Here is a 51,405-nt window from a genome sequence, read left to right on the forward strand (position 1 = left end):
TACAGCACAGTAGTTACATGGGCTCTGGAGTTAATAAACCCAAGTTCAAATCCTGGCTCCAGAGCTCCTAGCTATGTGACCCTGGATAAGTTACTTAGCTTTCTGATTCCATTTCCTCTTCTGTAAAATGAGGATAATAAGTCTCACAAGGGTATGGTGAAGAGTAAAATAAGATAATTTCTGAGACTGGGCGCAGTGGCTCATGCCTGTAATCCCAGCACTTTGGGAGGCCGAGGCGGGCGGATCACCTGAGGTCGGGAGTTAGAGACCAGCCTGATTAACATGGAGAAACCCCGTCTCTACTAAAAATACAAAATTAGCCAGGTATGGTGGCACATGCCTGTAATCCCAGCTACTTGGGAGGCGGAGGCAGGAGAATCGCTTGAACCCGTAAGGCAGAGGTTGTGGTGAGCCGAGATCGCGCCATTGCACTCCAGCCTGGGCAACAAGAGCGAAACTCCGTCCCAAAAAAAAAAAAAAAAAAAAAGATAATTTCTGAAAAGCTGCTTAGTAGCACAGTGTCTAGAACATACTAAGATTAGATCAATGTTGGAGACGACATGATGAATATTAAGAATGCTAAACTCGGCCAGGCGCAGTGGCACACGCTGGTAATCTCAGCACTTTGGGAGGCTGAGGCAGGTGGATCATAAGGTCAGGAGTTCAAGACCAGCCTGGCCAACATGGTGAAATCCCTGTCTCTACTAAAGATACAAAAAAATTAGCATGGTGTCACGCGCCTGTAATCCCAGCTACTCAGGAGGCTGAGGCAGGAGAATCACTTGAACCCGGGAGGCAGAGGTTGCAGTGAGCTGAGAATTGCACTCCAACCTGGGCAACAGGGCAAGACTCTGTCTCAAAAAAAAAAAAAAAAAAAAAAAGAATGCTAAAAGAACGCTAAACTTGCTGGGCATGCACCTGTAGTCCCAGCTACTGCTGAGGCGGGAGGATTGCTTGAGCCCAGGAGTTCTGTATTACAATGCACTATGCCTATGGGGTGTCTGCACTAAGTGTGGCATCAATGTGGTGACCTCCCAGGAGTGGGGGCCACCAGGTTGACTAAGGAGGGGTGATACAGCCTAGGTTGGAAGCAGAGTATATCAAAAACCCCATGCTGGCTGGGCACAGTAGCTCACGAGACCAGCCTGACCAACATGGCGAAACCCCGTCTCTACTAAAAATACAAAAAATTAGCCTCCATCGGGAGGCTGAGGCAGGAGAACCGCTTGAACCTGGGAGGCGGAGGTTGCAGTGAGCTGAGATTGCGACACTGCACTCCAGCCTGGCCGACACAGTGAGACTCTGTCTCAAAACAAACAAAAACCGTATGCTGATCAGTAGCACAATTGTGCCTGTGGATAGCCACTGCACTCCAGCCTGGGCAACATAGTAAGACCCTGTCTCTAAAATAAATAAAGAAATAAAAGAATGCTAGACTCCCTTCTCTCCCTTCTCGGATAACACATCTATCTCCATGGCTGTGTGATAAGGACTACACATTACATCACGGTTACAGTTTAATCAGTTACTCTGGAGAGAGAAGTGTTTCTCCTCAAAACCAACTGTTCTGCTGTGACTTCTGATTAAAAGCAAATATCATTGCTGAGTGCTGTAAAAACACAAACTCAGCTGACAAGCCCACACACCTTTATTTCTGCAGGGGTATCATGACTTCCCTGAAGTCATCCTTACTCTATCTAGGTACAGAGTGTCAGCCTGGTGATAAGTGTGTACAGCAGGAATTCAAGACAGTTCAGAAAGTTATCTTGTTTTCAACAGTCTAGTTGAACAAAAGGTCACAGAAAGGTGGCCCCAGCCCTCAAATAGTTTACAGTAGACTCAGGGAGACAAAATGAACACATATAAGTCACACACCACAGAAGATAGTTTAGAATTACGGGGGCTGGGTGGGGGCTAAATATCAAAGTAGGGAACAGACTCTAGGAATTCAGAAGTGTGGAGAAGGGAAGAGGCCAAGACTGTCAGGAGGGTTTAGGAGCAAGCCCTAGGACTTGAGTCGGCCATGGATGTCACTACAAATCCATCTACCTACCCCACAAGACTGCGAGCTTTGGGGGCAGAAGTGGTGTTCTAATCATCTTTGTTTTTCCAGGCCCTAGCCTCCATGGCAGGGAAAAAGGGAGGGAGGAAAGCTGGGAAGGAAGTCAACAAAGGAACATGTTGGAAAAGGAAGAAAATGAAGATGTGCTCCCGACCCCACCTCTAACTTCACCCTTCAACAGTGCAGATGACTCGCAGACCTTGATGCATCTTTGTGTTTTATACTTTTGTTCTAGCTCTGCCCTCTGTTTAAATTAAAGCAAGACTTTTTTTTTTTTTTTTGAGATGAAGTCTTGCTCTGTCGCCCTGGCTGGACTACAGTGGTGCGATCTCAGGTCACTGTGCTGCAACCTCTGCCTTTCAGGTTCAGGCGATTCTCCTGCCTCAGCCTCCCTAGTAGCTGGGACTATGAGTGCGCACCACCACGCCTGGCTAATTTTTGTATTTTTAGTAGAGACAGGGTTTTACCATGTTGGCCAGGCTGGTCTTGAACTCCTGACCTCAAGTGATCCGCCCGACTTGGCTTCCCAAAGTGTTGGGATTATGGGCATGAGCCACCTAGCTGGGCCTAAAGCAGGACATTTTGATGCCCACATCAAAATACAAAAGCATCATGTGCACAATAAGCATTTCTGAGCCTTGCATCGGTTTCTAATCTTGTTAGGGATGGGGTGAGGGTGCCTACTGAATATCTTTTAAAAAACGAAAATCTAGGCCGGGCACGGTGGCTCACGCCTGTAATCCCAGCACTTTTGGAGGCCAAGGCGGGCGGATCACGAGGTCAGGAGATCGAGACCATCCTGGCTAACACGGTGAAACCCCGTCTCTACTAAAACACAAAAAATTAGCCGGGCGTAGTGGCGGGTGCCTGTAGTCCCAGCTACTCGAGAGGCTGAGGCAGGAGAATGGCGTGAACCCGGGAGGTGGAGCTTGCAGTGAGCCGAGATCGCGCCACTGCACTCCAGCCTGGGTGACAGAGCAAGACTCTGTCTCAAAAAAAAAAAAGAAAAGAAAATTTAGGCTGGGCGCGGTGGCTCATGCCAGCACTTTGGGAGGCCGAGGTGGGCGGATCACGAAGTCAGGAGTTCAAGACCAGCCTGGCCAACATGGTGAAACCCTGTCTCTACTAAAAAAAAAAAAATACAAAAATTAGCTGGGCATGATGGCAGGCGTCTGTAATCCCAGCTACTCGGGAGGCTGAGAAAGGAGAATCACTTGAACCCGGGAGACGGAGGTTGCAGTGAGCCAAGATCACGCCATTGCACTCCAGCCTGGGCAACAGAGCGATACTCCATCTCAAAAAAAATAAATAAAAGAAAGAAAGAAAATCTAAAATGTGATTGTGTTTGTTCTCTTGTCAAAATAGCCAACACTCCCACCAAAATATCATGTAGTTACCTGGAATACCAGTTGCCTTCTTTCTTTTCTCCCTAACTTGTATTCGTTATAAAACCATCTTTGAAATTACCATTTTAATGGCTTTCTTTTCACCTGTTAATATTTCTTTTTTTTTCTACAGACAGGGTCTCACTATGTTGCCCAGGCTGGTCTCAAACTCCTGTCTTCAAGTGATCCTCCCACCTTGACCTCCCAAAGTGTTAGGATTACAGGCATGAGCCACCACATCCAGCCACCTGTTAATATTTAGTGCTCTTCTTTTTTTATTGTTTAATTACACAAGTAATACAGAAAGATATTTTCATTATTAAAAAAACTCAAGTAATATGAATAAAAATTTACCCTTGTCTACATTCTTCTTTTTTTTTTTTTTTTTTTTTTTTTTTTGAGACGGAGCCTTGCTCTGTCGTCCAGGCTGGAGTGCAGTGGCACGATCTGGGCTCACTACAACCTCCGCCTCCCAGGTTAAGGGATTCTCATGCCTCAGCCTCCCCAAGTAGCTGGGATTACAGGTGCCCGCCACCACGCCCGGCTAATTTTTGTATTTTTAGTAGAGACAGAGTTTCACCATATTGGCCAGACTGGTCTCGAACTCTTGATTTTGTGATCCGCCTGCCTTGGCCTCCCAAAGTGCTGGGATTACAGGTTTGAGCCACCGCGCCCGGCTTTACCCTTGTCTACATTCTGGTCCCTCTAAGAAACCATTATTTTCAGTTTTATATGTGTCCTTCCAGATCTTTTTCTATATAATATTTTAATTCGACAAATATTTATTGAGTGTCTACTATGTGCCACACACTGTTCTAGGCCTGGGAATATAGGTATGAACAAATAAAGTCCTTCTTTTTCAGCATTTCACTATAATGGTAGCACACACATGCACAGAGAAATACATAATTTTGTCTGGGTATGGTGGCTCATGCCTGTAATCCCAGCACTTTGGGAGACTGAGGCGGACAGATCACCTGAGGTCAGGAGTTTGAGACCAGCCTGACCAACATGGCGAAACCCTGTCTCTACTAAAAATACAAAAATTAACCAGGCGTGGTGGCACATATCTGTAATCCCACCTACTTGGGAAGCTAAGGCAGGGAGAATCGCTTGAACCCAGGAGGCAGAGGTTGCAGTGAGCCAAGATCACGCCATTTCACTCCAGCCTGGGCAACAGAGTGACACTCCATCTCAAAAAAAAAAAAAAAGACATACATAACTTTGTTTTAATTTTTAAATAAAGAGTGATATACTGTACTGTCCTTAGACATGTATTATGGAGATCTTTCCACATCTATGTGCATAGTTCTGCCATTACTTTTTTGAACCGCTGCATGGTATTCCACACTGTAGATGTTTCTGCATTTATTTAAACCATCCCCTCTAATTGAACTTTTATGTATATGTCAGGCAGAGTTGCAAGCACTGAAAATGGACTTACCTAACAGAAACAGAAACTGGATTTGTTGGAAGGAAACTAGACTGAAGAACTGCCTGGAAGAAAAGGGGTTAGAGAGCAGGAAACCCAGCTGAGGTCACGCCATCCAGACCTGTCCACTGCAGCAGGCTCCCCTCCACCGAGTGCCCATTTATCCTTGTGGGCTTGTCACTCCCTGGAAAGACAGAGTCTTGAGTGAGAATGTCTGGCAGGCCAAGCCTAGGTCTCATGCCTCCACTGTCTGCTGGGAGAAGAGCCTTGCCTCCCACTAGAATTCTCCCTGTGGAGAAAACTCCCAAAGGGGGGAATAATTAAGGGACACACATTTCCTACAAATCATTCTCAATTTTTTGCCTCCCACGTCTCTTTGTGTACACAACCACATGTTTATTCAGGGCTGGGGCAAAACTTAATGCCACACGGGTGGATCACCTGAGGTCAGGAGTTCGAGACCAGCCTGGCAAACATGGTGAAACACCATCTCTACTAAAAATACAAAAATTTAGCCGGAAGTGGTGGCGGATGCCTGTAATCCCAGCTACTTTGGAGGCTGAGGCAGGAGAATCATTTGAACCCAGGAGGCAGAGGTTGCAGTGAGTCGAGTCGAGATTGCACCACTGCACTCCAGCCTGGGCAACAAGAGCAAAACTCTACCTCAAAAAAAAAAACAAAAACAAAAACAAAAAACTTAATGCCTCAGTCTTCTTCGGACACACCAAAGACTCTAGCATCTACATCATTCCATATGCAGAAAAAAAGAAAACCGTCTTCAGCTTTGCTGTGGAATGCTCTTCAAGACTGACCACGGGACCAGAGAGTGGGAAAGGGGACTCAGTGAGGTGAGGGAAGAAGAACCAACTCTGTGCTGCTAAAAACATTCAGTGCTGGAACTCCAGGATAAAAACTCTGGAGGTCACTTTCCCCAGCCAGGAGAACTACAAGCTGGGAAAGGTCACTGGTAGGAAGCTAGCAGAGAGGGCTGAAAGCACAAGCAGTCACAGAGCATTGTGATGGGGACTCGGCCACCTCAGGCACTGAGCTCAGTGTTGGGGCTATGGAGAAGGAGTCGTGGATCCTACGCTCAGGAGGCTTGCAGACTGGGGCCCGAGGGCAAGGGTGCTATGCCATCTGGGCCACAACAGAGCAAAGGACTGAACTTTCCAAAAGCAAGAAGATACTCCCAGAAGACAGGCCTGGCATGGGGACCAGGTCTGAGGGCCTGGGTGACGTGGGTGGCATGGGTGACCCTGAGCCTGACAGGGTGAGCGCGAAAGCCTGCAAACACACCAAACATTTGAAATCTCTCTGGCTGCTGTGGTTTGAATGTCCAATTTAAAACTCATGTTGGCCAGGTGCAGTGGCTCACTCCTGTAATCCTTGCCCTCTGGGAAGCCGAAAGGGCGGATCACCTGAGGTCAGGAGTTCTAGAACAGCCTGGCCAACAGAGTGAAACCCCGCCTCTACTAAAAATACAAAAAAAAGGAAAAAGATTAGTTGGGCATGGTGGTGCGTGCCTGTAGTCCCAACTACCTGGGAGTCTGAGGCAGGAGAATTGCTTCAACCCGGGAGGTGAAGGTTGCACTGAGCCAAGATCACTCCACTGTACTCCAGCCTGGGTGACAGAGTGAGTCTCCACCTCAAAAGAAAAAAAACTAATGTTGAAACTTAATCCTCAATGTGGCAATATGGAGAGGTGGGTCCTTCATGAATGTATTAATCCATTCACAGATTAATGAATGAATGGGTTAATAGATTAGTGGGTTGTCACGGGAGGAGAACTGGTGACTTTATTTATTTATTTTTATTTAGTTATTTATTTATTTTGAGATGGGGTCCCATTCTGTCACCCAGGCTGGAGTGCAATGGTGCAATTATGGCTCACTACACTCTCAACCTGGGCTCAAGCAACTCTCCCACTTCAGCCTCCCAAGTAGCTGGGACTACAGGCACGCACCACCATGCCCAGCTAATTTTTTCTTTTTTTTTTTTTGGTAGAGACACATCTTGCTTTCTTGCCCAGGCTGGTCTTGAACTCATGTCCTCAAATGATCCTCCCACCTTGGCCTCCCAAAGTGCTGGGATTACAGGCATGAAGCCACCGCACCAGGCCAAGCTGGTGGCTTTACAAGAAGAGGAAGAGAGGCCGGGCATAGTGGTTCACGCCTGTAATCCCAGCACTTTGGGAGGTGGAGGCGGGTTGATTACCTGAGGTCAGGAGTTTGAGACCAGCCTGGCCAATATGGTGAAACCCTGTCTCTGCTAAAAATACAAAAATTAGCCAGGTGTACTGGTGGGTGCCTGTAATCCCAGCTACCCGGGAGGCTGAGGCAGGAGAATCGCTTGAACCTGGGAGGCAGAGGTTGCAGTGAGCTGAGATCATGCCATTCCACTCTAGCCTGGGCAACAAGAGCAAAACTCTGTCTAAAAAAAAAAAAGGCCGGGTGTGGTGGCTCACGCCTGTAATCCCAGCACTTTGGGAGGCCGAGGCGGGCAGATCACGAGGTCAGGAGATCGAGACCATCCTGGCTAAGAGGTGAAACCCCATCTCTACTAAAAATACAAAAAATTAGCCGGGCGTGGTGGCAGGCACCTGTGGTCCCAGCCACTCGGGAGGCTGAGGCAGGAGAATGGTGTGAACCCGGGAGGCGGAGTTTGCAGTGAGCCGAGATCGCGTCACTACACTCCAGCCTGGATGACAGAGCGAGACTCCGTCTCAAAAAAAAGAAAGAGGAGGAAGAGAGACCTGAGCTAGCACACTCAGCCTCCTTGCCATGTAATGCCCTGTACCATCTTGGGACTCTTCACAGAGTCTCCATCAGCAAGAAGGCTCCCACCAGATGCAGCCCCTTGACCTTGAACTTCTCAGCCTCCATAATTGTAAGAAATAAATTTATTTTCTTTATAAATTACCCGGTTTCAGGAACTCTGCTATAAGCAACAGAGAACAAACTAAGACCCTAACCCAGGCCTCAGGTCAGAAGGCCACAGGGGCTGGTGGGAAGTTTCAAAGCAGTAACACATTTGTGATAGTCAAGAGCAAGCCAGTACATTGTGAGCCCACTACGTTGGATGTTGCCTCCATGGTCTTGTGAACTGATGCACAGATCCCTTTTTCCTACCACTGTAACCCATTTTCATGGAGTTTGTTTTGGTATGAAGAGAAATTTTGCACATAAAGTCTCTATAGTGATTAGGAAGTAGGATGAAGGTCAGGAAAGGCACTAATATTTCCCCACCTCTCTGTCCTCTAGATATGGAGGCTTCAGAGTCAGCTTCAAAGATTCCCCCATTCAAAATCAGAAAGTAAGGCCAGGCATGGTGGTTCACACCTGTAATCCCAGCACTTTGGGAGGCCGAGGCAGGTGGATCACTTGAGCTCAGGAGTTCAAGACCAGCCTGGGCAACATGGCAAACCCTGTCTCTACAAAAAACAGAATTTTTATTTATTTATTTCATTTTTCTTTTTTCTTTTTTGAGACAGAGTCTTGCTCTGTCACTCAGGCTGGAGTGCAGTGGCACGATCTCAGTTCACTGCAACTTCCACCTCCTGGGTTCAAGCAATTCTCATGCCTCAGTCTCCTGAGTAGCTGAGATTACAGGAGTGCACCACCACACCCAGCTAATTTTTTGTATTTTTAGTAGAGATGGGGCTTCACCGGCCTGGCGTGGTGGCTCACACCTGTAATCCCAGTGAGTCGGGCAGATCACAAGGTCAGGAGATCGAGACCATCCTGGCTAACACAGTGAAACCCCATCTCTACTAAAAAATACAAAAAATTAGCTGGGCATGGTGGCGGGCACCTGTAGTCCCAGCTACTCGGGAGGCTGAGGCAGGAGAATGGCATGAACCCGGGAGGTGGAGCTTGCAGTGAGCTGAGATGGCGCCACTGCATTCCAGCCTGGGCAACAGAACAAGACTTTGTCTCAAAAAAAAAAAAAAAGAGATGGGGTTTCACCATGTGGCCCAGGCTGGTTTTGAACTCCTGACCTCAGGCAATCTGCCCGCCTCAGGCAATCAGTCATGAGCCATTGCGCTGGGCCTAATTTATGTGGGTGTTTTTTTTTTTGAGATGGAGTCTCGCTCTGTTGCCCAGGCTGGAGTGCAGTGGCGAGATCTCAGCTCACTGCAACCTCCGCCTCCCAAGTTCAAAGCGATTCTCCTGCCTCAGCCTCCCAAGTAGCTGGGACTACAGGCGCCCACCACCACACCGGCTAATTTTTTGTATTTTTAGTAGAGACGGAGTTTCACCATGTTAGCCAGGATGGTCTCGATCTCCTGACCTCGTGATCTGCCAGCCTCGGCCTCCCAAAGTGTTGGGATTACAGGCATGAGCCAACACCCCTGGCCTAATTTTTGTATTTTTAATGGAGACGGGGTTTCACCATGTTGGCCAGGCTGGTTTCGAACTCTTGAGCTCAGGTGATCTGCCCACCTCGGCCTCCCAAAGTGCTGGGATTACAGGCGGGAGCCGCTACGTCCAGCCAAAAAAAGTGCAAAACCTAGCTGGGTGCTATGGCTTGCACCTGCAGTACCAGCTACTCTCAAGGCTGAGGCAGGAGAATTGCTTGAGCCGTGGAGGTGGAGGTTTTAGTGAGCTGAGATCACACCATTGCACTCCAGCCTGGGTGACAGGAGTGAAACCCTGTCTAAAAAAAAAAAAAAAAAAAAAAAATCAGAAATAAAGGAAATTGTCCTTCAGCTCCTTAGGCTTACACATCCCCATCCAGGGATCTAGTCATTCCCATCCATAGGACTTACCTTCTTTCAGAGTTATCAAAAGAGCTGCTTTTGTTCATTCACTTACACTTTAATGTGAATTAAATACAAAACTACCTCTTCTGAAATATGTGAATTTATTTGTTTATTTATTTATTTATTTTGAGATGGAGTCTCACTCTGTCCCCAAGGCTGGAGTGCAGTAGCACAATCTTGGCTCACTGCAACCTCCACCTCCTGGGCTCAAGGGATCCTCCTGCCTCAGCCTCCCAAGTAGCTGAGATTACAGGCACTTGCCACCATGCCTGGCTAATTTTTATATTTTTAGTAGAGATGGAGTTTCACCATGTTGGTCAGGCTGGTCTCAAACTCCTGACCTCGGGTGATCCACCAGCCTCAGCCTCCCAAAGTGTTGGGATTACAGGCGTGAGCCACCACCCCCGGCCTGGAATAAGGACCGCTTCCAATTGTGAAAGAAAATGCTTGTTGCCCAGTTAACATAATTCCACATAATCATTTTGATTAGGAAACCTAAACAACTTCTGGAGAACTCAAGAACTCTGTCCCAGGCTGCCATTTCACATTTGCTGCATTTCTAGATGTGTTTATATGATTGCTTGAGTGGTGTTGTCTTCTACTGGAGTGTAGCTTCATGACTTAAGAATCTTTCGGCCAGGCACAGTGGCTCCCGCCTGTAATCCCAGGACTTTGGGGGGCCAAGGTGGGCAGATCACCTGAGGTCAGGAGTTAGAAACCAGCCTGACCAATGTGCCATCTCTACTAAATATACAAAAATTAGCCGGGCGTGGTGGCATGAGCCTGGAATCCCAGCTACCTGAGAAGCTGAGACAGGAGAATTGCTTGAACCCGGGAGGCAGAGGTGGTGGTGAGCTGAGATCGCGCCATTGTACTCCAGCCTGGGCAACAAGAGCGAAACTTCATCTCAAAAAAAAAAAAAGGATCTTTTTTATTTTAAGGCTGGTCAAGTGACACATTTGGCTTTACTTAGCCAACTATTTGTTGAATGAATAAAGGAACAAATGAATCAAACCAAAGATTCCTGGCCGGGCGCGGTGGTTCATGCCTGTAATCCCAGCACTTTGGGAGGCTGATGCGGGCAGATCACAAGGTCAGGAGTTCAAGACCAGCCTGGCCAATATGGTGAAACCCCATATCTACTAAAAATACAATTTGCCAGGCGTAGTGGCAGGTGCCTGTAGTTCCAGCTACTTGGGAGGGTGAGGCAGGAGAATTGCATGAACCCGGGAGGCAGAGGTTGCAGTGAGCCGAGATCACACCACTGCACTCCAGCCTGGGCTACAGAACCAGATTCTGTCTCAAAAAAAAAAAAAAAATGCATAGAAACAATGAGATTATTTAGATCTTATGGAAAAAACACATCCTGCCTATATTGGACATAGGATTTTGTTCTGATGCATGCAGCATCTCTGTAGAGGTTCTCTGCTCCTTTATGCTCCTTTATCCTCAGTCCATGTGTTTTAAGTGGCATTGATCCCATTTCTGGCTACAGGAGTGGGCAAGCGACACAGGCCTGGCAAATCAGAGGAACCTAACCTCTAGATTCATGGATCTGACAGTCTAGACCAGCCCAACTCACTATAGAAAGGAGGTATGTGGTAAGGGCTCACTTGGAGGAACCAAAGAGAGTGGGAAGAAGGAGAGTGGGAGGAACCACTGACTCTTGGTGAGAGCAGAGATAGCTGCATGAGGAGGTTTGTAGCTGGACTAAGATTTAGATGGGTGGAATTCAGGGAGTGCATTCTCTACACAAAGAGCAGGAACAAACATGGGGTGATAGGAACATGTAAGATGTTTTTGAAAGCTGGCAAGGGCCCAGTTGACACGAACAAAAGGTTTATGTGGAGGTGGAGGACAAGATAAAGTTGGAGGAGTGGACCAGGGCAAGCCCCCCTGAGAGTTCTGGACACTGTGTTAAGGAGTGGAAGAGTTTACTCCAGAGGCCATGTGGACCTGTTCAGAGGGGAGGCCGTGGGTAACCTGAGCAGGGTTGGGCATTAGGAAGTTGATCTGTCAGAAGAGTGGATTAAAGGGAAAGAGGCCGGGGTTCTGACCCAAGATGCATGAACCTGGCCAAAAAAACATTAAGGGCATCGGGCAGTAGGACCGAAATAGAACCACCAGCTGAGGCACTGAAGAAAGAATCAGTGTGCCTTGAGGAACATAATAAGGCAGAGCTAAAAGACCAGACTCCAGAGGCTGGGTTATGGCATCTGGGTAGTGGTTTGAGAAGGGCAGGCTTTGGCATCTATCAAAACTGAGTTTGAATCCTGGGCCTGGCACTAGAAATATGTGTAATTCTGGGCAAGTTTACTTATTTCTGGGCCTTGGTTTTCTTATCCATGAAAAGGAATAATAATACCAAATTCAGAGGTTTTTGGAAGACTAACTGAAATAATATCCTTAAAGCAATTTTCAGGGTACCAGGAATAAAATAAATATCCAATGTAGCTAGTGGGTACAAAGTTTCTTCTAGGAGTGATGCAAATGTTCTAAAATTAGATTATGGTTACACAACTCTGTAAATATCTAAAAACCATTCAGTTGTATACTTTTTTCTGTGTGTGAGATGGTGTCTCGCTCTGTTGCCCATGATGGAGTGCAGTGGCGCAATCTCAGCTCACTGCAACCTCCGCCTCCCGGGTTCAAGTGATTCTCCTGTCTCACCCTCCCGAGTAGCTGGGACTACAGGCATGCACCACCATGCCCGGCTAATTTTTGTATTTTTAGAAATGTTTGTTTTTTGTGTTTTTTGTGTTTTTTTGAGAGAGTCTCGCTCTGTCGCCCAAACTGGAGTGCAGTGGTACGATCTCAGCTCACTACAACCTCTGCCTCCCGGGTTCAAGCAATTCTCCTGCCTCAGCCTACTGAGTAGCTGGGATTACAGGTGCACACCACCACGCCTGGCTAATTTTTGCATTTTTAGTACAGATGGGGTTTCACCATGTGGGTCAGGCTGGTCTCGAACTCCTGACCTCGTGATCCACCTGCCTCGGCCTCCCAAAGTGCTGGGATTACAGGCGTGAGTCACCACGCCCAGCCAAAAAAAGTTTGTTTTTTTTTTTGTTCAAATGATCCTTTATTGAAATATTTTGTTTTGTGCTTCTTCACTAGCTGGGCATATTCCACAACACCACTGTTGATGTCATCTGTGATGTCATGAGGGTGGCGACCATCAACATTATGGCCCACAGATTAGGGAGTCCCCAGGATTTTTTTTTTTTTTTTTTTTTTTTGAGACGGAGTCTTGCTCTGTCACCCAGGCTGGAGTGCAGTGGTGCGATCTGGGCTCACTGCAAGCTCCGCCTCCCCAGGTTCATGCCATTCTCCTGCCTCAGCCTCCCTTCAGCCTCCCCAGCAGCTGGGACTACAGGTGCAAGCCGCTACACCCGGCTAATTTTTTTGTATTTTTAGTAGAGATGGGGTTTCACCATGTTAGCCAGGATGGTCTCAATCTCCTGACCTCGTGATCCGCCCGCCTCGGCCTCCCAAAGTGCTGGGATTACAGGCGTGAGTCACCGTGCCCGTCCCCCAGGATTTCTTCAATGGTTCCAGAGAGTTCTCTGGCTAAAGATTGGTGACGCCTCTGTCAAACAATGTTGATGATCTCATCAAAAGTGATATTCCCACTGTGTTTAATGTGTTTCTGTTTCTTCTGTCTCTTGGTGGTTCCTTGAGAACTTTGATGATCAGGGCAGAGGCAGAAGGCACCACCTCAATCTGGGCCCGTCTGTTCTGAATGTTCAGTTTCACTGTAATCCCCAGGCCTTTCCAGTCACCTGTTGCCTTGGCAATGGCATCACCAACCTTTTTTAGAGACAGAACCAGGGGGCTGATCTTGGGGGCCAGTGAAGAAGTGGCACCAACTTCATCCCCGGTGCACCTCAGGTATACGACTTTAATCTTGTTGGGGTCGAACTTCGGCGGCATGGTGGAGGCGGCTGGTATTGGATGAACCTGGATTCAGGACGACCAAAGAAAGTTGCACCTTGGCCTCTTCTGAGCCAAAAGCTGAAAGCAAAAAATGTGTTTTTAAAAACAAACAAACAGGGCCAGGCACGGTGGCTCACGCCTGTAATCCCAGCACTTTGGGAGGCCAAGGCAGGCAGATCACCTGAGGTCAAGTGTTGAAGACCAGCCTGGCCAATATGATGAAACCTCATCTCTACTAAAAATACAAAAAGTTAGCTGGGTGTGGTGGTGCACCTGTGGGAGAATGGCTGGAACCTGGGAGGCGGAGGTTGCAGTGAGCCGAGATCGGGCCACTGAACTCCAGCCTGGGCAATGAGAGCAAAAACTCCATCTCAAAAAAAAAAGATCCAGAGGTAGGCAGTCCAGGACCATGTCTGGGGCCTTCAAAAGATCCAGGCAACAAAATAAAAGAAAAAGAGACAGGCTTGCCCCCTTCCTCACAGGGTTACTTTCCAAAGGTATCACATAATATGGCCCATTTGGCCAGGCGCGGTGGCTCACGCTTGTAATCCCAGCACTTTGGGAGGCCGAGGCAGGCAGATAATCTGAAGTCAGGAGTTAGAGACCAGCCTGACCAATATGGAGAAACCCCGTCTCTATTAAAAATACAAAATTAGCCGGTCATGGTGGCAGCATGCCTGTAATCCTAGCTACTTGGGAGGCTGAGGCAGGAGAATCGCTTGAACCCGGGAGGCAGAGGTTGTGGAGAGCCGAGATTGAGCCATTGCACTCCAGCCTGGGCAACAAGAGCGAAACTCTGTCTCAAAAAATATATATATATATTTATATACATACATAGCCCACTTATATTTCATTGACCAGAACTTAATCACATGGCCCCATTTGGCTGCAAGAGAAGATGACAAATGACCCCTTGTCTTCCCATCTCTTTGTTCTTTTGCAGGGGATAGAGATGGGTTCTTATGGTTCTGGTACAGCTACAATTTGGGGTTTATTAAAGAGGAGAGTGGTTATTGGGAGGCAAACAGCAGCCTCTGCTATAGCTACTACTTGTGTAAAATGGAGGCAGACTATAAATAAATAAACTATCTTTGAAAAGACACACAACACATGTAGTATAGTTTGCCTTTTGACTTTTGAACTATGTGGCTGTAGTGTCTACTCAAATAAGTAAAACTAGAATTAAAAAAAAATACTGCAGGCTAGCAACATGGTGAGACTTTGTCTCTACAAAAAATACAAAAATTATCCAGGCATGGTGGTGAGTGCCTATAGTCCCAGCTACTGGTGGGAGGATCACTGGAGCCTGGGAGGTTGAGGCTGCAGTGAGCCATGACTTAGCCACTGCATTCCAGCCTGGGTGACAGAGTGAGACTGGTCTTAAAAAAAAAATACTGAATGATGATACCCAACCATGTGTCTCCTGACTTACAGCTCTGTCGATACCACAGCTGTCCCAGGCATCCATATGGACACCATGCTTCTGCGGATCTAAGACTGCCTCCTCTGCAGTGAGCCAAGATGGCGCCACTGCACTCTAGCCTGGGTGACAGAGCAAGACTCTGCCTCAAAAAAAAAGGAAGAAAAAAAGACTGCCTCCTCCAGACACCTACAAGCAATCATGCGGCAAGTTTGAGCATCTACTTTTCCATTCCCATTGTCACCCAGGTAGCAAGGATGGCACAGTCCCAGAAATGGGAGAACTTACTGCTTCAGCCTACATGGAGTCATCATCATGGTCCCTGAGACTTGGTCCTAACATGGCCGTCTTTTACCTATGATCAACATACCATGAGGGGGCCGGGCACGGTGGTTCATACCTATTATCCCAGCACTGTGGGAGGATGGGCTGAGCAGAACACTTGAGCCCAGGACTTCAAGACCAGACCGGACAACATGACGAAACCCTGTCTCTACAAAAAAAATCACAAAAATTAGCCAGGTGTGGTGGTGCACACCTGTGGTTACAGCTACTTGGGAGGCTAAGGTGGGAGGATTGTTTGAGCACAGGTGGTGGAGGCTACAGTGAGCCATGATTGTGCCATTGCACACCAGCCTAAGCAACAGAGTGAGACCCTGTCTCAAAAAAATGTATATATATATATATATATGCATACACACACACACACACACACACACACACACACACACACACACCCCATGAGAGATTTATTGACCCCTTGTCTTCCCATCTCCTCGTTCTTTTGCAGGGGATAGAGATGGGGTCTTGCTGTGTTGGCTGGTCTCCAACTCTTGGGCTCAAGTGATACCCCGGCCTCAGCCTCCCAAAGTGTTGGGATTACAGGCATGAGCCCCGTGCTTGGCCTATTCACACTTGATTCCTGTTGTAATGGTAGATCTTGCTGGGTCTGTCATGACCCAACATCCATCACAGAGGTTCTCAATCACTGAGCTGCCAGCCTGAGCTGTAACCATAAAAAAATAATCTCATGCTTCTCTGTCCTTGGTGTTTCTTGGTTTGTGGCAACATGCTTGACATGGTGTTCTCCTCATGTGTCTGTGTCCAAATTTCCTTCTTTTTGTAAGGATACCAGTCCCCTCATTAGGTCCCACCCTAATCCAGTATGTCCTCATTTTAGTTTGATTACATCTGCACAGACGCTATTTCCAAATAAGGTTATACTCACAGGTTCTGGGTAGATAGAAATTTAGGGGAAGCTACTCAACCCGGTACACTATTCCAGCCTCCAACCTGAGGGGTGCATCCCTCTGAACTATCTCCCTAACCTAGAGACCTTTCTCCTTTTATAAATGACAAAATATCCTCAGGCAATGCTGTGTTAAAAATACTTTAAAAAGGCCGGGTGCAGTGGCTCACGCCTATAATTCCTGCACTTTGAGAGGCCAAGGCGGGCGGGTCACTTGAGGTTAAGAGTTCGAGAACAGCCTGGCCAACATGGTGAAACCCCGTCTCTACTAAAAATACAAAAATGAGCCAGGCATGGTGGCGGGTGCCTGTAATCCCAGCTACTCAGGAGGCTGAGGCAGGAGAATCGCTTGGAGTCCGGAGGCGGAGGCTGCAGTGAGCCGAGATTGCACCAGATAGCAAAACATTCTACACTGCTCCATCAGTGTTAGCTCTGAAGCCATCTAGTCATTTTAACTACTGGCTTCCAGACCCAACTGTTCTAACTCCCACCCCCACTCCCCACTGTCTAACCAGTGGTTTATCTTTCCTGCCCAGTCAGCAGCTTCAGGACATTTTTAACTTTTGCCTTCCATGGCTTCCTCAGCTGCTAATCTACTGAGATACGTTTATTTTATTTTATTTTTTGAGGTGGAGTGTCACTCTGTCACCCAGGCTAGAGTGCTGTGGCACAGTCTCGGCTCACTGCAACCTCTACCTCCTGGTTTCAAGTGATTCTCCTGCCTCAGCCTCCCAAGTAGCTGGGAATACAGTGGCCTGCCACCACACCCAGCTAATGTTTTTTTCTTTTTTTTTTTTTTTAGTAGAGATGGGATTTCACCATGTTGGCCAGGCTGGTCTCGAACTCCTGACCTCAGGTGATCCGCCCCCCTCAGCCTCCCAAACTGCTGTGATTACAGATGTAAGCCACTGCACCTGGCCTACTGAGAGGTGTTTAATATCTCATCCTCATCTCTTAGCATCTCAGTTTGAGTCCCGTAACCTCTCTCTCTTTTTTTTTGAGATGGAGTTTCACTCTTGTTGCCCAGGCTGGCGCCCAAGGGCATGATCTCGGCTCACTGCAACCTCCACCTCCCAGGTTCAAGCGATTCTCCTGCCTCAGCCTCCCAAGTAGCTGGGATTGCAGGTGCCCACCACCATGCCCAGCTAATTTTGTGTGTGTGTGTGTGTGTGTGTGTGTGTGTGTTGTTGTTTTTTTTTTTTAAATTTGAGACAGAGTCTCACTCTGTCACCAGGCTGGAGTGCAGTGGCACGATCTCAGCTCACTGCAACCTCTGCCTCCCAGGTTCAAGCCATTCTCCTGCCTCAGCCTCCCAAGTACTTGGTACTACAGGAGCATGTCACCACACCCGGCTATTTTTTTTTTTTTTGTACTTTTAGTAGAGATGGGGTTTCACTGTGTCAGCCAGGATGGTGTCAATCTCCTGACTTCGTGATCCGCCTGCCTCGGCCTCCCAAAGTGCTGGGATTACAGGCGTGAACCACCACGCCCAGACCCCCTTTTCTTTTTTTAGACAGTCTCACTCTGTCGCCAGGCTGGAGTGCAGTGGCGTGATCTCAGCTCACTGCAACCTCCGCCTTCCTCCCAGGTTCAAGCGATTCTCCTGCCTCAGCCTCCAGAGTAGCTAGGACTACAGGTGTGCGCCACCACACCCAGTTAATTTTTGTATTTTTAGTAGAGATGGGATTTCACCATGTTAGCCAGGATGGTCTCGATCTCTTGACCTCATGATCCACCCACCTCGGCCTACCAAAGTGCTGGGATTACAGGCCTGAGCCACTGCACCCAGCCAATTTCCCCTTTTCTATGGCTTATTGTTTCTAACACTTTATTGTAAAATTTTTCAAACAGCCAACAAAATTGAAAGAATACCCTGTTACCCAACACCTAGATCCTAGTATTTTAAAAATTGAGATATATTTCACATAACATAAAATTCAACATTTTAAAGTGTACACTTCAATAGTTTTTAGTACTGTATATTCATTATGTTGTACAAACATCACCACTAATTTCAAAACATTTTTATAACCCCAAAAAGAAAACTCTTACCCATTAGCTGTTAGTCCTAATTCCCCCCTTCTCCCATCCCCTGGCAACCACTAATCTACCTTCTGTTTCTATGGATTTGTCTATTCTGGACGTTTCATATAAATAGAATTACACAATATGTTGCCTTTCCTGTCTGATTTGTTCACTCAGCATAATGTTTTCAACATTCATTCCTTTTGTAGCATGTATCAGTACTTCATTCCTTTTTATGGTGAATAATACTCCATCGTATGAGTATACGACATTTGATTCATCCATTTATCAGCTGATGAACATCTGAGTTGTTTGCACTTTTTGACTATCATGAATAATGCTGCTATCAACATTTGTGTACACGTTTTTATGTGAACATATGTTTTCAATTTTCTCTGGTATATAGCTAAAAGTAGAATGGATGGGTCATATGGTAACATTAACATATTACTATACATGTTTTATCACATATCTACCTGTCTAACTATCCTTCTAATCCATCTATATTAATCCTTCTCACATTTTACTGTACTTTGGAATAAATTGCAAACATCAGTACACCTCACTCCAAACTCATCAGCATGTCTATTACTATAATTCAAGCTTTCTTTACAATTTATTCTCTTCATGTAAAATCTACAATTTTTTTCTCTTTGTTTTTTTGTTTTGTTTTGTTTTGTTTTTGTTTTTTGTTTTTTTGAGACAGGGTCTCACTCTACTGCCCAGGCTGGAGTGCAGTGGCACAATCTTGGCTTACTGCAACCTCTGCCTCTCGGGCTCAAGCAATTCTCCTGCCTCAATCTCCTGAGTAGCTGGGACTACAGGCATGAGCCACCATGCCCTGCTACTTGTTGTATTTTTAGTAGAGACGGGGTTTCACCATGTTGACCAGACTGGTCTCAAACTCCTGACCTCAGCTGATCTGCCCACCTCAGCCTCTCAAAGCGTTGGGATTACAGGCGTGAGCCACCGCGCCCAGCCCACTCAATGAGTTTTAACACATGCCTAAACCTATGAAACCCAAATCAAGATATCAAGATTTAGAACATGTCCACCCTCCTGCAAGTTCCCTCTGTCTGTTCAGTGTCACAGTGTCAGTCCTGCCCCTGCTCTACCTTTTCCAAAGGCAACCAGTCTTCTGATGTTTTCCCCACCGTAAGTTACTTTCCCTGTTCTAGAACTTCATATAAACAGAAACATATGACATATATCCGTTTTTATCTGGCTTCTTTCACTTAGCATACTGTTTTTAAGCTTCATTCATGTTACTGCATGCAGCAATATTCAGTCCTTTCTGTTGCTGAACTGTTTTCTGTCATCATCCTGTGTGAATGTACAATAGGTTGTTTGTCCATTCACCTGTTGATGAACACTTGGGCCATTTCACTTTTGGCTTTTATGAATAAAACTCCTTTGATGTGAGCCAACATCGTGCCACTGCACTCCAGCCTGGGCAAAAGAGGGAGACCCTGTCTCAATTAAAAAGAAAAAAAAATATGCTATGATCACCTCCCTGTAGGCCTTGATGTGGGCCCATGTGTTTATTTCTCTTAGCTAAGTATCCAGGATTGAAACTGTGTTCCAGGACAGGTGTATGTTTCATTTTATAAGAAACTGTCAGGCCTTTTTCCAAGGTGGTTGTACCATTTTTCATGCCCACAACAATATATGAGGCTTATAAGTTGTGAGCCAAAGATAAAAATGCACAAATTGTAAACTGCTACTAATTATTTTCATTTGAAAATTTTAAGTAGGCCGGGTCTGGTGGCTCATGCCTGTAAATCCCAGCACTTTGGGAGGTCGAGGCAGGCGGATCACCTGAAGTCAGGAGTTCAAGACCAGCCTGGCCAACATGGTGAAACCCCATCTCTACTAAAAATACAAAAATTAGCCAGGCATGGTGGTGCACGCCTGCAGTGTCAGCTACTTAGCAGGCTGAGGCAGGAGAACTGCTTGAACCCGGGAGGCAGAGGTTGCAGTGAGCGAAGATTGTGCCACTGCACTCCAGCCTGGACAACAGAGCAAGACTCCATCACAACAACAATAACAACAACAACAACAACAACAACAAATGCCCAACAAACCAGGAATAGAAGGGAACATTCTTAACCTGATAAATACTATCTATGAAAAATCCACAGCTAACATCCTACCTAATGTTGTGAAAGACTGAATGTTTTCATCTAAGATCAGGAATAAGACAGGGCCAGGTGCTGTGGCTCATGCCTGTAATCTTAGCACTTTAGGAAGCTGGGGTGGGCGGATCGTTTGAGCTCAGGAGTTCAAGACCTGCCCGAGCAACATGGTGAGACCCCCTGGGTCTACAAAAAATACAAAAATTAGCCAGGCATGGTGGCTTGCACCTGTAGTCCCAGCTACTCAGGAGGCTGAGATAGGAGGATCAACTGAGCCTGGGGAAGTCAAGGCTGCAGTGAGCAGAGATCATGCCACTGCACTCCAGCCTGGGCCACAGAATGAGACCCTGTCTCAAAAAAAAAAAAAAAGAAAAAAAGAAAAGAAAAAAGAAAAAGAAGAGAAGCAAAACTATCTCTATTTGTAGATGACACGATCTTCTATATAGAAAATCCTAAGGAATCCACAAAAACAAGGTGATGAACCTTATGACACCCTGTAGAAATCCAGATTTCGTAGATTAGAAATCCAATGGCTTTGTTTAAACTGTCTCTTCCTCTGTTTTTACATTTTTTCCTCCACACTTGACAAAAACAAACCCAACTCTTTTTAAACCAACTTCCCTACCTCTTTCCTGCACTCATCCCTTCCTAAAGGTTTGCTCCTATAATTATTATCGTTGGAACTGCCCAACAAGACCCTCGTTTTCTATTTATCTGGATCTCCAGGCTCATTTCTTTCTTTGTATCCTATTTTCTATATCATGCTCAGAATTTTAAAGTTGCTTCCAGGCTGGGCGCGGTGGCTCATGTCTGTAACGCCAGCATTTCGGGAGGAGGGATTGCTTGAGTCCAGGAGTTTGAGACCGGACGGGCCAACATGGCGAAACCCTGTATCCACTAAAAATACAAAAATTAGCCAGGTGTAGTGGCGCGTGCCTATTGTCCCAGCTACTCGGGAGGCTGAGGTGGGAGGATCACCTGATCCTGGGAAGTCAAGGCTGCAATCAGCCAGATCACACCACTGCACTCCAGCCTGGGTGACAGAGTGAAATTCTGTCAAAGAAAGAAAAGAAAGAGAAAGAAAAGGAAGAAAGGAAGGAAGGAAGCGTATCTCCATTTTCATCCAAACAGGTATTTTTCTCTGCTACTACGTACCTCCTCAGAGCCCATCCCCCCTACTGGTCTGAGGCTTTTTTTTAAACAACTTTCTGGACATAGCCCCTCTTAAGACTAACAACCTATAGCCAGGCGTGGTGGCTCACGCTTGTAATCCCAGGATTTTGGGAGGCCGAGGCAGGTGGATCACCTGAGGTCGGGAGTACCAGACCAGCCTGACCAATATGGAGAAACCCCATCTCTGCTAAAAACACAAAATTAGGCTGGGCATGGCGGCGCATGCCTGTAATCCCAGCAACTCGGGAGGCTGAGGCAGGAGAACTGCTTGAACCCAGGAGGCGGAAGTTGTGGTGAGCGGAGATTGCGCCATTGTACTCCAGCCTGGGCAACAAGAGCGAAACTCTGTCTCAAAAAAACAAAACAAAACAAAAAGAGTAGCAACCTAGGCCGGGCGCAGTGGCTCACGCCTGTAATCCCAGCACTTTGGGAGGCTGAGGCGGGTGGATCACCTGAGGTCAGGAGTTCGAGACCAGCCTGGCCAACATGGTGAAACCCCGTCTCTACTAAAAATACAAAAATTAGCCGGGCGTGGTGGTGGGCGCCTGTAATCCCAGCTACTCGGAAGGCTGAGGCAGGAGAATTGCTTAAACGCAGGAGGCGGAGGTTGTAGTGAGTGGAGATCGAGCCACTGCACTCCAGCCTGGGCGATAGAGCGAGACTCCGTCTCAAAAAAACAAACAAACAAATAAACAAAAAGACTAGCAACCTCCTCTCCAGCAATGCCAACCCCAGTCCAGGCCCCCATCCGCCCAGGATCTCGATCAAAAAACATTAATCTGTGGCCTTTCTTTGCCATTTCCAACTCTGCCACCTCCATCGAACGACAAGGTCCCCTTCTTCCTTTCCATTCCCGTCAGCTTCATTTCCCTAATCTCCGTACAAATCCCTAGCCTGACTCCCTTTCCTTTCCATCCTCACCAGACGCCCGCATGCCGGACCTCAAAAGCGCAAACGCTAAAAACCGGTTGAGTTGACGCACGGAGAGAAGGGGTGTGTGGGTGGGTGGGTGTGTGTTAGTGTGCGTGCTTGCTTGTGTGTGGAAGAAACCAACAGGGTTCACGCTGGTGCCCATTTCTGGAAATGCCAATCGCGCCCGACTGCGGGAGCCAGGATCAGGTCCCCAGGGCGCCCTTGCAGACAGCACCCTGAGCGAAGGAGCTCAGAAGGCAGTCCGGCTTCACCCAGACCCCCAATCCCACAGAAGCGCCGTCCCCCAGCGGCACAGCACCCCCTCCCCGGCGCGGTGGTAGGGCCCGACGTGACGTCACCCATTGTTTACAAATCAACCCGAGCCGGCAGGATTCCGGCTCCCGCGGCTGCAGGCGCGCGGCTAGAGTGCCTGGCGGGCTCCGGCTTCCGCGTCCGCCCCGGCCCCGGTCCAGACTTAGTCTTCAGCTCCGCGCCCGCTCCGCCGCGGCCCACCGCGCCCGCCGGCAGCCGAGCCCCCAGCGACGCCCGCACAGCTCCGGGTGCCCAGACAGGGGGCCATGCCGTGCCGGAGGGAGGAGGAAGAGGAAGCCGGCGAGGAGGCGGAGGGGGAGGAAGAGGAGGAGGACAGCTTCCTCCTACTGCAGCAGTCAGTGGCGCTGGGCAGCTCGGGCGAGGTGGACCGGCTGGTGGCCCAGATCGGCGAGACGCTGCAGCTGGACGCGGCGCAGCACAGCCCGGCCTCGCCGTGCGGGCCCCCGGGGGCGCCGCTGCGGGCCCCGGGGCCCCTGGCTGCGGCGGTGCCGGCGGACAAGGCCAGGTCCCCGGCGGTGCCGCTGCTGCTGCCGCCCGCGTTGGCGGAGACTGTGGGCCCGGCGCCCCCTGGGGTCCTGCGCTGCGCCCTGGGGGACCGCGGCCGCGTGCGGGGCCGCGCTGCGCCCTACTGCGTGGCCGAGCTCGCCACAGGCCCCAGCGCGCTGTCCCCACTGCCCCCTCAGGCCGACCTTGATGGGCCTCCGGGAGCTGGCAAGCAGGGCATCCCGCAGCCGCTGTCGGGTCCGTGCCGGCGAGGATGGCTCCGGGGCGCCGCCGCCTCCCGCCGCCTGCAGCAGCGACGCGGGTCCCAACCAGAAACCCGCACAGGCGACGACGACCCGCACCGGCTTCTGCAGCAGCTAGTGCTCTCTGGAAACCTCATCAAGGAGGCCGTGCGAAGGCTTCATTCGCGACGGCTGCAGTTACGTGCAAAGCTTCCCCAACGCCCGCTCCTGGGACCTCTGTCGGCCCCGGTGCATGAACCCCCTTCGCCTCGCAGCCCTCGCGCGGCCTGCAGTGACCCTGGCGCCTCCGGGAGGGCGCAGCTCAGAACTGGCGACGGCGTTCTTGTGCCTGGCAGCTAACACGCCCGGGGTGGCCACAGCGCCAGCCTCAGACTGGAGGGCAAGGGGTTCCCTTGAGGGCTGCAGTTCTACTCAGGCTGGTGGAGAACTCTGGCTTTTGGAAGCGAGAGTAAAAAGCTAATGACGAGGAACCGAAAAATCGCGAGTGTTTCGCGGGTAACTGGGGTTGAGGGCCAAAATATTTGGAATGAAGGACTTTGGCCCTATTTAAGGCAGATTTTACAGAGCGCACCTCAAACGTACAAGTCAGTAGGACTCCTTATTTGGCGTGACCCGACCTGGCCGCGGAGCCTGCATTTCCTCGCAGCCTCTCAGTGCCCTCCAGCCCCGCGACCATGTGGCCACAATCCACGCTTCTCCGGATCGCGGTGCGCCGGAACCACGGAGGATGATGCCAGTTACTTGCTTTACCTTTTCAGGGCTGGCTCCTGATCCACTTTGGGGGAGGAGAACATGAGTAGATAATTTCAGGGTGCAGCCCAATCTGCCAGACTTAAAAAAACCATCTTGTGTCTTTGGAGGTGCTGCTTAATACCAAACATGCGGTGCCATGAAGGGACCCTTTGGGGGTTGAATAGGAGTTAACCCCTGCGCTCTCTTTGCAACTGTCTCTCTTCTCAGAGTGGTGGGGGAAGGCTGTACGACACGGGTGGGGAAAGGAGGTGGGGGCGGGGAGTATTGAATGGTGGTGGAAGGGTAGAGAGGCGCGGAGTGAACCCCACGCCCTGTCTAAAGTGTATTTTCAGAGCCGGCCCGCCTCTCCTCGGTTCAAGGTCACTGTTTCCTGGGCACGCACTGGGTTGCGGGACAGAGTAGCCAGGTTCTGCCGGTGCTCGGAGAAGAGCGCAGTGTTTTGCAAGTGCTGGAGTCTCCTGAGGACACGCGCGTCGCCGCCACCGCGGGTGTGGGAAAGCGCGGACGTGCTGGGCGGCTGTGCTTCGGTAGGCGACCACCGCCCCTGGCCGCGCTCCGGGCTTTCACGGAAACTCCCGAGACCGGGCCCTGGGTTCCTCCTCTCCTACTCGGCTCTGCAGTCCTACTCAAGCGGGTGGCTCTGGGATCCTGGGGGCCTGGGTTGGGGGCTAGGGAGACGCCATGTGATGGACACTCCAGGGACACACAGCCTAGCACAGCAGCTTATAATGGGCTCTCCGGGGCCATTTGCAATAACAGCTGCAATTCCCTGGATAGACGAGTTGATTTCCTCCCTCTGCCCCTCCCCCAGCCATGCCAGCTGGCCTTTGTAAGTGCAGGAAACCGAGTAGAAAATGTGACCCTCCAAATGGAGAAGCTGCAGGCTTTGCCATTGTGAACCATGGTGAAGTGCTTGGAACATACTGTTCACTCACTCTAAAGGCGCTGAGACTGTGCTGTTGTTCTCGTTTTTATAGTCAATGGCTTGTTCATCATCCAGATGTGGCTACTGACATATCTACACTTCGCACCGGAGTGTCTGGAATTGTGGCTATCCTGATTATAGGATTTTAACTTAACTGAAATGCCTGCTTTGAATAAATGTGTTGGGTTTTTTGTTTGGTTTTATTTTATACTTGCCATCAGTGAAAAAGATGTACAGAACACATTTCTCTGATCTCCATAAACATGAAAACACTTGAAATCTCTGTCAGCCTGGCTTGTGGATGGTAATTAGAGCGCCTTTGTGTCTGAGCAGCTCACTAGCTAGACAAGGTCTCCGCAGCTGGGTGTGTATTGGAGCTGGCATGAAATTAAATGAAAGTGAGGTCAGGTTTTGGACCAATCCCATTCGTTAAAACCTCAGAGCCTTTTGGATTACTAGTCAGTGATGGAGATGTGTTATAAAGCTGCCTCTATTAGCAAAGGACATCAGATCAGCCAGTCACTGCAAACTGGGAGGCTTATCTTTTTTTTTTTCTTTTTCTTTTTTTCTTCTTTCTCACCGTGGCCATTAAGTGCACTTGTTCCACAAGGTGGGCCTTAAGGCTGGGGCAGCTCTTGATTAGGAGACTGCTCACAATGTGAGCCTGGTGGTAGGAAAGCTGGGTGGAAACTTACAAAAGACTCCTGTCTTTGCCCCTGGCACATTTATACCATTCTGTCCCTAAGCAGTGACATAACAGGCCATGTCTATCCTTATGGTTCTGACTTACTTCAGTCTGTTCCCTCATGGAAGGAGCTAATTTCCTCCCTCTGAGGAAAGAGTACCCAGAGTTTAAGCCCACTTCTGAAGTGGGAAGGGAACCTTGGACAAGTTGCTCTACCTCTGTGGCTTCAGTTTCCTCATCCGTACAACAGGGATAATGAAATAAAAGGTGGGCCAGGCCCAGTAGTTTACACCTGTAATCCTAGTAGCACTTTGGGAGGCTAAAGTGGAGGATTGCTGGAGCCCAGAAGTTCAAGACCAGCCAGGGCAACATAGTGAGACCTCACCTCTCCAAAAATAAATAGATAAATGGCCGGGCACAGTGGCTCATGCCTGCAATCCCAGCACTTTGGGAGGCCAAGAAGGGCTGATCACGAGGTCAGGAGTTCAAGACCAGCCTGACCAACATGGTGAAACCCCATCTCTACTAAAAATACAAAAATTAACTGGGCATGGTGGTGCATGCCCATAATCCCAGGTACTCAGGAGGCTGAGGCAGGAGAATCGCTTGAACCTGGGAGGCAGAGGTTGCAGTGAGCTGAGATCGCGCCACTGCACTCCAGCCTGGGCGACAGAGCGAGACTCTGTCTCAAATAAGATAAAATAAAATAAATAAATAAATGAGGCAAGAGGATTGCTTGAGCCTAGGAGTTTGAGGCTGTCGTAAGCCATGATTGAGCTACTGCACTCCCACCTGGGTGGCAGAGCAAGACCCTGCCTCAAAAAAATAAATTAATAAAAGGCATATGGTGACTGGCACATGCTGCAGATGAACAGTATCTAGTCCCTACCCCTTCCTTCCCAGGTGGCGGTGTCCCAGGTGTCCTCATTTTCCCACAAAACAAGAGCATGCCATGATCCCAAATCTGCTTTCTGGAGTGTTCTATGACTTCGAGTCCTGATTTTCTAACTTCCTTTTTGGTTCAATGCCCCATTTTCTCAAATTCACACACAGACGCTGATGGTCTCTGAGGAGTACCTTCAGAACACACCAAGCCTGCCATTTCCCACAACATGCCCAGAAAGGGCTGTGGGGGCCTCAGTCCAGTGTTCTCCAGCATGGGAAGGGTAACTATGGAGGCTCTAATACAAACTGAGGAAAAGGAGCCCCCAATAGTGTAGTGGGCACCACCTCTGGGCGCTGAGCATGAGGGGAAAGTGGCCAGGTGCTGATGTCCCCTGGCATGGGAGTAGCCCTGAAGTCCCCAGTTCCCATTCTTAGTTGATGTACGATTTATCCAAGGTCAAGGGGTTATGAGCAATCCAGGGCTTTCCATCCTGAAATAGGCTATGATTTGATGTCACTGCACCGACTGTGCATAGCTTCTTGTAATAAGAATGACTGGTTAAGTTCAGACTCAACCTTAGGGCCCATGCAGAACAACCCACTCCTAAAAAAGGAAAATTGGGAAAAACTAAAGCCTCTCTACATAAAGCAAGTTAGCACTCTAAACACATTATAATCCAGTAACCGTTCATCTGTGTTTTTATTTTTTATCTTATTTACTTATTTATTTTTGAGACAGAGTCTTGCTCTGTCACCCAGGCTGGAGTGCAATGGCGTGATCTCGGCCCACTGCAAGCTCCACCTCCTGGGTTCAAGTGATTCTCCCGCCTCAGTCTCCTGAGTAGCTGGGACTACAGGCACCCGCCATCACGCCCAGCTAATTTTTGTATATTTGTAGAGGCGGAGTTTCCCCATGTTACCCAGGCTGGTCTGGAACTCCTAACCTCAGGTGATCCGCCTGCCTCGGCCTCCCAAAGTGCTGGGATTTTAGGCGTGAGCCACCGCATCCGGCCTGTTTTTTTTTTTTTTTTTTTTTTCAAATCCTGCCAAGTTTTTTCTTTTTTTTTAGACGAAGTCTCGCTCTGTCACCCAGGCTGGAGTGCAGTGGCATGATCTCGGCTTACTGCAACCTCCACCTCCTGGGGTCACACCATTCTCCTGCCTCAGCCTCTGGAATAGCTGGGACTACAGGTGCCCGCCACCATGCCCGGCTAATTTTTTGTATTTTTAGTAGAGATGGGGTTTCACCGCGTTAGCCAGGATGGTCTCGATCTCCTGACCTCCTGATCCGCCCGCCTCGGCCTCCCAAAGTGCTGGGATTACAGGCATGAGCCACCGCACCCAGCCAAATCCTGCCAAGTTTTACTATTCACCCCAAAATACTTTTTTTGGGATAAGTCAGGATTTACATAAAGTGTGGGGTTTTTTGTTTGTTTGTTTGTTTGTGACGGGGTCTCAGTCAGTCACCCAGGAGTGCAACGGTGAGATCTCAGCTCACTGCAACCTCCACCTCCTGGACTCAAGTGATTCTCCCATCTCTTGAGTAATTGGACTACAGGTGCGTGCCACCATGCCTGGATAATTTTAAAATTTTTTATAAAGACAAGGTTTTGCCATGTTGCCCAGGCTGTTCTCAAACTCTTGGGCTCAAGCAATCCACCTGCCTCAGCCTCCCAAAGTGCTGGGATTACAAGTGTGAGCCACCTCGCCCAGCCAGGATTTACATAAAGTATTTTAAAAGTCATATTGGGGCAGACGTGGTGGCTCATGCCTGTAATCCTAGGACTCTGGGAGGTCGAGGCAGGTGGATCACCTGAGGTCAAGAGTTCAAGACCAGCGTGGCCAAAATGGGGAACCCTCGTCTCTACTAAAAATACAAAAGTTAGCTGGACGTGGTGGTGGGCATCTGTAATCCCAGCTACTAGGAGGCTGAGCCAGGAAAATCGCTTGAACCCAGGAGGTGGAGCGTGCAGTGAGCTGAGATCTCACCGTTGCACTCCAGCCTGGGCAAAAAAGAGCAAAACCTCTGTCTCAAAAAAAAAAAAAAAAAAAAAGTCATATTAGACCATTTTATAGGTGGAAAAATAGTCCAAGGAAGTGAGCAGGGAAGAATGACCTACCAAAGTTGTTTATGAAGCCAGAGGCCTAGCAGAGTCTAGAACCTAGGTCTCCCAGCTCCCAACTCAGGGCTCTTTCCAGTGGCTCCATATCATCAAACATGGTCCAATATTGTTCACTGCACAACTCTGCACATAGGCTACCATGGGAATGACATCCCTACAATTGCCCAAATTGGTGACCCTGCCATTGGAACCCTGGAAAATTCTGCTCCAAGTTCCTAGGCTGAGTTAGGGAATGCCATTTCCTTACAAAATGTTCAGCATCCTATGAAGACAGCTGGCCACAGAAAATGGCCTGGGTGAGATATGAGAACAAAGCTACAAATGGAATGAAACAAAGTGACACATACATTGGCAAATAAGTGATTTAGAGAAAAGAATGCCACACCTCACAGAGAACTCCAGAGTCTGCCACCCCAAGATTTCATTCTAAATTAGGCATACATCCGACAATATTTGGATTCAATTTTTACCCGTTTTTGCTCTTTTTCCAGCTCAGATGCAGAAAGCTGGAGCGAAGATCAGACACCACTTTCCTATCTAGCAAAGTCTATGTTGAAACCTGTGATCCCTTCCTTCCAATCAGGAAAGAGTTACCTTGGCAACGAAATTACTAACTCACTCAATTAGCCCCCACTTCTACCAATGCTCAGTAATCACAGACCATCAGCCCCCGGAGAGCTCAGCTTTCAGCAGTCTGATGCTACCGCCTCATTTAGAGATGGAAGCTCAGAGAGGTTTCCACTCCGAGGTGCGCTCCATTTGAACACTGTGAAAGCTGGTGCAGGCAAAGGGGCAAAACTCTTCCGAGTAGTGTTTCCTCCTGGTTTTCCATCATAACTGAAGGGAGAGCAATTGACCTGCCCCTACCAGTGTTACCCAAAAGACATAATAGGTAAGAGTGGGGGGTCTGCAGGCAGCCCTCCACTGTCGGCTGTGTGATATGGGACAGGTTCAGTAAGCTCAATGAACTCATTTGCAAAATGTGGGTAAGGGTAGAGCACCTTGAAGACTTGTGTGAAAATTAAATTAGAACCAAAGAGCAAATGGTATGGGAACCAAAGAGCAAATAATAAACAAAACAGAACACTGTTCCTGAGAGACGTTGCATTAAGGCCACTTCTTTGAGTCTTCTGCAGAAAACCCTGCCTCTTACTGACTTCTTCAATATTTCTTAACAGGCACAAACCTGTTTCTTCTGAAGGTCAGACCAGTTTCCTGATCATGCACCCCAGTTGCATAGGTGGGTGTTAAGGGAAGTGTAGAAGAAGGGAATAAGGGCGGAGGCGGCCGGGTGCGGTGGCTCACACCTGTAATCTCAACAATTTGGTAAACCCAGGCAGGCGGATCATGTGAGGTCATGAGTTCGAAACCAGCCTGGCCAAAATGGTGAAACCTCGTCTCTACTAAAAATACAAAAATTAGCTGGGCGTGGTGGTGCATGCTACTTGGGAGGCTGAGGCAGGAGAATCGCTTGAACTCAGGAGGCGGAGGTTACAGTGAGCTGAGATCACGCCACTGCACTCCAGCATGGGCATCTAAAAAGAGAGAGAAAAAAAGGGTGGAGCCAAGCTAAGCCTGCAAAGCAGCTCAGGGTTGGAACTGGTGGAATAGAGGGAGCAGGAATATCACAAAGGATAGGGTTGGCAGTTGGCAGTGAACACAGCCTGGGGCCACAGCTCTTAACTCCCCCATTTCCTATCAGAAAACCTATCCTTTTCCAAAATTCAAATACTCAAGTTCTACTTGCTGTCCTGTCCAGTCCTGGCTATAATCTGCACTGAGAAAACCATACAATAGGCCGGGTGCGGTGGCTCACACCTGTAATCCCAACACTTTGGGAGGCTGAGACGGGTGGATCACCTGAGGTCAAGAGTTCGAGACTAGCCTGGCCAACATGGTGAAACCCTGTCTCTACTGAAAATACAAAAATTAGCCAGGCACGGTGGCATGCGCCTGTAGTCCCAGCTACTCGGAGGGCTGAGGTAGGAGAATCGCTTGAACCCATGAGGCAGAGGCTGCAGTGAGCTGAGATGGTGCCATTGCACTCCAGCCTGGGTGGCAGAGTGAGACTCCATCTCCAAAAAAAAAAAAAAAAAAAAAAAAGAGAAAACCATGCATGCAATTTCTTCACAGGAAGTGGCCTTTGAGTTCATTTCATTCTCACTCTCACATTTCATTTACTGTCATTATAGAGTTATCTCAGGGACTCATATGTGAATGAATGTGTTCTCTTCCCCAATAGATTATGTATTTTGTGATGGCAGAGGAGTGACAAGATGATGAGGATGTTTTAGGCAGATTGTCAGGCTGCATGGCATGGGGAGTGGTCTGGAGCTGAGGAAAACACTGATGGTCAGCCAGATCAGCCGAATGGTGTTAAAGCTCCCAGGCACCCAGGCGATTAAGGGAGAGGAAAACACAAGAGACACTTCCAAAAGAAAACCGGTAGGCCTCAGTTAACTGTACTGTGTAGCTGTAAAATCATGGCTCTGGAGCCAGACTGCCTGGCTCCTTCCTTGAAAGCTCCTTCCTGTGACCTTGGGCAGGTAACTTCACCTCTCTAACCTTACGTTCAGTTGCAAAGTCCCATGATAAAAAAAAAAAAGTCCCCCCCTCAGAGGGTTGTTGTGAGGATTAATTGAGCTAATGCTAGTAAAAATGCTTAGGCCACTGCCTGCCTGCAACATAGCTGCATTTAGCAACAGCACCAGGGTACTGGTATTTAGTAAATATTTGCAGAGCAAACAATGGGCAATTTCAACAGACTGGCAGAGGCTAAGGGAGTGGGGTGCTTAGGACGTAGATGATGTGTTGTGGTGCCTGCAAGTCTGAAGATGGGAAAAGAGTGACTACAGCTAAAAAGGGAAAATGGCCAAGGGAAGGATTCACTCAGCCAGGGGAGAACTGTGCTCATCTGGGTGTGGAGAGAGGATACAAAAGGGTGAAATTGCCAGGCACGGTGGCTCACGCCTGTAATCCCAGTACTTTGAGAGGCTAAGGCGGGTGGATCACTTGAGGTCAAGAGTTTGAGACCAACCTGGCCAACATGGTGAAACCGTCTCTACTAAAAATACAAAAATTAGCTGGGCGTGGTGGCACACGCCTGTAGTCCCAGTTACTCAGGAGGCTAAGGCATGAGAATCACTTGAACCCGGGAGGCTGAGGTTGCACGCCACTACACTCCAGCCTGGGTGACAGAGCGATATGCCGTCTCAAGAAAAAAAAAAAGGGGTGAAATCAAAGGGAAGATGCTATAAAGGTCTAAGTTCCTGGAGGAGTGGGACAGTATGGGGTCCTCAGACAGGGCAGGTTTGAAGGGCAGGGCTTAGGGGGACTCTGGTTGTGGATGCCCCACATGACAGCTCCCTGTGTCACTAACTGTCCTGCCACAGTGTGGCTGCAACCTGACAGATTGGTTGCTGAAACCATCCTTCATGCCTGGGATGGCTGGACATGTTTCTGTTGTTTTTGTGTGAATGAATTATCTGTAGCTGATGCTATAATGGAATGAAAATGAAAACTGATACCAAGGAGTTTAAGTGCTCCCTCTTATCAACTGTTAACTGACTCATAGCAAGTAAAATCACAACCCCCAACTGTTAGGCTGCCCAGGCAGTTTGTTTGACTTATTGATTTGGGTGGGTTAAAAAAAGCAAGAGCTGGTTATCATCCTGTTACCTTTGCCCTGCCTTTTGCCTGTTTCTGTAACTGCCTAAATTAGATTCCACAGCCTAAGATCGGTGAAAAATGGTTTCCTATAGGTTTTCCTGAAAATCTTTCCTAGACACTGAAGTCACAAACCCCTTTCTGCTGATGCAGCATAAATAGTACTTTTCTTCAGCTGGGCTAAGGAGGGGAGGAATCCAGTGCAGATGTTCAAAACACGCTACTTAAGGGTGCTGACAAAGGCAACTTGAGAATTAACTTCAGGATTCAAAGACAGTGAAAGTCATTGAATAAGATCTGATTCCATATGCCCCGGACCTCTGTGGCCTGACTACAGAGGATATACATAGGGATAATAGATACAGCTGTGTTTGTGTTATGTGCACATGTGGACCCACTACTGTTCACCCTACAGTCTCCCTTGGCTTCTCCTGGGTCTACTTTTATTTTCTGTCTGTTCCTTTTGTGTAGTCTTCTTCCTCCCAGAGATTTGATGAGTTGGGTATTTGTAAAGTGCTTAGAAGGCCGGGCACACACAGGCTGGGTGTGGTGGCTCACGCCTATAATCCCAGCACTTTGGAAGGCCGAGGCGGGTGGATCACTTGAGGTCAAAAGTTCGAGACCAGCCTGGACAACATGGCAAAACCCGTCTATACCAAAAAAATACAAAAAAAAAAATTAGCCAGATGTGGTGGTGCCCGCCTGTAGCTACAGCTCCTTGGGAGGCTGAGGCAGAAGAATCACTTGAACCTGGGAGGCAGAAGTTGTAGTGAGTCGAGATCACGCCACTGCACTCCAGCCTGGGCAACAGTGTGAGACTGTCTCAAAAAAAAAAAGAAAAAAGAAAGAAAAAGTGCTTAGAACACAGCCTGGCACATGGCACGCACTATTGCACATTAGCTAGTGTTATTACTGCCCATCTTCCAGGCCCCATTCTGCGCCCCACCCCATCCCACCCCCTTAGCCTTAACTGCCAAATCTTTATCTTAAGCCCTGAACCCTCTCCAACTCCTAGTCATTTACAAGGCACCAGGCTTCTGTCCTCGTAACTTCCCATGTGAAACTCCTAATTCTCCAAACACCACACACACACACATACCATTTCTCATTATTTCCCTATTGCTCTGGTCCTTCTAGGCTAGAGACTTGCAGAATGTTATCAGGGAAACATGGGCAATGGCCCCTTCAGAAGACGAAGCTGTCTCAACTCTGTGACCATCCACTACAAGGGGCTAGGGATATCCTAGCCAAAATCATTCCTGAGCTAAGAGTACTAGGAATGGGCTATCCCAAGCTGCAACACCTTGGAAATGCCCATTGCCTCGTAGACAGAGACACTTCCCCAGGCCCAGGCCCTCCACAGGCTTTGCAAATGGCTGGATCAGTAGCAAGAGTTGGGGTGAGAAGAGCGTACTGTGTGTAGGCTCAGACAGGTGACAAGGGTGTGTGAGAAGAGCATTGTGTGTAGGCTCAGACAGGGGGCAAGAGGACCAACTTAAGTGCCCTGAGTTCTGATTCTGCTCTACCACCAATAATTCCTTTCACCATTGTAAAAAGCAAAGTAGGGCCAGGCACGGTGGCTCACACCTGTAATCCCAGCACTTTGGGAGGCCAAGACAGGTGGATCACTTGAGGTTAGCAATTTGAGACCAGCCAGGGCAACACGGTGAAACCTCATCTCTGCTAAAAATACAAAAGTTAGCTGGGAGTGGTGGCGGGCACCTGTAATCCCAGCTACTTGGGAGGCTGAGGCAGGAGAATTGCTTGAACCCAGGAGGTGGAGGCTGCAGTGAGCCAAGATCATGCCACTGCACTCCAGCCTGGGGACAGAGCAAGACCACGTCTTAAAAAAAAAAAAATGCCAGGTGCCGTGGCTCATGCCTGTAATTCCAGCACTTTGGGAGGTCAAGGTAGGCGGATCACAAGGTCAGATCGAGACCATCCTGGCCAACATGGTAAAACCCCGTCTCTACTAAATATACAAAAATTAGCTGGGTGTGGTGGCATGCTCCTGTAGTCCCAGTTACTCGGGAGGCTGAGGCAGGAGAATCACTTGAACCCAGGAGAGGGAGGCTGCAGTGAGCTGAGATCACACCACTGCACTCTAGCCAGGCGACAGAGCGAGATTCCATCTCAAAAAAAAAAAAATCTTGTAAAAGGTGCCAACCAGGGTGCCTGCCCTAACAGGGATCAGCTCCATCTCTACCTAGGAAGTAGAGAAACACTCAGATCTTGTAGGTCTTTTCCCATTGTCTGTAGTCCTTATCTATAAGATGGAAAAATAGTGCCTACCTCGTGGCACATAAAGCCATGTGGTAGTACCAAGAATGAGCAGCTATCACTTTTTGAGCAATGAAGTCTCCCCTTCAAGTCCTCATTTAACCCTTCCAACTCCCCTATTAAGTACTATTGTTTTACAAATCACAAGGGAAAAACTCAGAGTCTTGACTTGCCCACCATGACACAGCTGGTGAGCAGAAAGGGCTGAGGCAACTGAGCATCAGCCTTCCTCTGCAGCCCCAGCCTCGGGAGTGTGCTGAGCAGGAGAGGTTCCCCGGGGGCTGGGTTAGTAGAGCTGGGCAAGGAAGGGGCAAGGCAGGGGCCAGGTGTGGTGGCTCACGCCTTTAATCCCAGCACCTTGGGAGGCCGAGGAGGGCAGATCACTTGAGCTCGAGTTCAAGACCAGCCTGGGCAACACAGTGAGAACCCATCTCTACTAAAAATATAAAAAATTAGCCTGGCATGGTGGTATGAGCCTGTAGTCCCAGCTACTCAGGAGGTTGAGGTGAGAGGACTGTTTGAGCCCAGGAGGTTGAGGCTGCAGTGAGCCAAGATCGTGCCACTGCACTCCAACCTGGGTTACAGAGTAAGACACCATCTCAAAATAATAAAATTAAATTAAAAAGAGAAAAGGGCAAGGCAGGAACTAGGAAGGGATTCAGCAAGGGCTCTATGCCTGGGAAGACAGGGCAGAGAGAGAATGAGGAGAGGAGGAGGGCTACTTCGGTCAAATCTAACCCCTGAGTGCTCAAACCAAGCCATTTTACAACTACCAAATACACTGCTGTAAAACCCTGTTTTTCTCTCCCAAGGCCATAGCTCAAGACTAGGTCAGTCTCAAAGGGGAAAGCAGGCTGGCTTCGCCTGTGCCCTCCCCATTTTGCACAAAAACGTCCAGATGAAAACCCACCTCCCTCCACCACAGCACCTCTTTGCTCTCCAGCCCAGAAAGCATTTCTAGAATACATTGTCTTTCCACAAAGGGAGTGGAAGCCCATCTTGCAGCTTCTAAAAACCTGGACTCAATTTTCTGATCTTGTGGAATAAAAACTTAGAAGCACTCAAGTCCTGTGGCTCTACTAGGATTCTGTGCCCATCAGCATTGGCCCAAACCATTTGTCCAGGTCCCCCCCCCCCGGTTTAGCCCAAGTGCCCTCTTTATTAAGGACATCCCCATATGCTTTTCTGCCCCTCTCCCACCTTCCACCAAAATGCCAAACCGTGCTCCAAAACAAAAGCCAAATTTATTCAGCAGACATTTTAATTATGAAATCCTATAAATCAGGACCACCACAATTTCAGACACTCCGTTGCGAAGTGTACATCAATAGCTACATCTGGAGGATGAACAAGCCATTGAATCTTTTAAAAATTGGTTTAGCTACCTTAAAGTTTGGGGGTGGCACCTTACAAAAGCGCCGTCAAGTTTCATACAGCCAGCGGCTTCTTCTCTGGGAGAGTCACATTTTAAAACCGGTTTCAGACACAAAAGAAGGGCTGGCACGGGAGGAGGAAATAAATTGTGAGGGTGAGGAGCCGCCGAGGCCGAGGCCCATGACTCCATGGAGGGCCAGAAGAGAGCAGAAAAACGTCCAGGGTCTCTCATGCATTCCTATAGACACCAGAAAGGGTGGAATAAGAAAGCTCAGCTGGGAGGACAAGAAAGAGACTCAAGAGATCGTTTATGACTGTTTCTGAGAAAGCTCCTGGCATGGCCATGAGTGGCCTTCCGGGAGTCCTGTAAAAAGGAAAGCACAGAAAACAGGAAAGAACTCTCCCTACACGTCCCTCTCTGCCTGTTTGTGTCCTCGGGAGACTCCAAGCGGTGGTAAAGCACCAACAGGGCTCTTCTTGGAGCAAGAGAAAGAAAAGACTCCGGGGTGAGTAAGCTCTCCCAGGAACCCCACAGCAAACCGTGACCTTGAACACAGATGGCAAGGTCAAGTCATTTACAAGTCCACATTCAAATCCAAATCTCCCACCTGCAAAATTCTTCACCTCTCTCCAGTCCCTTAATTGGAGTTCACATCTCCCACCTTCACCAGCCACCGAATCGGTGGGAAAAAGGGGCAATGCCAAGCCACCCACCACCAAACTTTTACATTCTTCTCCCCTCTGGAATTTCTTTGCACAGCAATTGTAGCACCACTTACTAAGCTCCTCCACCAGAAAATAAGAAAATGTATGCGTGTCGTTAGTTTTCAAGTATTGTTATAAAGCCATCGCGATTCCTACCCCTGAGCCCTCCTTAAACAATCCAAGCTCACGACGCCCCCAAGGGCTAAGTGAGGTACAAGTCGATGCAAGTAGCTGCCATAGTTCTCCCAGTTTATCCCAGGTCCTTGGGCTTGGATGGCCCGGGAAATTCTCATGCCCCACGGAAGCACCCTGGCGCATACATTTCTCCACGCTTAAGTTTTCTCCGACGGCCTCGCCGCGGCTGGTAACTTCTCTGGTTGAGATCTCTCCCCACGCGCCTCCCCGCAGCCAAAGTGGTCGCTCCCAGGCTGGCGACGTCGGCTTCAGCTCAGAGTTAGTAGGAACTGGACGCTGTTGGGTCTACGCAGCGGCCTCCACTTCCTCCTCCAGGAGGCCTGCGTCAGAGCAAGGAGCCTGAGGGCTGCAGGGCAATGCGGTCAGGTCCGCTGCGGCCTCCCCCGGGCCCAGGGGCGCTTGCGGGGCCCGTGGCTGCAACCGCGGCGACGGCTCGTTGGAGTCTCCGCACGGCTTCCTTGATGAGGTTTCCCGAGAGCACGAGCTGCTGGAGGAGCCGATGCGGGTCGTCGTCGCCGGCGCGTGCCCCGGCTTGGGTCCATCGGCGCTGCTGCAAGCGGCGGGAGGTGACCGCGTCCCTGAGCCATCCTCGCCGGCACGGCCCCGGCAGCGCGCTGGGGCCTGCGGCGACCTCCGCCACGCAGTAGGGCGCAGCGCGTCCGCGCACGCGGCCGCGGTCCCCTAGGGCGCAGCGCAGGGCCCCAGAGGGCGCCGGGCCCACCGTCTCAGCCGAAGCGGGCGGCAGCAGCAGCGGCACCGCCGGGGGCCGGGCCTTGTCCGCCGGCACCGCCGCAGCCAGGGGCCCCGGGGCCCGCAGCGGCACCCCCGGGGGCGCGCACGGCGAGGCCGGGCTGTCCTGCGCCGCGTCCAGCTGCAGCGTCTCGCCGATCTGGGCCACCAGCCGGTCCACCTCGCCCGAGCTGCCCAGCGTCACCGACTGCTGCAGCAGGAGGAAGCTGTCGTCCTCCTCTTCCTCCCCCTCCGCCTCCTCGCCGGCTTCCTCTTCCTCCTCCCTCCGGCACGGCATGGCCCCCCGTCCTGGCACCCGGAGCTGTGCGGGCTTCGCTGGGGGCTTGGTTGCCCGCGGGCGCGGAGCTGCGGGCGAAGCCGGAGCAGGGGCGGACGCGGAAGCCGGAGCCCGCCAGGCACTCGAGCCACGCGCCTGCAGCCGCTGGAGCCGGAATCCTGCCGGCTCGGGTTGATTTGTAAACAATGGGTGACGTCGCGCCGGGCCCTACCACCGCACCGGGGCGGGGGTGACGCGCGAGCAGGCACGGGGGCAAAGGGCGGCGCGGGCGGTGACCGAAGCCGTCCCGCGCCTGTGTTCGTTGTCCCTCCAGGAGGGGGTCCGGGGCGTGGGGACTGATTTCCGACCTCCCGGGCCCAACGAGCCGTGCTGAAACGTGGCGCCTCGGAGGAGGCTGAGGTTGGTTTCTCCCACGCACGGACACACCCACACCCACTCCGGGCCCGCCTCCTGGGCCGCGGCCTCCCTCCCCACGTGTCGGCCGCGCCTAAGCCCGCCCGACTCCCGCCCCGCGCACCCGCAGTTCCCGGCCCTGGTCGTGGGGGAGGGGCGGGCCGCCGCGGGTCCGGCTTCGACGAGGCGGGGCGGGGAAAGGCGGAGGGAATTGGGAGTGAAGAGGCGGCACGTTACTTATTTACTTATTTATTATTTAGAAAAGGTCTCTGTCGCCCAGGCTGAAGTATAGTGGCGCGAACACGGCTGACTGCAGCCTCGAACTCTGGCTTAAGTAATCATCCCACTTTAAGCCTCCGGAGCAGCTGGGACCACAGGCGCGGCCACCACGCCTGGCTAATTAAAAAAATTTTTTTTGTAGAGACGGTGGTGGGGGGGGGGGGTCTCACTATATTGCCCAGGCTGGTCTCGAACTCTTGGGCTCAAGGAGTCCTCGCTCCTCGGCCTCCGAAAGTGTTGGGGTTACTGGCGTCAGCCGCCGCGCCCGGCCTAAGAGGGGACGCTTTGAAGCAGAGCAGAATCGCTCTGAGGTGAGGTCCCAGAGGCTTTCCCTCCCGCAGTCTTCAAGCCCCCGGACATATCATGAGAATAGGACTCACCGCCGCTCGGCTAAAGAAGGGTCTTTTTTTTTTTTTAAGGTTCAAATAGAAATATAGGGGATTGGCCAGGAGCGGTGGGTGGCTCATGCCTGTGATCCCAACACTTTGGGAGGCCGAGGCGGGCGGATCACCTGAGGTCAGGAGTTCCAGACCAGTCTGGCCAACATGGTGAAACCCCATCTCTGCTAAAAATACAAAAATTAGCCGGGCGTGGTGGCGGGCGCCTGTAATCCCAGCTACTCGGGAGACTGAGGCAGGAGAATGGTTTGAACCCTGGAGGCGGAGGTTGCAGTGAGCCGAGATCACGCCACTGCACTCCAGCCTGGGCAACAAAGCGAGACTCCGTCTCAAAAAAAAAAAGAAAAATATAAGGGATGGAAAAAATCTCTCATGGTTCACATTTAAATTTTTTTCCTTTTTAGCCTTTGTTCTATGAAAGTGTAGTATACAAACACATGCATACAGTGTTACACACTTTTCCACTTTGCCTTACATCATAAACGTTTTTCGTGTTATTGCATGCACTTTGAAAACATTTTAATGATTACATAAGTTTCCATCAAGTGCCTATGTTTTTAACATTTGCCTAATTTCACCATCGTTAAGTGTGTAACTAACATTTTTGTGCGCGACACTTTAAGATATTGATGATTCTTTCCTTAGGGCATATTCCCAGGAGTGGAATTTTAAGTCACAGTAGTTGGGTATTTTAAGGTTTACTGATAAATGTTCAGGAAGTGTCTTTCCAAGAGTTAGGTAAATGTACTCTACCATCATTAATGCTTGAGCATACATCATTACACCTTCACTAGTATTTGAGTATTATTGAATTTTTTTTTTTTTGCGGATTATATAGGGAAATTTTCTCCCTTCAGTTTGCATATCTTTGATTTCAGTTAGGTAGAGCAGTTTTCTAAATGTTTGTTAACAAACTGTACTTCCTTTCTTATGAATTGTCTATTTCCTAATAAGATTTTCCTAGGGAGTGTTTCTTACGTATTTGCATGACTCCTTTACATACCAAATGTTAACCCTTTTCATATTTTGCCGCAAATACGTCTCCAGGCTTTTGTTGGCTCTGTACAGTCATTTTTTCCCCCACTAAAACCAAATTTTCATGTAGGCAAATTTTAAAATCTCTTTGAAATTTCTAACACGATGCTAAATTTGGAGTCTCCTTGCTGCCAGAAAGTTATTAAATATTCCATTCTATTTTCTTTAGATTTTTCAAATGCCTTGATTTTTTTTTCAAATCCATCTGGGATTAATGTTGGTCTTTGTTTCAAGGAGATGACATGAAATTAATTTTTTCCTGGAGAGCTTGCCAGCCAAAGGTGTGTTTCTTCACTAGGACAGAGGTGTGAGGGTAGCATAAACACAAGCTGTCTGGTGAGTTTCCAGTTGCTGGTTAAGCTGGTGGTTGTGAGGAGTGGGTGGGGCTGGGAATGTTTTGATCAGTCTGTTGTGTGAAGTCAAAAGAACCCAGAACAGGTTGTACAAAGACCTAGATCCAAGTCTCATTCCTGCCACATCCTGGGTGTGGGACTCCAGGCAAATCAGTTTACAAGTGTTTTCACTTGTAAATAGGAGAAATAATCCCTGCCTGGCCTCCCTCTGAGGATTGTTTTCAGGATCAAATAAGATAATGGGAACGGGTGTTGTCAGGCATTACACAAATGTAGGATTAGGTCCAGCGGTTTACTAACAGAGGTCTGGCTCAATTCCAGCGAGTCCCCCCTGGGGAGCATTTAACATAATAATGTTGAAGATCCCCCCCATGCAGCCCACTAGGTGAAACGTACCCTGAGGGTATTACTTCTGTGCACTTGCCAGGTTTCTTAAATTCTGCCTCAGGTCTACCCTGACCTGGGATTGTGTAGGGCTTTACTGAAGTCAGCCCGGAGGCTCCCATGCCCCACAGTGAGTCTCCGCAACTAGTTCTGCAGGTTTGAGTGATGGAGACTTTCCCAGTGGGCAGCCTCCCACCTCCATCTCCCGAGGGCTGTTCACACACTTTACTGATGAGGACTGGAAGCCATTCCCCCCGGAGAGACTGATTCTCATTTTCATTCCGATGGTACTTACTGGAGAATTTCGAGAGGAATGAAAATTAGGGGAGGGCTTACGGATTTCAGTAGAGTTAAAATGGTAATGTTTTCCTCCTTTCTGTATGATGATGCCTGGCTGTAAGTAGAGAAAAGCAGTTTTATGCTCCATTGATTTTAAACATTAATGGGTCTGGTTTAACTATTGTCTCTCACCCAGCATCCCTGGAAGTTGTTTTTGTTTTCCTGTCAGGGTAATTCCAATAGTGTTCTTCGTACTATAGGAAATGGAGCTTTGAGATGGCATTCTTTAAAAAAAAAAAATCTTCCCTTTGTAATGTTGCTTTTGTGTGAAGATTGCTATGTAAATATGCTGGGACTTGGATATTATACTATTCATTACAGAGATGAATTCATTACAGAAGACCAGCTCCATTTTCTGGGGGCACCTCTCTGGAGAGCTCTGAGAGAGAGAAGTGCTGTGCTGGACCAGTGGGAGGCAGAGAAATGCCCTGGATTAGGAAGCAAAATACAAGATGCTAGAAAGACTCAGATGCAATTAAAAGTAATGAGACGGTATCAAAAAGGGAAGCGATGAGAACTTGTGAGCCCAGCACACTGGCTCCCTGCCTGGAAAGACACACTCTCGGACAGCATTCACAATCGCCCAGGGAAGAACAGAATTCAAGGGTTTTCTGCATTCACTTAGATTGCGTTGAAATTCTCTGCAAGGAGTTTGCTTTCCACACAGACCTTGTTTCAAGTTACCTGCCCTCAGAGACATTAGCTACAGTACAGTGGGATGAACACTAGGCTTGGGAATACCACCTGGATGGGGTCACTTTATCCTTCCGTGCCTCTGATTCCTCATCTGTAAAATGGGGGACGGTCCCTTCTTTATGAAATGGTTATATTACATGAGAATAATATGTATGGGAAGACTCATCATGTGGACCCTGAGGGTGGTGTTGGCATAGGTTCTAGGGAGCAGAAATACTCTTAGGGATGTTCGAGTTTTGTTTTTTGAGATGGAGTTTTGCTCTTGTTGCCCAGGTTGGAGTGCAATGGCGTGATCTCAGCTCACTGCAAACTCTGCCTCCCAGGTTCAAGCGATTCTCCTGCCTCAGCCTCTTGAGTAGCTGGGATTACAGGCAAGCGCCACCATGCCTGGCTAATTTTGTATTTTTAGTAGAGACGGGATTTCTCCACATTGCTCAGGCTGGTCTCGAACTCCCGACTGTCAGGCCTCTGAGCCCAGGCCAGGCCATCGCATCCCCTGTGACTTGCACGTATACATCCAGATGGCCTAAAGTAACTGAAGATCCACAAAAGAAGTAAAAACAGCCTTAACTGATGACATTCCACCATTGTGATTTGTTCCTGCCCCACCCTAACTGATCAATGGATCAATGTACTTTGTAATCTCCCCCACCCTTAAGAAGGTTCTTTGTAATTCTCCCCACCCTTGAGAATGTACTTTGTGAGATCCACCCCTGCCCACCAGAGAACGACCCCCTTTGGCTGTAATTTTCCATTACCTTCCCAAATCCTATAAAACAGCCCCACCCTTATCTCCCTACGCTGACTCTCTTTTCGGACTCAGCCCGCCTGCACCCAGGTGAAATAAACAGCCATGTTGCTCACACAAAGCCTGTTTGGTGGTCTCTTCACACGGACGCACATGAAACCAACCTCAGGTGATCTGCCCACCTTGGCCTCCCAAAGTGCTGGGATTACAGGTGTGAGCCACCGTGCCAGCCTGATGTTCAAGTTTTTTGGTTTTTGTTTGTTTGTTTTTTGTTTTTTTGAGATGGAGTTTCGTTCTTGCTGCCCAGGCTGGAGTGCAAGGCGGCAATCTCTACCGTGCCTGGCCAATACAACAAAATTTTATTCAGCCATGAAAAGGAATGAACTATTGATACATGCTATAACATTTTGCTCAAAAACATGCTGAGTGAAGCCAGACCTAATATAGGGCGGGCGCGGTGGCTCATGCCTGTAATCCCAGCACTTTGGGAGGCTGAGGTGGGCGGATCATGAAGTCAAGAGATCCAGACCATCTTGGTCAACATGGTGAAACCCCATCTCTACTAAAAAAAATACAAAAATTAGCTGGGCATGGTGGCACATGCCTGTAGTCCCGGCTGCTCGGGAGGCTGAGGCAGGAGAATCCCTTGAACCCAGGAGGCAGAGGTTGCAGTGAGCCGGGATCGTGCCATTGCACTCCAGCCTGGGCAACAGAGCGAGACTCCATCTTAAAAAAAAGAAAAAAAACAAAAAACAAAAAACCCATCTCTACTAAAAATACAAAAAATTAGCCGGCCGTGGTGGCAAGCACCTGTAATCCCAGCTACTTGGGAGGCTGAGGCAGGAGAATGGCTTGAACCCGGGAGGCAGAGGTTGCAGTGAGCTGAGATCACGCCATTGCACTCCAGCCCAGGCAACAGTGCAAGACTCTGTCTCAAAAAAAAAAAAAAAAAAGCTCATATATTGTATGGTACCAATTACATGAAATATCGACAACAGGTAAATCTATAGAGTTAGAAGCAGATTGATAGTTGATTAGAGCTGCGGGGGTGATTGAGGTAGGGGGTGACTGCTAACAGGCAAGGGGTATTCCTTTAGGGTAATGGAAAAATTTTGGAACCTGTTAGAAGTGGTGGTTGCACAGCATTGCAGGTGTACTGAATGCCACTGAAATGGCCACCCTTTGAAATCTCTATTTTTTTTTTTTTCTGAGTCTTGCTCTGTTGCCTAGGACAGAGTGGAGTGGCATGATCTTGGCTCACTGCAACCTCCACCTCCTGGGTTCAAATGACTCTCCTGCCTCAGCCTCCAAAGTAGCTGGAACTACAGGCCTTGCCACCACGCCCAGCCTTGAAATCGCTAATTTTAAGCAGGGCACTGGGCTGCAAGCTTGTAGTCTCAGCTACTTAGGAGGCTGAGGAAGAAGCATGGCTTCAGCCCAGGAGTTCAAGACCAGCTTGAGCACAAAGAGAGACCACTTCCCCGCCCCACAGACTCTGAAAAAATAAATACATAAATAAAATAATAAAATGGCAAATTTTATGTTATGTGAATTTTGCCTCAATAAAAATAATTATATACTTTATGCAGTATTTGATCCACTTCTTTCTTCCTTTGTAGTTGGAACTGCAATCTAATCTATTTGCTGATGTAAAACAATCACATCTGGCCAAGCATGGTGGCTCATGCCTGTAATCCCAGAGCTTTGGGAGGCTAAGGTGGGAGGATCCCTTGAGCCCAGGAGTTCAAGACCAGCCTGGACAACATGGCAAAACCCCATCTCTACCAAAACAAAACAAAAAAACAATCAGCCAGGCATGGTGGGGTGTGCTTGTGGTCCCAGCTACTCGGGAGGCTGAGGCAGGAGAATTGCTTGAGCCCTAGAGGTTGAGGATCTATTGAGCTGTGATCATATCACTGTACTCAAGCCTGGGTGACAGAGTGAGAGACCCTGTCTCAAAAAAGAGAAAGAACAAACCTTCTTCATATTAGTGTGGGAGATAGCAACTCCACAATACCACTAGCACCACACAACCTGGAATAGCTATATAGATTGTTTTGAGAATTTTATTATTGCAATTTTTTTTTTAAGACAGGATCTCACTCTCTCCCCATCTGGCGTCCAGTGGCATGATCTTGGCTCACTGCAACCTCCGCTTCCCGAGCTCAAGTGATCCTCCCACCTCAGCTTCCTGAGAAGCTGGGACTACAGGTGCACACCACCACACCCAGCTAATTTGTAGATTTTCTATAGAGATGGGGTTTTGCCATGTTGTCCAGGCTGGTCTTGAACTTCCAGGCTCAAGCAATCCACCCATCTCAGCTCCCCAAAGTGCTAAGATTACAGGCATGAAGCACCACACCCAGCCTATTTATTTATTTTAGAGACAGGATCTCACTCTGCTGCCCAGGCTGAAGTGCAGTGGTGTAATCACGACTCACAGTGGCCTCAACCTCCTGGGCTCAAGCAATCCTTCCACCTCAGCCTCCCAAGTAGCTAGGACTACAAATGTGTGCCACCGTGCCTGGCTAATATTTTTTATTTTTTGTAGAAATGAAGTCTCACTGTGTTGACCAGGCTGGTCTCCAACTCCTAGGCTCCAGCCATACTCCCTTCTCAGCCTCCCAAAGTGCAATTCTCCTTCCTCAGCCACCGAAAGCCCTGGGATTAAAGGTGTGAGCCACTGCACCCGGCTCACACACATTTTGAGAATTTGAAAACAACTCTATTGTGTTAAATGCTGAAATTCTGAGGTCTGTTACAGCATCTAGCATAACCCTAATGCACAGGGATAAAGGTTATCAGGGAAAAGAGAGGTGGAGAGAGCGCAGCACATTTAAGTACCATGAAAAAGTTCATGAGTGCGGGTGGGCAAAGAGACCTGATTTGCATTTGAAGAGGAGCTCTACCCACAGAAGTGCCAGGCTTAGGGGACTGACAGAGGAGGCAGATCCCAAAGATGTGAACAGAGAAGGCAAACGCCAGTTTAGGACTGATGGAAAAATCGCAGGCTCTGATCAGACACAGCCCAATGCCTTCCTTCTTCTGCCACAGCCCAGTTGAGTTACTATTGGCCTCCATTCCAGACAGCTGCCACATTGTTTTCCAGCTCTCACAGGCCCCCTATTTCACAGAATCCCAGTGAGTGTCTCCTACACAGGGTGGCTTGCTTCATTGAGGCAATTCTGGGTGTCCCTCCCTGGGTAGTTTGGTTTCTTGGGGAAAAGAAAGGGCAGATGACTCCACCCATCTGCAGACCCCAACATGCAAGTACACTTTTTTTTTTTTTTTGGAGATGGAGTCATGCTCTGTCACCCAGGCTAGAGTGAAGTGGCATGATCTCAGCTCATTGCAACCCTGCCTCCCGGGCTCAAGCGATTCTCCTGCCTCAGCCTCCCAAGTAGATGTGATTACAGGCAGGCACCACAACTCCCAGATAATTTTTGTATTTTTAGTAGAGACAGGATTTCACCATGTTGGCCAGGCTGGCCTCCAACTCCTGACCTCAAGTGATCCACCGGCCTCGGCCTCCCAAAGTGCTGGGATTACAGGCATGAGTCACTGCACCCAGCCGCAAGTACACCTGATGCCTTCTCTTTACCATTTCAGATTCCTGCAGGTAGACACCAAGGATCTCCTCAGAGCCAGCGCTGATCTCATCCACAGAGGGATCACATGACCTCATCTGGGAAAATATAAACCCTACCCACCTGCCTGCCCATTTGGAAATGCAGACTGGAGGACGCTAAGTTCATTCTTACCTATGTACTAACAAGTACACAAGAAGATGCTCAATATCATTAGTCCTTGGGGAAATGCAAATTAGATTATAATGAGATTCCAGTGTACACCCACTAGAAGGCTATTAAAAAGGACAATACCAACTGTTGGCAACAATGTGGAGAAATGGAACCCCTCCTACGTTTCTGATGAGAATGTAAAATGGTGCAGATACTTTGGAAAACAGTTTGGCAATTTATTAAAAGATTAAATAAGCATAAACTTACTATATGACCCAGTAATTCCACTCTTAGGACTCTGCTCAAGGGAAATGAAAATATACATCCACACAAAGACTTACACGAGAATGTTCATAGCAGCATTAGATATAGTTCAAAACTGGGAAACAATCCAGAGGTCCAACTAGCAAATGGATTTAAAAATGTGGGGCTGGGGCTGGGCGCGATGGCTCACACCTGTAATCCCAGCACTTTGGGAGGCTGAGGCAAGTGGATCATGAGGTGAGGAGATCGAGACCATCCTGGCCAACATGGTGTAACCCCGTCTCTACTAAAAATACAAAAATTAGCTGGGCGTTGTGGCGTGTGCCTGTAATCCCAGCTACTCAGGAGGCTGAGGCAGGAGAATCGCTTGAACCAGGGAGTCGGAGGTTGTGGTGAGCCGAGATCACACCACTGCACTCCAGCCTGGTGACAGTGAGACTCTGTCTCAAAAAAAAAAAAAAAAAGTAAAGTAAAGAAAGGAAAAGAAAGAAAATGTGGGGCTAGGTGCAGTGGCTCATGCCTGTAATCCCAGCATTTTGGGAGGCTGAGGTGAGTGGATCTCCTGAGATCAGGAGTTCGAGACCAGCCTGGCCAACATGGCGAAACCCCATCTCCACTAAAAAAAAAAAAAAATTGCCGCATGTGGTGGCATGTGCCTGTAATCCCAGCTACTCAGGAAGCTGAGGCAGGAGGATAGCTTGAGGAGGTGGAGGTTGCAGTGAGCCGAGATTGTGACATTGCACCCCAGCCTGGGTGACAGAGCTAGATTCTGTCTCAGAAAAAAAAAAAAATTAAGACCAGGTGTGGTGGCTCACGCCTGTAATCCCATGAGTCTCCGTCTCAACAAACAAACAAACAAGTGTGTATCTGCAGACAATGGGATACTTTTCAGCAATTTTTTTTTTTGAGACAGAGTTTCACTCTGTGGCCCAGCTGGAGTGCAGTAGCGTGATCTTGGCTCACTGCAACCTTTGCCTTCTGGGTTCAAGCGATTCTCCTGCCTCAGCCTCCTGAGTAGCTGGGTCTACAGGCACCTGCCACCACGCCAGATAATTTTTGTATTTTTAGTAGAGATGGGGTTTCACCATGTTGGCCAGGCTGGTCTCAAACTCCTGACCTCAAGTGATCCACCTTCCTCGGCCTCCCAAAGTGCTGGGATTACCGGTGTGAGCTACTGCACCCGGCCTGGTTTGTCTTTTCTACCTCACCAATTAGTCCTCCTCTGTCTGCTCTTAATGGTGGAGAATCCCAAGCTTAGGCCTTGTGTTCTCTTCTCTGTCTACACTCATCCACTTGTCAATCTCCCAATATATTTGCTTGACACACACACACGCCTCCCTCATGTACTCGCCCTGCCTGGAGCTCTCCCCAGCCACTCTGGCGGCTCCATCTCCACTGGGATGCCTAACAGCCATCTCCACCTCAGCGTGTCTGCAACTGAACCCCTGACTTCCTTGCCCCTAAATGCTCCATCTGCAGTCTTCCCCATCTCAGTTAATGACCAGTCCATGAATCTAGTAGCTCGGGCTTGGAGTCATCCTTGATTCCTCCCTTTCCTCTTACACTCCACAGCCAATCTTTCAGCAAATCCCACGGTCACTACCTTCAAGATATATCCAGAATCCAACCACCTGCCAGCACCCCACTGCGAGCCTCCTGGCTCAAGCCCCCCTCATCTCTCCCTTGGATGATTGCACTACTAATCTTCTAACTGGTCTCCCTGCTTCTGCCTTTGCCCCTCTGCAGACTATTTTCCACACAGCAACCCAGTGACTTTAGAAAAACCCAAGTCAGATAATGTGACCCCATGTTCACAACCTTCCAGAGGCTTCTTTTTCTTTTTGAGAAGGAGTCTTGCTTTGTCGCCTAGGCTGGAGTGCAGTGCTGCGATCTCGGCTCACTGCAACCTCTGCCTTCTGAGTTCAAGCAGTTCTCCTGCCTCAGCCTCCCGAGTAGCTGGGAATACAGGCGCCCGCCACCAGGCCCTGCTAATTTTTGTATTTTAGTAGAGACAGGGTTTCACCATCTTGGCCAGGCTGGTCTTGAACTTCTGACCTCGTGATCCACCCACCTCAACCTCCCAAAGTGCTGGGATTATAGGCATGAGCCACTGCACCTAGCCGGTCAGAGGCTTCTTTTTCTTTCTTTTTTTTTTTTTTGAGATGGAGTCTCACTCTGTTGCCCAGGCTGGAGTGCAGTGGCATGATCTCAGCTCACTGCAACCTCTGCCTCCCGGGTTCAAACGATTCTCCTGCCTCAGCTTCCCGAGTAGCTGGGATTACAGGCGCTCGCCACCACACTCAGCTGATTTTTGTAATTTTAATAGAGACAGGGTTTCACCACGTTGGTCAGGCTGGTCTCGAACTCCTAACCTCAGGTGATCCACCTGCTTTGGCCTCCCAAAGTGCTGGGATTACAGACGTGAGCCACCGTGCCTGGCCTAAGAGGATTCTTTTTCTACTGGGAGGAAAAGGCAAAGTCCTTAGACCCCAGCATCTGGCCCCTGCCCTCATCCTAAGCCCATGTCCTACCACACCCCTCCCACTCACTCAGCTCCAGCTGCTTTTCCTTGAACACGCCAAGCACAGGCCTGCCTCAGGGCCTTTGCACTTGCTGCTTCCTCCATCCAAGGAGCTATCTAAAGGCTCTATTCCTCACCTCTTTCAAGTCTTAGTCACTTTCTCAGGTCACCCAATTTAAAGTTGAAAGCTTCCTGGCCAGAAGTGGTGGCTCACGCCTGTAATCCCAGCACTTTGGGAGGTCAAGGCAGGTGGATCACTTGAGGTGTGGAGTTTGAGACCAGCCTGACCAACATAGTGAAACCCCATCTCTACTAAAATACAAAATAGCTGGGTGTAGTGGTGGGCATCTGTAACCCCAGCTACTGGGGAGGCTGAGGCAGGAGAATCACTTGAACCTGGGAGGCAGAGGTTGCAGTGAGCTGAGATCGCGCCACTGCACTCCAGCTTGGGCAATAGCAAGACTCTGTCTCAAAGAAAAAAAAAATTGAAACCTTCCCTCTCTCTCATCCAGCACCCCCAGCCCCTTTACTGCTATGTCTCTTTAACACACATCACCATCTAATATCCTACAATTAAGGTATTGATTTTGTTTGATCCCACCATGAAAGCTTGGGATTTGCTTGTTTTGTTTGGTGCCTAGGACAGCGCCTGACACATAGGAGGCAACAATAAAAATGTGTTGATGATTGAATGAATGGTGTCCAGCCTTGGTGTTCCAGTAAATAAGGGGTAGTCTTCCCTCTGCAGAAGATGAGGATCCCTGCACCAACAGCACTGAATTCAGGTTTCAGTTTACATACCACTTACAGCCATTTGTAAATTTTATTTATTTATTTATTATTTATTTATTTATTTGAGACAGAGTCTCATTGTGTCGCCAGGCTAGAGTGCTGTGGCATGATCTTGGCTCACTGCAACCTCCAACTCCCTGGTTCAAGGGATTCTCCTGCCTCCGCCTTCCAAGTAGCTGGGATTATAGTCATGCGCCACCATGCCTGGCTAATTTTTGTATTTTTAGTAGAGATAGGATTTCACTATGTTGGCCAGGATGGTCTCGATCTCCTGACCTCGTGATCCGCCTGCCTCGGCCTCCCCAAAGTGCTGGGATTACAGGTGTGAGCACCATGCCCGGCCCACTTATTTATTTATTTATTTTTTTTGGGACAGAGTCTCACTCTGTTGCCAGGCTGGAGTGCAGTGGCACGATCTCGGCTCACTGCAACCTCCGCCTCCAGGTTCAAGCGATTCTCCTGCCTCAGCCTCCCAAGTAGCTGGGATCACAGGCGCCCACCAACACACCTGCCTAATTTCTGTATTTTTAGTAGAGACGGGTTTCACCATGTTGGCCAGGATGGTCTCGATCTCTTGACCTCGTGATCTGCCTGCCTCGGGCTCCAAAACTGCTGGGATTACAGGCGTGAGCCACCGCACCCGGCTTTTTTTTAATATTTAATTTTTTTGAGACAGTGTCTCACTCTGTTGCCTAAGCAGCTGGAGTGCAGTGGCAGGATCACAGCTCACTGCAGCCTCAACCTCCCTGGGCTCAGGTGATCCTCCCACCTCAGCCACCCCAGTGGCTGGGAATACAGGTGGGTGCTGTCATGCCCAGCTAATTTTTGTATGTTTTGTAAATAAGGGGTTTTGCCATATTTCCCAAGCTGGTCTCCAACTCCCAGCCTCAAGATATCGGCCTGCCTCGGCCTCCTAAAATGTTGGGATTACAGGTGCGAGCCACCCGCCCAGCCAACAGCCACTTCTTATCTCCCTGTCCAGCACTGCCCCCACCCCATCCTAATGCACCAGCCCCTCTTGTCTGGATCATAACAGCAGCTTCTCAGCAGGTTACTTCATTTCCTCTTGCCCTGTTCTAATCCATCATCCATACATACAACAGCCAGTGATCTTAAAAAAAAAAAAAAAATTGGATCAGGTCAGTGTCCTGTGTGCTCCCTCCCCTCTAATTTGAGTGAGGATAATTCCAGTCCCAGTGAGAACCACCTCCGCCACCAGCCTCTCAGCCCTGTCTGCCAGCATTCTCCTCCTTGCACCCCTGGTTGGGTAACCTT

At 49.0% G+C, this 51,405-nt stretch overlaps 2 protein-coding genes, 1 long non-coding RNA gene and 1 pseudogene across 3 annotated transcripts, besides 14 other annotated features; 2 read left to right on the forward strand and 2 right to left on the reverse strand.

Annotated features, from left to right (window-relative positions):
• RPL12P27 (ribosomal protein L12 pseudogene 27) lies at nt 13,146–13,662 on the reverse strand (annotated as a pseudogene).
• Nucleotides 22,201–22,990: an enhancer, noted in NCBI's record as "H3K27ac hESC enhancer chr10:99078342-99079131 (GRCh37/hg19 assembly coordinates)". NCBI's record gives its function as "activates a minimal SCP1, AML or CMV promoter by ChIP-STARR-seq in primed H9 embryonic stem cells {active_cell/tissue: H9 hESC(primed)}" and the evidence as "EXISTENCE:reporter gene assay evidence [ECO:0000049][PMID:30033119]".
• Nucleotides 22,201–23,171: a biological region, named in NCBI's record as "Sharpr-MPRA regulatory region 7927".
• Nucleotides 22,728–23,022: an enhancer, noted in NCBI's record as "tiled region #7927; HepG2 Activating DNase unmatched - State 1:Tss, and K562 Activating non-DNase unmatched - State 1:Tss". NCBI's record gives its function as "activates a minimal TATA promoter and a strong SV40 promoter by Sharpr-MPRA in HepG2 and K562 cells {active_cell/tissue: HepG2 | K562}" and the evidence as "EXISTENCE:reporter gene assay evidence [ECO:0000049][PMID:27701403]".
• Nucleotides 22,862–23,171: a silencer, noted in NCBI's record as "silent region_2670". NCBI's record gives its function as "represses an Ori minimal core promoter by ATAC-STARR-seq in GM12878 lymphoblastoid cells {active_cell/tissue: GM12878}" and the evidence as "EXISTENCE:reporter gene assay evidence [ECO:0000049][PMID:35858748]".
• On the forward strand, nt 22,887–25,531 carry FRAT1 (FRAT regulator of Wnt signaling pathway 1). The gene has a single exon (NM_005479.4). The coding sequence runs from the start codon at nt 23,070–23,072 to the stop codon at nt 23,907–23,909; it is 840 nt and encodes a 279-aa protein (NP_005470.2). The 5' UTR covers nt 22,887–23,069; the 3' UTR covers nt 23,910–25,531.
• Nucleotides 23,672–23,771: a silencer, noted in NCBI's record as "silent region_2671". NCBI's record gives its function as "represses an Ori minimal core promoter by ATAC-STARR-seq in GM12878 lymphoblastoid cells {active_cell/tissue: GM12878}" and the evidence as "EXISTENCE:reporter gene assay evidence [ECO:0000049][PMID:35858748]".
• Nucleotides 24,112–24,271: an enhancer, noted in NCBI's record as "active region_3847". NCBI's record gives its function as "activates an Ori minimal core promoter by ATAC-STARR-seq in GM12878 lymphoblastoid cells {active_cell/tissue: GM12878}" and the evidence as "EXISTENCE:reporter gene assay evidence [ECO:0000049][PMID:35858748]".
• Nucleotides 32,393–32,582: an enhancer, noted in NCBI's record as "active region_3848". NCBI's record gives its function as "activates an Ori minimal core promoter by ATAC-STARR-seq in GM12878 lymphoblastoid cells {active_cell/tissue: GM12878}" and the evidence as "EXISTENCE:reporter gene assay evidence [ECO:0000049][PMID:35858748]".
• Nucleotides 36,113–38,345, reverse strand: FRAT2 (FRAT regulator of Wnt signaling pathway 2). Its single transcript, NM_012083.3, has one exon. It carries the CDS (start codon nt 38,186–38,188, stop codon nt 37,487–37,489), a length of 702 nt encoding a protein of 233 aa, NP_036215.1. The 5' UTR covers nt 38,189–38,345; the 3' UTR covers nt 36,113–37,486.
• Nucleotides 37,056–37,963: an enhancer, noted in NCBI's record as "H3K27ac hESC enhancer chr10:99093197-99094104 (GRCh37/hg19 assembly coordinates)". NCBI's record gives its function as "activates a minimal SCP1, AML or CMV promoter by ChIP-STARR-seq in primed H9 embryonic stem cells {active_cell/tissue: H9 hESC(primed)}" and the evidence as "EXISTENCE:reporter gene assay evidence [ECO:0000049][PMID:30033119]".
• Nucleotides 37,514–37,563: a silencer, noted in NCBI's record as "silent region_2672". NCBI's record gives its function as "represses an Ori minimal core promoter by ATAC-STARR-seq in GM12878 lymphoblastoid cells {active_cell/tissue: GM12878}" and the evidence as "EXISTENCE:reporter gene assay evidence [ECO:0000049][PMID:35858748]".
• Nucleotides 37,574–37,703: a silencer, noted in NCBI's record as "silent region_2673". NCBI's record gives its function as "represses an Ori minimal core promoter by ATAC-STARR-seq in GM12878 lymphoblastoid cells {active_cell/tissue: GM12878}" and the evidence as "EXISTENCE:reporter gene assay evidence [ECO:0000049][PMID:35858748]".
• Nucleotides 38,044–38,193: a silencer, noted in NCBI's record as "silent region_2674". NCBI's record gives its function as "represses an Ori minimal core promoter by ATAC-STARR-seq in GM12878 lymphoblastoid cells {active_cell/tissue: GM12878}" and the evidence as "EXISTENCE:reporter gene assay evidence [ECO:0000049][PMID:35858748]".
• Nucleotides 38,284–38,433: a silencer, noted in NCBI's record as "silent region_2675". NCBI's record gives its function as "represses an Ori minimal core promoter by ATAC-STARR-seq in GM12878 lymphoblastoid cells {active_cell/tissue: GM12878}" and the evidence as "EXISTENCE:reporter gene assay evidence [ECO:0000049][PMID:35858748]".
• On the forward strand, nt 38,462–46,819 carry LOC105378448 (uncharacterized). The gene is made up of 2 exons (NR_188201.1): nt 38,462–38,587; nt 46,423–46,819. It is a non-coding gene; the product is annotated as an uncharacterized LOC105378448 (long non-coding RNA).
• Nucleotides 38,564–38,913: a silencer, noted in NCBI's record as "silent region_2676". NCBI's record gives its function as "represses an Ori minimal core promoter by ATAC-STARR-seq in GM12878 lymphoblastoid cells {active_cell/tissue: GM12878}" and the evidence as "EXISTENCE:reporter gene assay evidence [ECO:0000049][PMID:35858748]".
• Nucleotides 40,501–41,019: an enhancer, noted in NCBI's record as "OCT4-NANOG hESC enhancer chr10:99096642-99097160 (GRCh37/hg19 assembly coordinates)". NCBI's record gives its function as "activates a minimal SCP1, AML or CMV promoter by ChIP-STARR-seq in naive H9 embryonic stem cells {active_cell/tissue: H9 hESC(naive)}" and the evidence as "EXISTENCE:reporter gene assay evidence [ECO:0000049][PMID:30033119]".
• Nucleotides 46,820–51,405: the final 4,586 nt, after the last annotated feature.

This window comes from Homo sapiens, chromosome 10, assembly GCF_000001405.40.
Source record: "Homo sapiens chromosome 10, GRCh38.p14 Primary Assembly".
Taxonomy (NCBI): Eukaryota; Metazoa; Chordata; class Mammalia; order Primates; family Hominidae; genus Homo; species Homo sapiens.

Excerpts from the sequence above, each read along its gene's own strand:
- FRAT1 (NM_005479.4), top strand. The coding sequence starts at position 23,070 with ATGCCGTGCCGGAGGGAGGAGGAAGAGGAAGCCGGCGAGGAGGCGGAG.
- FRAT2 (NM_012083.3), bottom strand. The coding sequence starts at position 38,188 with ATGCCGTGCCGGAGGGAGGAGGAAGAGGAAGCCGGCGAGGAGGCGGAG.